The sequence below is a fragment of the Lygodium microphyllum genome, chromosome 21 (assembly GCF_053477565.2).
Source record: "Lygodium microphyllum isolate KBCC chromosome 21, Lygodium_microphyllum_v1.1.10, whole genome shotgun sequence".
In the NCBI taxonomy this organism is placed as follows: Eukaryota; Viridiplantae; Streptophyta; class Polypodiopsida; order Schizaeales; family Lygodiaceae; genus Lygodium; species Lygodium microphyllum.
The window spans coordinates 136874637-136946725 of record NC_141155.1 but is presented as its reverse complement, the minus strand read 5'-3'; the positions used below and the strand labels follow the sequence as shown (position 1 = coordinate 136946725).

At 38.6% G+C, this 72089-nt stretch overlaps 1 protein-coding gene across 1 annotated transcript; it reads left to right on the top strand.

The window, feature by feature from the left end:
• Positions 1-34234: 34234 nt before the first annotated feature.
• Positions 34235-60524, top strand: LOC148018620 (putative xyloglucan glycosyltransferase 9). Its single transcript, XM_087661686.1, has 5 exons — positions 34235-35246; positions 58263-58571; positions 58663-58953; positions 59169-59282; positions 59410-60524. The coding sequence occupies exons 1-5, from the start codon at positions 34530-34532 to the stop codon at positions 60046-60048; spliced, it is 2070 nt and encodes a 689-aa protein (XP_087517812.1). The 5' UTR covers positions 34235-34529; the 3' UTR covers positions 60049-60524.
• The last annotated feature ends 11565 nt before the right edge of the window (positions 60525-72089 follow it).

The following is a 72089-nucleotide window of genomic DNA, read 5'->3' as shown; positions in this document are numbered from 1 at the left end:
AGTAGGAATGAAGTGCTCATCAAAATCAATGCCCATTTGCTAAGCATAATCCTTTGCTACAAGTCTAGCTTTGTAGCATCGAGTACTACCATCTGGTTTGTGCTTTAACTTGTAAACCCACTTGGTGTCAATAGTCTTCTCATCAAGGAGCAAATCACTTAAGAATCAAGTATCATTTTTTAGAATAGCATCATATCCAGATTGCATATAGCAACCATTCAAATTTTTAAACTTTGTGTCTCTTCAAAAGACAAGATTATTCTTATCACACAGACTAGAACAACCAATGCATATAACAATCCGATGCACAAGAGGCACTATGAGAGCCCGAATGAGCATGACTAGTCAATGATACATCCAACTTACTATGACACAATGTTTGCACCAGCCAATTGGAAATAGTCCTAGACTGCTCTACTCTCTTTTCAAGAAGTGCATCATTTACATCTGCATTAGAAAATAGACTAATCTACGTTATCATGAAAAACTTACATAGGCTGAAAACTATCTCATTTGGTGCTAAATGTGATTGCACACAACTAAAAAGAGGCAACGAAGTCTCATAGATATCCTATGAGTGTACATACGTCCCTTTTGTACATGAAAATAAATGTTGAATAGCATCTTTCACAAAGACAACATCATGGCTGATGTTGATCAAGATACACTTACTTTGTGGATGGTATAACTTATAATATTTGCTTTCACTACTGTACCCAACAAAAATGCATTTCACAGCCTTGTCATCCAACTTCTTGCATTGTTGCGTTGGTACCAAAGCATAATCCAAGCAACCAAAAACACGTAAGTGAGTCACATGTAGCTTTTTGCCACACCAAGCCTCATACACAGTGATAGACTACAAAGCCTTAGTGGGACACCTATTAAGTATATGGGTTGTATATGAAATAGCCTCAATTCAGAAACTGTGGCAAAAGCTTGACTCTTAATCATACATTGTGCCATCTCCATGAGTAAATATGGTTTTTTTTCTCAACTATACTATATGGTTGTTTAAGCAAGATAGTAGTAAATTTTCAATATTTCTTGTGATGGAACTATGAAATTTCTCTCTCATCCCTTGGGTGCTATCTCTCAAGTTATCTTAGTAAAATTCAACCATTTGAGTCATCCGAGGTGGAGATATTGGAAAATCTCCACTATGAACCCTGATTTAGAGTAGATTTTAGGGTTTAATTGCCCATGCAATTTGTGGGAAAAACGTTATTGGGGGCTAGTGGAAGTCATTCCAGCCATTATGAGAGAGAAGAAGGCTATTAGAGAGTAAGGAGATGCTACTGATGTGATTTGCAACCACTTGGGACCATTCCTACAGCTAGGTTCAGGTGACAATAGTCCAAGGTCCTTCTAATGCAAGTGATAGCATATATGAAGGGATAGCAGTCTTTCTGGTAGTCCTAAGGTGCAGGTGACAGCTTTCATGGCTATTTAAGTAGGGTAGTAGTAGTTTTTCAGCATTTCTTGCAATGAAACTTTCAAATATATCTCTCTACAACATTCTCTCTCATCCCCTAGCCATCTCTCAAGTTATCTCGGTAAAAATTCATCCATTTGAGTCATTAGAGTTGGAGACATTAGAAAAACTTTGTTGTAAACCCTAATTTAGAGTAGAAATTAATGTTTGATAGCCACCTTGAGATGCATGCTCAGAATTGAGGGCCTAATGCTTAAATTCCAATATCTGAAATTGAGAAATTTCATGGAGATTTAAGAGGCTAGCCAACCAATGTCAGATTTGAGACTAGATTTGTCTTTCAAGGAGTAGGGTGAAGGCCAATCCCTAGGCAAAACTAAGGGGCAATTTGGTTTGGAGGCTTGTTGGTTAGTTTTGACAGTAAGAGGCACTTGGATTAGTGAAGGAGACCAGAGGATCTCAATTGTACTCTTTCCATCTGCAATATAAGATAAAGAAATACCATAAGGGGCACCAATTTTGGAGGCAACAGGGAGTCCAATGTCCAAGATTAAGTGGTAGCATTTGCATTTTTAGTCTATGTGAATTTTATGCTTGTTGTAATTAGTGTTAAATCCGATCATTACCACCCTATTCGAGGAGGAAGGGTGGTTTCACATTTACAATAGTCATCGTAATTTTTCCAACTCCTTTGATAGGGTAAAAGCACATGTCACAGTATTGAACAATGTGCTTAAGAGAAGTGAACGGACTACATAAAGAAGTAATATGCTTTGTGACACCACTGTCAAAGTACCATGCATAAGAATCCATAATAGAAATGTAGGAATCCTATAGAGAGAGTGGTAACTACATTATGTACTAAATGCCCTCTCTGTATCTTGCACAACATTTACAAATTTTAACTTAGAAGGATATGCATCTACAAGCATCCATACTAGCCTCTTCCTTCTTTGCCTCTTTTGCAACCAATTTAAGACAAACCTCAATGACATGATATTTTTCCTTACAGTACCTGCAAAGCATTAGACTCTCTTTTTTCTTCTCATTCTTATCAACCTTCTTTGTCTGCATAGCATTTGCATATTTTTGCTTACTAGTAGAAAGGAAAGCTTTTCTTTGTCTTTCTAACTAGCCACAAAAGCTTGATCTACAATACACATAATGGACCCGTTTTCCCTAGATTGTTCTTACTGCAACAAAACAAAAACCAACTCATAAAAAATGACAAAGCATTTGAATTGCCTTTCATCATAAAACGATACATTAGGGGAGTTTTGAGATCTTGAAAAAGCCCTATAAGAGATCCTAAAGAGAGAAAATATTTGGGGATTATCAAATCATTTTATGGATTTTTAAAAGTCTATTTTTTGATAAATAAGCATATCTAAAATCATAAAATAACACTATCATAACATTATTATGGCTTATATCAAATTTAGAAATCTAAGCCTTCATAATGGTGACAATGATTGGTGCAATAATGATCAACCTTTTATCATAAAAGTAATAATGAATACTCAATTTTTGAATGTTTTTGACTTTTTCTTGTCTCCCTCCATCCTCGTTTCCTTTTTCCTTTCTCCTCCTTACTAGTTTCTTCCTCGTTCTTCTTCTTTTCCAAGTTCACATATTTTTCTGATATTGATATTCAAATCACATCATAGCTACAAATCAAAAGCTCTTTATTATCTTTGCATTCAGCTAGAATATAAGTATGAACCTATCTTAAAAAGAACAAAACTCAACATTGTTTCAGAGTCCTTGAAGGAAATAAAAAACTTGATCTTTGTTTGGATGCAAGGTTTGTAGAAATTACACAGCACAGTAGACATAATCTAAGCAAGGAGTAGAGAACACACATCAAATGTAAAAAGAATAGAGACTTCTTTAATTTCAAATGAACTAATACAAAGATGGCTCATCACCCGTGCACTTCCACTATGAAGCTTAGATGGCAATCTAGACAGATGATATGTGAAGAGCTTAAGGGTAGTTGGAAGAACTCTAACTTGGTGAAAGATAGATTGACGATGGCTTTAGAAGGGTCTTCCTTTTTTAGCCCGAGAAGGTAGTCTAATCGGCATATCCGACCATATTATGAACCTTCCCTAGTCAGCTAGGGAATATTTCCTTTATCGTGGGCCGGGGGCCCTCGGACCCCAAAATAGGGGCCCTTGATAACTCCCAATCCCTGCAACTCGATGCATTGTGCCGTCTCAATTACTCCCAGCATAACTACTCTATCTAACCTAAGGGCTAGATTCACAAAGGTCACCTTTTTGCCATCCTGTCACATAGACCTCATTTGACATAGAAATCAAGACCCACCCAATGTTCATGCTCACATATGGCTTCTCCTCATGATGGGGGCCTTACAACTTAGAGCACCATGGATCATCGGTGGCACCTTATGAGGATGGGCCATTGAGCATATCTAACACCCCGCCCTCAATGTCCTGAACTACATTCTCAGCCCAACATCAAGTCTTTGAAGATGAATTCGAAGGAGATCCTTCATAAGAGCTTTGGTGAAGATATCTACCCTATTCTCATCAATTGGATAACTCCACTATCCCATCCTCGATCAAGCCATGCACATAGTGATAATGGATCTCAATGTGTTTAGTGCATGCATGAAAATTGGATTATTTGGCAATGGCCATGCAACTCTTATTGCCATATCTTAGCACTGTTGGATCTTTGTCCTATACTCCGATATGCCATAGGATCCTCCTTAACATACTATTTCACATGTGTTAACCTCAGCACAAGAAGAAAGTGAAAAGTCAAGACCTAAAAGAGGTGGCCCAAGAGGAAATCAGACACTATGAAAGCAAAGGGAAACGACCGAAAGTACAAGGGCGGCCTCAAAAGCTAAGTCAAAGGTAGAAGCGCACTCTTAAGTGCAAGGTGCCCCTAAAACTTTTTGTAAAAGAGCACCAGGCTCCCTCCTGTGTAAATTGTAAAGGTAGATGGGAAGTAGAAAGGAAGCTAGGAAGATAGGAGGACAATGGAAAAGAGGGCCTAGGCCACGACCGTGTAAAAAAGGGGATAAGGGGATGACAGCCCAAAAGGAATTTAGGGTTTTATATATAAAGTTGAAAAGTAAATGAAGAGCTCATTCTTTGGTGTATGGCAAAAGTGGACTCATCTTCTTCTCTCCTTCTCTTCTCTTTGCTTGTTTGTGAGTGCTTGAGGAAGGGAGTGTGAGTGAGTGAGGGAGTGAGTGTGTGAGGGTGAGGGATCTTGGAGGTGAAGCTCTCCATCATCTCCTCTCTTCTTCTTCACTTTTCTTCTCTTCTTTTATCTCACACATAGCTATGGAGAATGGAGCTTGGAGGAGGATGCTTGAGGATGCTTGAGCGGAGCTACCAGAGTGCTTGAGGGAGGAGGCAACTCGTTTGGGCATCAAGATAAGCTCACTACACCCCGATAGGATCGAAGGAATGTCTGATAGGTGAGAGATAGCCGTAGGTGCTCACTTGAAATACTTGAAAGAATAAGCTATCCGTGGGTCTTGGTGGTCGTGAGCTCGCCTCTACATTTTGGTTCCGTTGGACCAATGGATTCAAGCTTGAGTGCTTGTGTGCCTCAAATCGAGCATCGAAGTAAGGGTTTTGTCCCCAAATTAAAGCTTGAGTTAGATAAGTATTTTTGGTTTTTGATGATTAGTTGAGTTGTAGAAATCATTTCAATAGTTTGCTTTTGATTTTTTTGCATTTAGAGTAGGTTAGGATTGAGAAATCATAGTGGAAAGCTTAGAGTTTCCTGTTGTAAAACATGTCCAAATAGGACATAAACAGGGAAAAAATGGAAAAAAGGAGTGCTTAGATGTGTTGGAATCGCAAAAGGGGAGTGATCGGAAGATTAAGGTTATGCCTAGCAAGGGTTTAAGACCCTGGGAGAGGCAAGGGAAAACCTCATTTGCAATCTTAGCTCTGTGTGTGTGTGTGTGTGTGTGTGAGCTTGCAAGCCACGAACTTACATTGGATTGATTGGAGCATGCCGGAATTTTTGTGAGATTTAGGTATATGAGGCCCTTGCCCCACACTCGTATTTGATTTCTGGAAAGTCTTGCCAACACAATCATAGCTTGAACTTGTAGATTTTGACCAAATAGTAGTCGAAACACGGGTTTTGATTGATCTGACGGGTTTACCAGTGCCCAATTCCCAGAATCGGACACTCATACCAAAGGCCTTGTCCAATTTTAAAAATCAAACTACTAAAATCGGACCCGCCACATCACCACTCAAACCACCCTATCCTATCCGATTCTGAGAATCGAACAGGTGAGAATCGGACTCACTACCTAACTGACTCGACTCATCCGATCCCAAAAATCAGACACATCCAAATCAGACACATCACCCCGCCCTATTGGACACACCCTGTCCAATTTTGACAATCGGACATCACCTGTCCGATTTTGATAATCATGCATACCCTATCCAATTTTGATAATCGGACATACCTGAATCGGACTAGACCAAATGAACACTGGCAAATCAGACGTCTGATTTTCAGAATCGGACCACCTTGCACAATCGGACACACATTAACAGACAAATTTGAAAATCTAACAAATCCCGAATGACGTAGAGTGCAACCCATACCAAGAGAATTCATTGAATGACACTTAGAGCCGTAGGTTGACCAACGGACCCTAATTGACCGTGAACCAACTGAATGACACGACAGAGACCTAGCAAGCAGCAAGAAAGGCCAAGAACTAAGCTTAGAGCCCATTCAAGCCACGAACACAAGCGGGAGTGCAGAAGCTAAATGGTCATCTTGTCTTCACACTTGTACTATTTTCGAGCACTTGAAGTGCATTTAAGAAAAGCTGAAAGCCTGATTGCGCACAGTGCACGAAAAAGAGTACACACAACACACACACACACACACACACACACACACAGTGACTATAAATTAAAAATTGCTTCTAATTAACAAGGAACTCACTCAGACATACCAGTAGGAGAAGACCTTGAGGTGTAGTTGGGCGATTGAAACCCCAAGCGTAGGACCAAGCTAAAGATGCAATAGAGAAGTCAAGCGCACCAAGGACAATCTCCATTGGAGAATTGGATATACCTTTTTTTTTTCACCGATTCTACGAGCCCCAGACTGGACAATCACTTTTCATGTTCACATTGACACTTCTAAGTTCAATGTAGGAGTAGTGTTGTGCCAACTTGGTGAACACAACTTAAACTATCGTGTGATCTTTGTTAGCAAACAACTCACAAATACGGAAATGAATTATTCGACAGGAGAGAGAGGGTTTAGCCATGGTGTTTGCTGTGTAAATAAGTTTTGGCATTATCTTTTGGTTGCGCTCTTTACCTTTTTTATTGACCATCAAGCCCTGCTTTACCTTGTTAATAAACCGTGCGCTACAAGATGCATAGCTCGATGGTTACTTCTACTTTTAGAATTCGACTTCTCTGTGGTTGTGCGTAAAGGAAATCAGCATTATATGGCTGACCATATGTCTCGCATCCCCACGGGAGAAGCCACTAGATAAGGCATTGCAGATGAACTACTTGATGCCCATCTATTCAGCCTATCCAGCAAAAGAGATTTGTTTAGAACTGATTTGATGCCTTATTGGGTAGATGTCCATGGGTAGATATCCAAGTGCTTGAGCATGGACTCCCTAAACAACCAATAGAAAAATCCCGACTTAGATGACTCATTCTCAAAATCCAGCCTTATTAGTTGATATCAAGCCAACTCTATCGGCTAGGGCAAGACAGATTGCTGTGTAGGTGTGTGTGCTAGCATAAAATGTACGATGCACTTCCAAAGGCACACAATGAAGAAGTGATCAACATTGGAAGCAAGTTCAAGGACAAATGGCTGACTGAGAGAGAATAGAACCCCACCCTCTGGGACAGAGAGGATGTGAAATTTTGGTAAAACAAGGTTTTTGAGGTCCCGAGATTAGCGTTGGGCTATGAGTGCCAGCCTACATGAAGAAGGCGTCTCTATGATGTAAATATGGACACTTGGGTGGCTTTCTGCAACACCCTTCCATTCGAACGCAACAACCCGACATTCATGTCATACCCCCAAAGAATGGAAGTGGATTTTGATCCTAATGTCCATGGTCGGTATGACTTCTGCGTAATCTACAACGCAAATTATACTAAGCCTGGCGAGGCCCTTATCTTCACGCCAGAAAATCTGTATGACTCTATAGTCCATTTTGTAGATGAATTCTCCTCGTTCCTCCCCGACCCTGCATTCATTACTACTTGTAAATACCTTAGGCTACTTAGAATACTACTTAGGCAAAACCCCACTCCACAAGAACACAACCTTCCACCCCTCTACTTTGATCCCAACGCCATACACAACTGCGCCATGGCTCGACTGATAATGCGCACTACTCTTCTCCCTTCATTTTGTTTATCCCTTCTAGAAGATATGAATAATAGCTGCTTTACACGTTGCAATCATCCATTTCTCTCTACCACCACTTTGCAAATCCGCCTGAACCTCAAAGGGTACTTGCAAAGTTGGCAATTCCTGAATAAGTCTCTTAGGCCCCCTTCTCTATCCCACTCGGATGACGAAGCTTAGCTCTTGTCCTGCCTATGTAATCAAAAAGAAAAAGAAAAGAGGAAAGGAAAAAAAAAAGATGAAGAAAAAAAAATGAACGAGAAAGAGAAAGAAATAAAGAAAGAAAGAAGAAAGCAAAGATGAAAAGAGAAGAAATCACAACGAACAGCAATTTACCCCACATAGGCCATAGTCATTGCACCTAGGGGTTCTCAAGTTAGGTGCATCCAATGGCTCCAATCGGCCGGCTCTATCCCTAACCCCCTAGCCTCATTTTGATTCCCCACTTCACGCTTAGGACACATCAAGGGCATGATATACCTAGGAAGGTAACACTAGACCTGCCACCCTAAGCTACATGCACTGCACCTCCCTTATGCAGAAACTAGGTCGTCAAGTGGGGGACAACACCTTCTTTTCTTTTCACGTACAAACAAAGGCTCCAACCCCCCAACTTTGGAGGCTCCATCATCCATGCAATGCGCTCGTGGCCTCCACCACCTTAACCGATTAACCAGTTTCTTCCCAAGACCAATTCCCCCAAGACCTCATCATCATTGACTCACACGACCACCCTTTTAAATCATTGAACCTTCATCAACTCAAAACTGCAAGTGTCCTGGAACTAGCACCCGTCTAGGAGGGGGTCATCTTATACGACATGTCACCATGCAGATGAAACAAAGTAGAGGAAGACAGAGGCAACCCCAATAAAAAGTTAATGAAAAAGCTCATTTGGAGCAGTGCAGGAGAAGGCAAGCTCAGAAAAAGGGGAGCTCCAACTACTTTGGCGAGGTCCTCTCAAGGATGAGGGAGGCCCTGTCAAGGATGAAGGATGCTCTCTCAAGGATGACAGAAAGCACCAAAGATTCTAGCAAGGTGCTCAGAAAGGATGGAGGTAAGCATTGAATATTCTAGCAAGGCTTTCTCAAGGATGAGGGAGAACCTCCGAAGGCTCTCGCAAGGAAAGTGCGAGTCGCAATGTAATTCATTTTATCAATATACCACACCAACATGGGCAAAGGGATAAGGCACCTCGAAGAAAATAGGGAAAAGCCATGATAAGATTGCAATGTAGCAACCGCAGAAAGCAAAAGGAAGGACCTGCCCCAACTACATCTTCAATTTCAAGGGACAAATCCACTCAAGGTCAACGTCCGCCCCAACTACATCTTCAATTTCAAGGGACAAATCCACTCAAGGTCAACGTCCGCCCCAACTACATCTTCAATTTCAAGGGCGAGTCCATCCAACACCATCCCCCGCAAGGGCTTGTATACAAACTCAAAAAAGCCATCTGGCTACACCCATCCCGCCTTCCAACTACTACCCATCAGTTCCATGGGACTAGCACTAGGCTGGGGGGGGGGGGGGGGGGGGGGTGTAAATGTTAACCTTAGCGCAAGAAGGAAGCAAAAAAAGTGGAAAAGCGCAAGTCACGGGACCTAAAAGAGGTGGCCAAAGAAGAAATCGGACATAGCGGAAGAAGGAAGAAGGGAAAAGACTAAAAGTGCAAGGGCGGTCTCAAAAGCTAAGTCACAAGCATAAGTGCATTCTTAAGTGCAAGGCGTCTCTAAAACTTTTTGTAAGAGAGCGCTAGGCTCCCTCCTATGCAAATTGTAAAGGTAGATGGGTGGTAGAAAGGAAGCTAGGAAGATATGAGGACAATAGGAAAGAGGGTCTACATCGGCCATGTAAAACAGAGGATAAGGGGATGACTGCCCAGAAGGGATTTAGGGTTTTGTATATAAAGTTAAAAAGTAAATGAAGAGCTCATTCTTTGGTGCGTGGAAAAAGTGGACTCGTCTTCTTCTCTCCTTCTCTTCTCTTTGCTTGTTTGTGAGTGCTTGAGGGAGGGAGTGTGAGTGAGCAAGGAAGTGAGTGCGTGAGGGTGAGGGATCTTGGAGGTGAAGCTCTCCATCATCTCCTCTCTTCTTATTCTTTTTCTTCTCTTCTATTCTCTTCTCTCATCTCGTGCATGGCCATGGAGGATGGAGCTTGGAGGAGGAGGCTTGAGGATACTTGAGCTTGCAACATGAATCATGGAGCTATTGGAGTGCTTGAGGGAGGAGGCAACTCATTTGAGCATCAAGGTAAGCTCGCTACACCCTGATAGGATCGAAGGAGCGTCGACTAGGTGAGAGATAACATAGGTGCTCACTTGAAACGCTTGAAAGAATAAGCGGTCCGTGGATCTTGGCGATCAACACCTCTACAACATGTAGTAAAGCAAGCTGTATTGTACTCTGCTTCACTCTACTTCGGTAGAAGGCAATGTCGCAATTGGTTGCTTCTTACTAAGAGAAGATTTCTGAACCTAAAGAGAAACAATATCCAAAAATTCATTTTCTAGAATCATTGTCACTTGCCCAATCTGAGCCACTATTTCCCATAAGAGAACTTTCAGAATTGTATGTGATACTGTAGTCAAGAGTTCCCTTCAAGTATATGAGCACCCACATCCTAGCTTTCCAATGACTTTCTTGGGGTTTGTTTGAGAACCTACTCAAAACCCCAGAATCAAAACTAATATTTGTCCTAGTGTTACACAAGTAGATAAGGCTGCCAACCAACCTCCTGTACCTCCCAATGTTTGCTAGTGCTTATGTATCCTCAATGGATAAATTCACATTTATCTCCATGGGTGTAGCTATCTCCTTACACTTGGTCATGCCAAATGCTTTTAAGATCTCCCATGCATACTTCTTTTGAGAGATAAAGATTTTGCTAGGCAACTTCAATCCCCAAACAATAGTGCAACAAGCCTAAGTCTATCATTTCAAACTCAGAGCTCAAAGCCTTTTGAGTCTAATGGATCATATATTCATAGTCACCTATAAAGAAGGTCATCCACATATAGGACAATCACTATAGACTTTTCACTATCCTTGTAAACATACAAGTTAGCATCTAAGGCACATCTTTTGAAATTCAAACCTAAAAAGTATTTTTCTGTTCGTTTAGTACCATGCTATAAGGGCTTGTTTCAGCCCATACAAGGACTTCTTCAGCTTATAAACTTTGTTTTCACAATGGAGGGCCTCAAACCCTGGTGGCTAAGCAACACACACCTCCTCCTTGAGGTCACCATTCAAGAATGTTGATTTGACATCCATTTGGTAAACTAGCTACTTTTTATGAGCAACCACCACACTACAAGTACTGTGCAAATAGTAGTCATTCTAGCCATTGGAGAAAATGATTCTTGAAAATCAAATCCTTCAATGTGTAAAAATCCCTGTGCAACTAATTTGGCTTTGTACTTTTCAAAGTTGCCATCAGTCTTGTACTTTACCTTCCAGACCCACTTGGTGCTAATAATTTTCCTCTTTTCTTATCCACTAAGTGACGTTCTTCATGATGTTTGTCATACTCAACTTACATAGCTGCTCTCCATGCTGAATCAGCCAAGTGCTTCTTCTAAGTTTGCTAGCTTCTTTACTTCTCTCGTAATCTGGTCATCAATGACATATTAACTATGTGAGCAGAAGCCTTTCTTTTCAGCTTATAAACTTTGTTTTCACAATGGAGGGCCTCAAACCTTGGTGGCTAAGACACACACACCTCCTCCTTGAGGTCACCATTCAAGAATGGTGATTTGACATCCATTTGGTAAATTGGCCACTTTTTATGAGCAACCACCACACTGTAAGTACTGTGCAAATAGTAGTCATTCTAGCCATTAGAGCAAATGATTCTTGAAAATCAAATCCTTCAACGTGTAAAAATCCCTGTGCAACTACTTTAGCTTTGTACTTTTCAAAGTTTCCATCAGCCTTGTACTTTACCTTCCAGACCCACTTGGTGCTAATAATTTTCTTCTTTTCTGATCCACTAAGTGCCATTCTTCATTATGTTTGTCATACTCAGCTTACATAGCTACTCTCCATGCTAGATTGACAAGTGCTTCTTCCAAGTCTACTGGCTCCTTTACTTCTCTCGCAATCTCGACCATGACATATTAACTATGTGAGAAGAAGCCTTTCTTTTCTCCTCTATTCTCAAAGACCTCCTTGGTCCATCTACCTTTTCCTCAACTGTAGTAGGCATAGGATTACTGCAATCATAGAGCTACTTCACCCATCGCAACGATGGCTTTTCAATGGCATGATTCAAGGTTAGTGAACTTTGTGCTCATCGTCTAAAGATGATGCTTCCTCCTCCTTGAGAGAAGGGACAGCTCTTGGGATATGTTCATAGTGAACTACTTCTTCATTAGATGATAAAGTGGAAGAACTTATATTCTCCTCCTCCATTATATGTGGCTGCTCCTTAAAAACCACATCATGGCTCACTATGAACTTCTTTGCCTCTTGGTCATACAATTTGTAAGCCTTTTGCTCATCACTATAACCCAAGAATATACATTTTGTGCTTTTTGGATTTACCTTGTTTCTCTTAATATTTGGAACATATGCATAACATTCACATCCAAAAGTTCTAAAATGTGAGACAAATGGTTATTTACCAATATAGGTCTCATAAGGAGTTTTTCCCTTAAGAGCCTTTGTCTAACTCCAATTGAGAATGTAGACTGTAGTATTAACAGCTTCTACCCAAAACTGGTTAGGCAATCCCTTGCCCTTAAGCATACGCCTTGCCATTTCCACAATGGCGCAATTTTGACTTTCAACAATGCCATTCTATTGAGGTGTATGAGGCGTCGTAAATTGACGCTTGATCCCTTTGTTCTTACAAAAGTCTTCAAACTTCTTTGAGTTGAACTCACCACTACCATCTATTCTAAAATTCTTCACACTTTGACCTATTTTATTCTCAACAAGTTTTAGCCATTCTTTAAACTTACCAAAATCTTGAGCCTTATCATGAATGAAGTACACCCACATTTTTTTACTGTAGTCGTCGACGATCAACATAAAATAAGAAGATCCTCCCAAGGCTTTTGTAGGCATTTTACTACACAAGTTAGCATGCACTAACTTTAGAGGAGCCTTCACTCTATTCTTGCTTTCTTGTGGAAATGTGTTTCTCTATTGCTTGCCCATCATACAAGCTTCACATGGCTCCTTCATTTTAGTTACTACAGGTAGGTGAGCAATCATACCTTGCTTATATATCTCCTTCAACACTCCAAAACCAACGTGACCAAATCTTTCATGCTAAATTTTACTTGTGCCCACACCAACAGTGGCTGTAAGAGCACTTCAATCATACAAGTTATTCCTCTTTTCTCCTTTGCACGATAATTTTTGCACCTATCTTAGTGAATCTCACCTTATGGCCAAGATCAGTTATAGAAGCAACTGATAGTAGATTTCTCTTCATCTCTAGAACATACAACACATTTGAAAGATTCTTGAGTTCACCATTTGCAATAAGAAAGGAAATAGTACATGTGCCCTCAATAGGACATTTCGCATAATTCCCAATCATCACAGTGATGGATTCTTGCAGAGACTTCATAGAACTATATAGATCTTTCTTGTTGGTCATGTGACACCTATAACATTAATATAAAGACTGCTATAATTACAATACCTTGGATAAAAATAAAATATTCAAAGAAAAAATTCATAGTTACAAATATTTATATATTTTTAAAATATATTTTTTATTTTTCAAAAATAGAAGTTTCATTATGAAGGCTTTACTCCTATTGGTCTAGAGTGAACTATTTGACAATATCTCATTTATAGTAATCAACTACTCCTTAATGTCTTTTATACTTTGTCAAAAAATTATCCATGGAGTTATCTTTATCCATATGTTCACTCTCTAACTACTTATGGAGGTAAGCAATATGAGCCTCACTTCTTCCTTAACATAAATGTGTAAGTATATCCCAATCCTCTGCTATGTTACATGAGCGAATATGTGGAATCATAGTACGTTTAATAGACAATGCAATCAAAGCATGTGCCTCGACATCTTTGTCATCCCAATGAATCTATCCAAGAGTAGGTGGTGGTGGTACTCTACCATTAATTGGAGCAAAATGTGTAGCATCCTCAACATCTATTTCTGTTGTTTCTTCTACACTTGCAACTTCCAAAAAACAAACAATACATATTTGAATTCCATGTACGAGGTTCCAAAGCCCCTTTGCAATACATGATGCATCATATAAGCCCACAATGAATAGTTGATTCCATCCAACTTATCCTCAATACCCAACACACCGAACATATCATTATTACGCCAACCATGGCCATTGACTATACTTTATGCAAATGTTGTCTATATAGAGGAAAATATACACAAAAGCAATTTGTCCTATATAGCACAATATGAAGGAGACTATATAGAATTGTTAGATGTCAAAATTCTACACATAAGGACAAAATAGTCTATGCAGTATTGGCAACAAGACAAATGGAGGCCAGAATGAACCGAATCAAAAATCTGAGATGTCATGCTCTGAAGGGCTCACCCGTAATATATCTAAGAGGTCTGATACCAATTCTTGGATTTAGGGCTATAAGAATACAAATACACAACTAGGAGAAGAGGAAGCATGAGAGCACAACTCAAAGTGTATTGAGAGGCATGTAAGGAGAAGATTTACAAGCCTAAGTATTTTCTAAAGTGAATATATATATATGTATATATATATATATATATATATATGACCAAGGAAAAAAGACCTCCTAAAAGGAGGGGGAGTGCCCCGGTGGTCCTAAGTGTATCCACATACATCACAACTTAAATATGGTAACATACATAAAGGAAAATAAGTGCAATGGAATTGGGCCCACAAGTGTGCAACCAAAGCAACTACAATAGCCATCACCGTAGCAATGAGAACATAAGAATACACAGCTATCTCTTTCCATGTCCAAGACCAAGGATAATACTTGCAATGGGATGCAAAAAGTATAATTGACTCCACAAAAGAGTGACAACATATATATAGATCATAGCAAAATATGGAATGGGCATAAGGGGACCTTAGAATGCCAAAATATCATTCCCTAATAGTTAGAAATAGAATTCGTGCTCCATTGGAACGTTCCAAGCCTCCCATTCCATGTTGGGAATGATTGTTCCAACGTAGGGTAAGTGTCACTTTTTCTTTTCAACTTTGGCTTCTCTCGCCAACTAGTTGACTCAAACTATGCATTTGACCTACCTATCCCAATCCATGTTTGTGGCCTCTACACACCCTACATTTATGTTCAGTGTTGTCTCAGCCTTGCACAAGTAGGCTACATGACTCTCTCTCTCTCTCTCTCTCTCTCTCTCTCTCTCTCTCTCTCTCTCTCTCTCTCTCTCTCTCTCTCTCTCAGCCCAAAGCTAGCTCAGCCTCTCTCACAGTCGCCATAGCCTCTCTCACTCACAAGTTGAATGCCTCATTACTAGAAAATGGTTTCTTGGGGGTTGCTTAAGCTCACAGCCTACTTGTGCTAGGGACATGGTTGTGAAAGATAAGCACAGGGTTAACTTGTGAGAAGCATAGAGGATGCTTACAATTGTCTACAAATTGAGAAGAGAAAGAAGAGAATTTGTATCATTGGTTGTTGATTAGTATTTAAACTTTTAGCTCTAAAGCTTGGCATGGAGGATAAAAGGGCGTTCTTGAGTTATTGAAGTTGATAACGTCGTCCTCAAGGTCGGCGCAATATTGCAATGACCACAAATAGCCCCGTAGACTAAAACATGAGCTATCTAGTAAAGTACTTAAGGTTAATAATAACCTTATCCTATTAAAAAGGCTCCCCACCATTAAAATCCTTTTCACACTTATTACCCCTGAACTAGTTCAAACTTTGTATATTCACATTGGAGTAACCTTTTCACACTTATTACCCTTGAACTAGTTCAAACTTTGTATATTCACGTTGGAGTAACCTTTGAATTGGAGATCTCAAAAGTTGGTTTTGCACTCAGAAGATCTTAATTAAACTACTCAAAGATGGTTCACACATCTGTGTTCACATTGCAAATGTTCAAACTAGTTACTTTGAAAAAAAGGGGACATTTATATGCAAGTTCCGAGTGGATGTTTGGAGGCCAAAAAATTACCCAAAAATTTTAGAATTTTTTCTACAAGGTTGGACTTCATTGTTGGCACAAAAAAAATATAGAAAAGTAATTAAAAAATTTGTCATTTTTTGGCTCATATTTCCATCCACTTGAATATTAGTTAGCACACTGGATAATGCTAGTTTTCTAAAAATACAGTAGTCATAGTGTTAGAAACAACACAAATCACTCAAATTTTGGGTGACAAGTTGACAAAAGACAACTACAATGTGTGGTCATATTGTATGGAAATTTTTCTAATGCGAAGAGGTCTATGGGACCTTATAATAGGTGAGGATACATATCTTGAGCTCCCTAATGAGCCCACAAAGGGAAAAAAGAAGGCTTATAAATATTGGAGAGGTAAAACCATGAAGGTTTTACATTGGATATCCATATGCATTTTAGAGAGGTTGATTCCACACATCAAGAAAGGTGGTACATGTAAGGATGCATGGGAAATCATTGAGAAGATGTATGGCACTTGCATGGAGGCAAGGAAGATATAGTTAAAGCAAAGATTTCATGGTGCATGGCATGGGAATCAGAGTCTTAGTGACTATGTTGCTAAGATAAAGCATGTGAGACTACCCATGAGACTGAGACATTTGTGAATCTCTACCATGGTAGTCATTACCACTTGTACAACCATGTTTGTCCCTAATAGTCAATGCATGAGAAGTACAAGATGCATCTACATTCTTTCCATTTATCTCCTCTATGAGTAAAATCCCCTCAACACCTTGGAGTTTCAAGCCATCTTTAGGCATATTAGCACACATGGTTGTATGGAAAGTGTCCCATGACTCGAGAAATGTCACAAGCAAGAACAAGGAAGGTAGGTTATCCTTGACCTCAATGCCCTGTGAAGTCAACCAATTGAAAATCAAATGAAAATTATTCAAATGTGAGGACACACTAGTCCCTTCCTTATGCAAAGGTCAATTTCAACCAATACATTTGTAATGTAGGACTTTGCTTGTCATAAATATTGCATATATTTTTCCATAACTATCAGGCATTATCATCAGGTGGAGCAATGTTGAAGTAAACTTGTCTAGATAATGAAAGTATAAGAATGGATTTACAAAGCTCATCCAACTCATCCCAAACATTTTGATTTATGCCTTCAAGATTTACACTTGGTTTTCAATGCCCTAACTTGCTTCTTTTAAACTAGTACCTATCATATCTGCATATTTCAATAGGTGAAATTTGTGCCATCATACTTTTCAATATTGACAATACCACTAGCATTCAAAGAGCCAACCGTAATGACAATATACCAATGAAAAATCCAAGAGAATGGGCTGATGTAAATGACTATGAATCAACCCCCAAATCTCAACCAAAACAAGGGCAAAGCACGAGGGAATACCATAGTAAAGAGTTGTCCACCAACTACAAGAAATAGATTGCCAAAGTACAATGTTTGCTCTCCAAGACAATGCTAAAAATTGTAATTACAGTAATGTTGAAATAAAAGCAATAGTGTATATCAATCCAACTATGGAAAAATAGCCAAGAAAGAAAGCTTCCACTACTAGGGATATTCAAGTAGCAATTGGGATACAAAGAATGCAACAAGTAGTGACTAAGCATAGACCACCGATATCAAAGAATGTCATGAACTCAAAGTGTCAGTAAACCATACATCCAATAAGCATATACATCATTGAAAAAATACTAACAAAGGTAAGTGTTGGTGTCCAAAGCATATGGAATCAAATTAGCCCACAAGTGGGTGTAACTATATCCAATAGCATACAAAAGAGCATATACATGAACCAAGAGTCCCGCTGTCTCAAAGAACCAAGCTCTACTAAGTGAGTATAAGCATCTCCTACTGAAAGAAAATCTAGAATGAAAAGTGAGCAAACAAAGCTTAAGAGATATATATCAAAGCATTTGGGAAGCTCGAGCGCATCACAAATACATCCGAGAGTATAAGTGTCCAATAAAGCTTCAATACCCGTACGTGAGTAAGCACAGAAGCTCAAAAAAACTAAGACATCACCATAGATATGTAGCATACCCAAAATACCATGTAGACACAATATGCATTCAAATCATGAAGCTCACTATTGTATGTTTACTCTCCAAACTGTTATTACAACAGTAAACACTTTGATGATTGTGCTAATCAAGATCTAATCAGTACAAAAAACTTTTCGAAGCATCAATTCATCATTTGGGTATTAAAACATTCCCCATAGCATCATAGAGCATAAACCAATCAAATGCTTGATGTGCAAACTAAAACTATTATATTCTATAGAAAACAAAGAACTAAAAACTACATAGAATCAAATCTATAAGTACTCAAATATAGCTCTTGTTACACTCTTCATTTCTAGCTTTAAAATGCCTAAATTCAATATCATATGCAAAAGTTATGACCAAAATACAAAAGTGATGTCAAGCTGCCATACTTCTTCATAACTCCTACAGCATGCTCTATATCTACTCAAAATGGATAGAACGGTTGTTTCTTAGCTCAATTAGCACTAAGGAAGGCTTAACTAAGACCTAGGAAAGCTCCTCAACAAGCCAGGAGCAAGCTGGAGCAAGCCGAGAGAAGGAAAGACTTAATGCATACATTAGGAGGAAGAAACAATGGCTAGCATGAAACCTTGAGCTAAAGCTTTGAATCCAGGCTGAAGCAAAGGATGAAGAAGTTCCTTGAATGCCTGCTTTGATACCAAATTGAAAGGTAGAGCCTAAGTGGAAGCACACAAGTAGAAGCAACAGCTATGGTGGATGGAGAGAGAGAGAGAGAGAGAGAGAGAGAGAGAGAGAGAGAGAGAGAGAGAGAGAGAGAGAGAGAGAGAGAGAGTGTGTGTGTGTGTGTGTGTGTGAAGTCCAAGCACCGGCCACTTGTAGTATACATGTGTGTAGTCATGGTGTGTGTAGTAAATACATGGTGGCATAGGCACAGGCATTGTCGGGGGTAAAGGCACCTGTGCCTAGCAACCTGTGTATTAGTTACACTGACAGTACCTGCACTACGTATTAGTTACCTACACACATGTATATTACAAATGGGGAGCGCCCATCACTTTCACTTTATTCTTTATTCTTTTAGTGACATTTGAATAAAGAGAAGGCCAAACATTGTGACTGTTGGAGTTCCCACACCTTGTGTGTGTCTCTCTCTCTTGCTCTTGCTCCTTCCACCATAGCTCTTGCTTCTTCTTTGTGCTTCCACTTTAGGGCTCACTCTCTTCAACCGGTATTAGAGCTCTCTTCTCCATGAGCTCTCGGCATTACTCCAACTCCAATTTGAGCTACTCATAATAAGGATTTACCATTGGCAGCCACGGATTCTTAATCTTGAGGTATGCATTGAACCCTATCTTCTTCCCCCCTTTTGAGGCCTGATATAGGGCCTTGCTAGAGGCCATTGAGCATTTCCACAAGGCCTATTGAGGCTAGCACCTCAACCCTCTATAGTAGTAGCCCACGTGTTTTGCACCTATTTGGCAATCCTTCTCCCTGCAAGATTTGACACCTCTTCCACCTCCTGTGTGGCTTTGGCATTTGGGACAATCATCTCGAGCACTCTTTGACATTTACATTGGCCTTGGCATTGGCTTTAGCCCTTGACATTGAGATTGGGAAGCTTTTATTTAGCTCATTGATTGTGTATTCAAGATACAGTCTATAATAACAAGGCAGCCCCTTGTCTTTGATGTCTCATGATCATTGGCATGCTTGTTTGATGCCCAAATGGCTATGTATGATGCTACCATGTTTGGGGATGATATGCCTATTCTTTGAGCTCATTTTGGAACTGATTTGAGCATTATTCTAGCTCAGCTTGATAGAGATTTGGCTGTTGTAATAATCATGGCTAAAGCTCATTTGGTTAGTGGAATACATGCCTATTGCTTCTTGGGTACTTACTGACTACTTGGGTTGATATACCAATGCTTATGGTTCATGTTACATGCTTCGTCATGACTCTAGAATGCTTTTGAGCAGTGTGATTGAAGCTCATTTTGATTGGCATTGTCTATCATTTACCTATGACAAGCATTCTTTGAGACAGTTTATGCGTATTAGCAATCCTCTTGGATATTTATGACTGATATGGATGCTACATGTCTTGGCTCTACTTGACAGACACTCGGCTTTACCTTTGACTTGCATTTGAGTTATTCTAGAGCTTTGGACATTGACATTGGTTGTTACTCACCTACTTGGATGTTACAGTGGATGCTTTGCTAACTCCTTTGACTTGGATGCTCCGGATGTATACACTTGGATCTTGGATGTCTGATGCTATGTACATGACGTATTTGAGCTTTGCTCGCTCATTCTACCTCTAACTTTGTTCTAATGGGAGCCACTTCATAGACTTTGATATTACATAGAGCTCGTGGTTATGCAGTTGAGCTTGATTATTGACACAGCGGGAATTTCACTTTATGTACATGCTATATGTCTACAATTTATGCCTTAAGGGCTGATCTAAGTTGACACTTGTCTTGGACTAGCATCGACTTCTATCAAGGTCCTTGTCAATTTTACGGACACACAAGTGTCTTGGCTCTTTATTGAGATTTTGCTCAATTGGTCATGCCTTTGGTTGGTCTCTTACATTAACGTGAGACCTGCTACATGCATGACCATTATGCTACTTGATGTATACCACACTAACAGATTATAGTTGACAACTTTGGGTGCTTGTCTTATGTATGCTGGTTCCTAGAGTTTCTTACATACCCCGCATGATGCAGGATATCACTTGGCAATTCCAATTTCTCCTGTGTTAGTGATAGCTCAATTTGGGCTTGGTTTTCTTACTACTGTCTTTTATTTAGAACAAACTGTAATTGCATATTTTGGCACTTTCATGAGGGTATTCACTTCCATTTGACAATCATTTGTTCATACTTTGTGGATAGCTTCTTGGTTCAGGAGTTCCTCTTATTTTTAGCTTGATCTAGCAATGCTTTTGGGGCTGATTTGCATGTTATTATACCGACTTGATTTGCCCTTCTATGCACTTACTTGGTCTCAATATGGCTAGTGATTTCAATAGTAGTGCTATCGTTAATATTGACAAGTTGGATAGCACCAACTACAGCTATTGAAAGGCCCAAATTTGGCAAGTTTTAATGTAGAAAATGCAGATTAAGCCTTTGAAACATGAGGGTGTCAAGCCTGAACGTATTGATATAGAGGATTAGGCTAAATTAGATGAGCTATGTAAGTCCACTATTATATTGTCCCTCTCTAAGTAGGTGTTCTAAAATGTTGTCTCTGATGGGCAGTCCTCATGGGACTTATGGGGAAAGATTTGCAATGTCTATGACAAGTAGAGCCCCACTTCTCACATGTATTGGCTGAAGCAACTCATGGACCTTTGCATGAAGGTGGACACTCCCATGCTAGCCCACTTAAATGAGTTTCATTCTATTCTCAGTCATTTGTCTTCACAAGGGATTGAATTCAAGGGAAATCGCCCCCCTTTGTTTCTATTGGTTACACTGCCTGAATCATGGGATACATTTCGTACTACTATGTGTGTCAACATGCCTATTGATGGGCTAGACTTACAGCGTGTAGAAGGTGCACTCTTGAATGAAGAGGTTAATAGAAAGAATGCCAATGCTTCCTGCACCTCTCGTGCTTTGACAATTAGAGGCAATAATGGTAGGAGGGGTAATGACCATCGTTAGGAGAGACTCTCAGCAATCTCGTTTTCTCAGTCACATGGACAGTTGCACAGTAAATCTCGTGGCCTTAAGTCCTAATTGACTTGTCATTACTTTGGGAAAGCAAGGCAGATTCGACCATATGCCATAAAATGCGCAAGGACAAGCACAAAGAAAAGGTCAAGGGTAAAGTATAGTACAAAAATGATAATCATAGCATTGTCCCTAGCAAGTCATGCGTTAAGACATCATGGATGCAGATAACCTTTTGAGCCTGCAGATCCCATAGGTGATAGCCCATCTCAACTACATCTCCATAACCAAGAAAGATGCATTTCCTAGACTTAGGATCTAGCTTATTGCACTTGTCCTTGGGAACATGATAGAAAGCCTCACAACCAAAGAAACACAAATGAGCATATGAGGGAGGTTTTCCAGACCATACCTCCTCGACAACCTGATAGTCAAGGGTAGTACATCGGGATTGATTTATCAAGTGTACAACAATAGTAATTGTCTCATCCCAAAAATGCTGTGGTAAGCTTGCTTAGCTAAGCATACTGCAAACTTGCTTTTCAATTGTTCTATTCGTGTGCTCAGTCATACCATTTTGGGGTGGGGTGTATGGGGCAGTCAATTGATATTTAATATCCCTCTCGTCACAAAACTGCTCAAAGGCTTTAGAGACATATTCACCACCATTATCTGACCTTGGGCATTTCATCCTATACCTACAGTGGTTCTCAACCAAAGCAAGCCAACACTAAAATGTAGCCAAGACTTTCAATTTATGCTTAATAGGATATGCCCAGATCTTATGCGTATAGCAATAAATGAAGGTAACAAAATACTTCATGCCACCTAACGACTTACAGGGCATGGGACCACATACATCGGAATGACCAAGAGCCAATGGCTCATCTATGTGTGTCATACCATACTTTTTATGTGTATTATGTATATGCCTGCCATATAAACAATGATCACAAGACTCAAAGCACTTATAGTCAAGGGATGGAAGATATTGCAAATGAGTAAGCATTTTCATTCCTTTCAAGGACATATGCCCAAGGTGACGATCTTGGAGAGAGAGAGAGAGAGAGAGAGAGAGAGAGAGAGAGAGTATGTGTGTGTGTGTGTGTGTGTGTGTGTGTGTGTGTGTGTGTGAAGAAGAGGAGAAACAAGGTAGCAATCTCAAGAAACCTTGATGTAGGAATTCAAGGTCCTTTAAATAGATCAATCAAATTTGACTAGTTTGTGGATCTTAGCCTTAACATATGGATTTTGCAAGTAAAAGGAACATGGTAGAGTCTTCAATTCGCTCACGATGCAATATCACTTGCAATAGCTTTGTGAGTTTGAAGTCTATAAAGGGTAAACATTTTTTTTATATAAGTGTGTAAATTGCAACAATACCTAAACATGAGAAGATGTTGTGCCATTATGAGAGTGACCTCTCAATATGCAAAACTTACCAATGCTTTGTAGCAATTTGGGTTTATAAAGGGGGACCCACACACACACACACAGTGTATGTGTGTACAAGGTAAGAGAATATAAATCCCCAAATTGTCCCAAATACATGCTTTTCATAATCAAATGGTGAGAGGTCCTAAAACAATCTTTATATAAAAGAGAACCCACTTGTGGGAGCAATGAATTACAAATTTATATAGCACCAACATGTAAGAGAACTTGGTACATGATGAGATATGGAGATGTTGCACGTATTACCTACAAAACTAGCGAGGAAGATGATTGATGAGGACTAATACAAGCTTTGCTATGTTTTATGTGTCGATGTAGCTACCTAATTGCCATCCATTTTATCATATTCTGTCCTATACCAAATACCTTTTTTGTGTTGTTTGAAAGATAAACTGAGCCAACCTAATGATTGTTCCATTTTTATAACATTGGTGAGTCATGACTTAAGCTATGAGCAATGGGAATTAAAGGTATTTTCCCATATTTGGTTACTAGAGCACTACATGCTTGAGCTTTGAAAAAAGTGGGAAAGGAACCCTTGAGTCTTACTATTTTAGTAGGAGTATGCACCTCCTTTTACTATGTAGGCATTCACCTGTAACTCAATAAAGCACCATTAATACATAGTGACCCAAGGTTGGATGAAATGCCTACTGTGTTAATTCAATGCAATGTGTGTGTGCGTGCGTTGTCGTAGAGTTCACGCAAGGGCTGCAGAACACGGGGTTCAAGATATAGCAATGGAAGAGACTAACAAGAAGAAAATTGAATTGTTGTGCCAAAGTACACTATATTTCTTGTCAAGTGAGTTACATGAAGCTCATGTTTAGAAAAATCTGAACATATTCAGTTTTACATACAGATGCTTGAATTCAGTTTTTCCATTGGCACTTGATAAATTCTGCTGGGTAATAATGTCTGTGGACAAATTTTCAGAAATCCTTACAAAGTAGGAGTTTAGTTGGCCACAAAGCCTATCATTGTTGCTTCATGTTTGGAATACGAAACCCCTTCGCACAGATTTCAGATACATAAACTCTAGTGAGTTGGAACTAACATAGATATTCATTATTTAACTTGCTCCAGCTTACTCTAACTTCAATTGCATGACATGCACTGCAAAGATATGGAGTCCTCTTCTGCGTACAATATCAGACCTCCTACCTGTCCCTGCTGGCCTTAATTAACTTACGGTCACTTCTGGATATAAATTACATCTGCCTCAGCCTGGTCAAGTCCCGAACTACCACCTTGTATATAGCAAGAGCTTCCAATCCCTCTTGACATGAACATGTTCCCGAATACACAGCAACAAAAAAAAGAGAAGACACCCAGAAGGTGCTTCTGTAAAGGGCTTAAGACTCCAAACATCTTGATTCACAGGGTAGATTGGAAGCAGGCTCTGCACAAGCAGATAACTTAATAGTTTGAAAGACTCCTCAACCGTTGCTGTAATGTGTGTAGAACTCCCTTCATGCACTTCATGATTACAAGAGAGAATTTTATAGATTGATCCAGAGAATGCTGATGGTTTTCTTCAAAGGTTATCTTGACAATGCTGTCAGCTAGTTCTTTCAGAAGAGACTGACTCATAGGGAAAGACATGAGGCTACTCTAACTTCCTTCTTCATGCAATCCTTGGAGACTTCTTGGGATTTATAGTCTGATAAAAACATCTCTGACCAGTCAAAATCCTCCTCCACGACCTTGTACCAATCTTCTGGCTTGGCCCAATCTTCCAATTCCTCACAGAGAGAGAGAATGCCACTGTATTTTTTTTTGTAGAAGGTTTCAACAAGTGAGGTACACATCCAACAGTGAGAGCAAGAATAGCGGCACATCTCAGAAGCAAATGGTCCTGAATTTCAGGGGATGGCAAAGCCCATTTCAATAAATTTCTCCGCAACTCAAAATTCTCACAAGCAGCAACCTGTTCCAATGAAGTTGAGAAGAATGCAGCAACAAAAAAATTCCCTGATTTCAGAGGCAAAAGATAGTTCTGATTGCAGGTGCATCTCTCTGGCTCTGGTCTCCAACTCCCCGTTTGTTACATAGCAGCACATCTGGAAATCTCCATAGAAGTGCATCCATCTCTCGAATGTGTGACTGCATATACACATGAGATCCAAACCATGAAATCCGAAACAGAGACCAATAATTACAACACTTGGTTTTTTTTTGTGAAGACTAGAACATGGATGTATGGCCATTTAAGCTGTCCCACAGTAGCCATAACCAGTCCTATGCCTATGAAGCCGTTACTTGCTCCGATTGCTTCACCATAACCATCCCTTCTATCAACGTATACTAGACACCTATCATGACAAAAATCTCTGGAATTATCCACCTTCCCTCCGAAAAAGTCACAAAACTCTTCCTCAGCTTCCCTTTGCTTTTTGCTATCAAAAGATGCTTTGTCCCTCCAAAACGGTTTTTGAAACCAAATTAGTCTCTCCTTCTCCTCTTTTAGTTGAGCAGGGATAAAAAAAAACCTCCTCTTTGACAAGATAGTTTCTGTACACCCTTACAAGTTTTAAGCACCAGCATTGATTTAGACTTTGAGGTTTATCTTTGAAGTCATGCATTGCCCCTTTGTCAGTCAGCTTTACAATGAGTAATCTGCACATAAACTTCGACTTTGGCCTTGAAGATTGGATGGCAAAATACTCCCTCGGTGCTTCACTAGTGCTTTGCTCACTTAAGCAGCTTTTGAGAGACTTCCTTCAACTCTATGTCATGGGAACTTTTGAACTTAGATGATCGCTTCCACAAACCTTCCTTTAATTCCATAATTCCCTGCACTTTTCTTAGAGATCATCATTGAAATTATCAGCTTGATAATGTCCTTTGGCATCAGTTTTTCATATTTTTCTAACACACACACATCATGCATCCAAACAAAATCATACACACACACAAACAGAATATATACATTGGATGCGGATTATCATAATGCATCTTACACACAATGAATCACATGCAGAAAATAACACAAATGCACAACAAAAGAAATGGAGGTGTATACGACTCGAATGCGCAATAGGACGACTGCGTGCGTGCGTGCGTGCGTGGGTGTGTGTGTGTGTGTGTGTGTGTGTGTGTGTGTGTGTGTGTGTGTGTGTGTGTGTGTGTGTGTTTGCTAATTAGTCTTTGTTTGTTGGGGGTATAGATTGTTTTCTTGTTACTCTCTACTTTTGACTATTTCTTTCTTTTTGTTTTGAATCCTCATGCAAGGAACATCAACTTTACAAATGGTATTTTGTACCCTATAAATTTGTATCTAGGAGACATTTATGACTTGACTACAAAACTCACATGTTGCCACACTTTATCTTCAATTCTATTTTCATTTAATAAACACAAACATCATTTTCTCATCACCACACGTGGATTTCTAAGTCTTAGTCTTAGCCTATGGTAAGGTACATGCAAGTTTTATTCTATAGCTTATCGTAATTTAGTGGTCAAAATAATGTTATGACATTGTTTTGTTCACACAAGCTTTAATGCATGGTAAGGGTTCACACACACACACACACACACACACACACACACACACACACAGAGTGTGTGTGTGTGTGTTGTTGCCCAAATGTTGAGAGTAGCATTAATCTGGATTAAAACTTGCAATATGGTAGTTTTGCTTCATGGCATCTACTAGACATTGAATTTCTATCTCGTAGAAATATGAATGCCCAACACAAAATTACCATGTGAAGTCGCAAACATCTAAGTGGACTAGATGACCAAAAGTGTTTTAATAACTTTTTTCTTGTGTTTTTCTAATTGGCAAAGTGAGGAGTATGTTAATTATGACCTATCCATCAAGCTTGGTGATAATATAACTATGATGCTCGAGGCATTATTTTATGCTAAATATTTTTCCCACACTCCAATGTTTTGCCGATGGTAAGATATAATGGATTTGCTCATGTCTATTGAAACAAACATAAACAAGGCTTCCAAACAAAAATTTAAAGGACACAAATGTCCTTTTGGTACAAGGATAGTGTTTATTGAAGCAAGTTTGCACTTTAGAATGTAGCCATCAAGTTTGAAAAGTGATGTTTGTGGAAATGACAAATAAATCTTACAACTTTTGAATTGACTAAAACATTTGCAAAACATGTAGGAAAGGCATCTTCTGTACAAAAGTAAAAAGGGGAACAATCAAGATGTTGTTTTGCCTGGGTCCTTTTGTCATTTAGACCTTATTCTCCACGATTCTGTCATTGTTCTTTTCGCGCTTTACATTTTTCTGTGCATATGTTACTTTTCTAAAACCCAGAATTTTTCTAGAATTCTATCATTGTTCGCTCCTTTATATTCATTGGCACTCTTGATGAATGTCATTTTGGTCATATCGAGAATAGAACAAGAATCATCATCATGCGGAAACAATGAGGACTAGTAGAACCGATATCCACTTGTGTAATTGATGTCCTACTTCTTATTGCATTGGAAGGTCACTATCTCCCAATTTTTCATTATGAAGGTCCATGTTGGGAAGAAGGTATTAAAGAAGTGAAAAAAGGAGTTTGGAGTTCTATAGTCTCACTAGATTCTTATTTTCTTTCTTTTTTTCCTTTTTTATTGGGGGGGTTAATACAGTTAAGATATGAGATATGAGAGTGTAAAGGGGGAGGCGACAAATGGGCAAATGGGTTTGCAAAGACGTGATACTTGTCTTTGAGAGAGGTTGGGATGGGAGTAGAGGCAAAGGGAGGAGTGCAAGGCCTTTGTTCTCCATGCTTTGACTTATTGCACCCTTGCAACCCATCATTCCTAGATGAATATGTGGCCTAGTACCCACCTATAATTTTAGCTATTTAACACTTGTATTTTGTTTGTAAGAAAAAGCTCATCCCATTGGAGAGAGAGAGAGAGAGAGAGAGAGAGAGAGAGAGAGAGAGAGAGAGAGAGAGAGAGAGAGAGAGAGAGAGAGAGAGAGAGAGAGAGAGAGAGAGAGTGTGTGTGTGCGTGTGTGCGTGTGTGCGTGCGTGCGTGACCTCTTGATACAAGAGATAGAAGGTCTTCTTTTTACTTATTTATGTGTATGAGAAAGATAGAGTATTGGCCTTACTTTCTACTTATTTATGGATGAATTCTTTCAGATAATTTGCATACCCCTATTTTTAAGGCCTCAATATGCACATTTTTCTTTCTTAAAATTTTACAATCCCTTCATAGAAGAATCTACATAAGAGCATTCATTGTGTATTTGTAGGCTAGCTATGCTATTGATTGATTCGTATGCTAGAATAAATTCAAAAAGTGGTCACCTTGGAACCCAAGTTTGGAAAGAGGAGCATTTATTGGCCAATTAACTCATCCTTCTCATCAAATTTAAAACTGTCTTCCAAAGCTCTATGGGCTAGGGATATATGCTTCAACTTATCTCACAACTATATTTGCTTCTAGACCTACATGCAATGATTCCTCACACACACACACACACACACCCCATAAATTGAGAAGTAGGGATATTGGCATATGGGAATCAATCTCAATATTGACACACATGCATATATGAATGAGTGCGCATACAAGCATACATGCATGCACATGTGCACACAAATCCCACATAAAGTAAAAATTTGTGGAAGTTTCCACTCTTGTAATGAAGCATGACTTCATGGTACAACAAAATCCATAGTGGATGAGTTGGTCACTTATCAATTAACACACCAAACTTAGCTCCCAAAAGTTCGGTGAGCCTGTATGTTGCTTGGATCCATATCATCATGCCACTATATTCGCATATCAAGATTCTTATTGACATAATGAAAGCAATACAATACTTATATATATAGACATAGTCACATATTTAACCATTGTGAAATACAACCACTTTTGTTGTTGATGATGTTGATTTACTATACAATAAAAATGCATTATAGGAGTAGAAGATAGATCCATCCATCATCCATAACCCTTTCTAACTTTTAGCATCATATGTGCATATCATTGATATCTCAACTATTACCAAAGTGTTTCACTTAAGTGGTGGATACTTTACTATAGGACTAGAAGACAAATATATCCATCATCTATAGTTCTTTCTAAAAATTAGCATCATATGTGCATATCATAGATATCTCAACTATTATCAAAGTGTTTTACTTATGCAATGGGCACTTTGCTTGATTCTTAACATAGAATCTAACATAATACTCCTAAGTTGCCTTATTTGGTGTTAGACCTTAATCAAGTGGTAGTTGGTATGGAAGGGTTAAAGAGACACATCATAAATCTTAATCTTTCCCTACTTTTTGGCTAAGGGGGTGGGGACACCTTGGCTCTCTTAAAAAGTCCAAGAAAAAAGTCTATCCTGATTCTATTAGATCCAATCCTTATAACATTCTTATAACAATCACTTTTTAAAATTGTATTGTTAATTTGATACAATTTCCCACTTTAACCCTAATGTGTGTGTTAACAGGTTCTAGTAGGCAAAGGGGGCTTGTTAGTCCTATGATTGAATTCATGTGGTGATGTGAGCAACAAGCATTGGGGTGTTTGGGATGAATTCCATTGTGTTCTTCTTAAAAAATACATTTGAAAGGAGTAGAGGAAGTACAATTTCCTAGAGTCTTGTGGCACATAAAGGGTAGCATCATGAAAGAGGTAAATTCCTATTGTGAAAGTGAAAAATGAGCTTACACAAGAGCCATTAATGAATTTCATGAAAAGAAAGTGTTTTGGGCATTATTATTTTAGAGTTAGGACATGCATGGGTAGATTCGACATTTCATCGAGTCAATGAACATGTGAAGGGGTATTGTTTACATCTTTGACTAATGGATGGCTGGGGGAATTGCAAGAAAATGCCAATTTTGTTGGTTATTATATGAATGTTGATTAAGATGATATGGCCCCACAGATTAATTGACCAAGGTGGGGCTTCACTCTTAATGGTGAGCAAGGGGGGTGAGATGACCACAACCAACCTATTGTTCAATAAAGCCTTGATTTTTTTGGTAGATGTAAAGAGGAGTTTTGGTTAATATAAAGGAAAAACAAGCAATGTATAGCAATCCTTTAAAATCACAAATAACAGTTGCAACTATAATAAAAGGAAGGTCCAGCTAATAAATTTACAATAATAATTAATTGTTAACTCATAATAGCTACATCATTCACAATTATTAGGTTTAAAATAATTATTACTTTAATCAAATTTTATTTGATAGTAACATCAATAATAAAATAAAGAAGGCTAATGGATACATTCACAATAGCTAAATAAATTCTACATTAAGGAGCCTTTCCCTTTTTTAAAAATATGTTTTTGAGTTGAGAGTTGTATTTACTTAAAGAATCATGTATATCGATGAATGTTTTGTTGCATTCTACTATTGTGAATTCTTCATCACTTGATAAAGTTTGTAATCTTTCTCATTAAATTCACTAGTAGAGGTTTTGTTGGTATGGTTGGGGGTTTATACATGAGAATTATATTTCTCAATTCTACTTGGTTCGTTTGAAATTTTATTGTCAATCTTTTGATATATTTCTTATTGTGTAATTTGTATGTATTCAATTTTTTAATGTATTGTAAATTTTATCATTACATTTACTAGTAGAAGTTTTATTGGTATGCTAAGGGGTTTATACATGAGAGTTATATTTGTCAATTTTGCTTGCTTGGTTTGAAATTTTATTATCAATATTTTGATATATTTCTTACTATTTTATTTGTATGTATTGACTTTTGTAATGTATCCTAATACAAAGTATGCAAAGTCCATTTGTGAATTGCAACGTATTAAACTTAAGGATTGTGGTTGCTTTTTTAATATTTGTTTCTAAGAAACACAAAACGTGGCAAGCTTGTGGTTTTTGTATTACTATTAACATATTGATGCAATGATGCAGTGTCTATCACATAGATGACTATTTTATTTTGTTTATTTGTTTACTTTATACTGTTGTGTTTATATATTCAATCCAAATGGTGTTTGGCTTTTTATGATTATACTAGCATAGAAAACCATTAACACCATTTATTGATCCATCTCAAATGTGAATGTTGACATATTTAAATTACCGTAGAAATTTTTTATGATAGGTTGTTATGGTGCTTATCGAGGAATCTGAGCATTGAGCATGGACTCCTTGATGGGGACTTAAATATGTCAATTGATAAACTAGATGCTTCCTCTTTTGACTCTTGGGCTCAAGGAGATGAGAAAGATGCATAAATAAATGCTCACGATCTCCCTTATCTCATTGTGGTAATACTAGGCAATATTGGATAGATGTACAATACTCAAGAAGGTAATTGGCTAATGGTAGTAGATTAATGGAGGTGGATTTTAAATGTTCTCTTTCAGACTATGCTCCTATGCTTCTAACCCTTATATATTTTCAGGTGATCAAGCTAGAAGGCATTGCACAAATGGTTTGTTGCAAGTTGCATGCATTTTAAGTAATTTGCCTTCAATAACATGATTGAGAGGGGCACTAAAAAGCTAGACGAGGACATGAAAAAGGGGGTAGATGATCCATGGGAAAAATTTTATGCACCACACAACAATGCATTAGTTTATAAGGTATCTCCAAGGCATATGCTTTTGTGATGAGGAGAGGGAGGGAGGAGCTTTATTGGGATGAGAATGCGTTATACTTATTGCCATTAAGAGCAAAAGGCAAAAGTCTTGATCATTGAGAAATGGATATGCTACAGAAAGCATTGCCATCAAATAGGCCTCTGTAGTGAATGAAAAATTGAAAATTTGAGCCTCTTTTGCAATAGAAGACTGGTTATTAACCCACATTCCATATCTCCTAGCTTCATTAGGAGCTTGAAATCCAAAAGACTAAAAGAAAGTCTAGTGGTATTGAAAAACAGAGGATGGAAATTGGATCACAAATCGATGTTCCATCTTGCACTGTGTAGAGCTTTCTTTGAGGGGATCTATGGCAAGGAAGTAAATGATATGCTAGCAAATAAATTTCTAGCAAAGCAATCAAGCAGGGCCTCAAGAGCTTCAAGATGGATAAATCACCAAGATTTGATGGTGTTGTTGTGGAGATGATCATTTGCTTCTTACATAAATTTTGCAAAAGCATTTCATCAACAATATAAATATGTTTAAGATGAGTGGTAAGCTCCTAGATTCATGAATGAGGAGCATCTTGAGCTTAGCACCTAAACATAGTCAATGCACAAAGATGAACCATCATAGGCCTATTTCACTTATGGGGTCTATATACAAATTTCTCAACAAAGCACCAGCTTACAAGCTCGTGAAGGTCACACAAAGATGTATCAATAAATATCAATATGGTTTCATAAAAGTAGGTTGCTTCTAGACAATGTTTTGAATGTCACAATGGCCTCGAAGTAGGTGAGAAAACACAACTCTAAAATTTGTCCTCTTACAGTTCAATGTGGAGAAACCTATAGTAAACAATGGAGAAAATGGGATTTGATAAAGAGATTGCTTAGCTAGCAAGTTTGAAGCACATATATCCATGAATGGAACTAGCTATAGCCTTTTCAAGTTTGTAGGGGTCTTAGGTAGGGATGATCCCTTAACCCCTTTTGTTGTTTGCAGTTGCACTCATCCACTATTTTGTTTGGCAGAGAGAAGGATGAGTGATGGCATATTGGAGGGAGTTTAGCATAGAGGAACATAGATTACTAGTCCAACATTTGTTGACAACTTTTTAAGGTTGCTAAAGACAAAGATAGTCTAGACAATGCTTTCAAGCTCTTGCAAATGTGTAAGAAAGCTATAGGCTTCTTCATCACTTATTAGTGTAATAGAAGATGGCTTAGTAAACTTGGGATGGGAAGGCAATATCTATGGTGGGGTCAAATCTTTAAGTACCTTAATTGTCCCTTAGGAAGTAACTAATGTTAAGGAATTTGATAGAGTCTCTTGGGTGATGGAAAAGGTTAGGAAGACATTGAGCTACCATATAAGGTTTAAGATGGTCAAGATTTTAATTTATACCATGCTCATGTTTTATCTACCTTCAACTGGTTGAGATACCATGTAAGGTTATAGATAATTAAGATTTTAATTTATCCCATACTCATGTTTTATCTACCTTCAACTAGTTGGAATAAAGGGCTTCAAAAGAAATCATGCTTCTTAATAGGTAAGTTTCCTTTAAGTTAAGTAGAATAAACAATCCCATCTTGCCTTGACTGAGATGGAATGTCTTAAGAAGGATTGTCACTACATGGGTTGCAATTGTTAAATGTCAACACAAAAAAAGCATTCAAGGTGAAGATGTTGGAAGTAGAAAATGAGTTGGTCGTAGATGTTGGTTGACATCCTCTATTGCAAGAGTAGAAGGTTTTGTGAGAAGTGGGATTTAGTTGTGTTGTTGAGCTTGTGAATACCCAAGCACTATTCAACACAAAGTCTCAAGGCTTAAATGCTAATACGATTGCTTCATAGCAAAAAATTCTAAAATTTCCATCCACACGAAGGTGGTGGAGGCTTTAGCAATTTGGAGGAGATCTACCATGAGTTTTCACATTACAGGCAAAAGCACATGAAAAGAAAATTTTAATTATTTCAAAGTAATTGATCACAAAAGTTAATGCTAGCTCTTGATACCTCACACATATGATGTTCCTTTCATGCGCTCAAGTAAAAAAACATGTAAAAAAAGAAAGTGTTGATGTGTCGGATTAAGCACGCATGCGATTTACGAGCTCTCATGCAGCATCCAAGTTCCTTCTTGGTTTCAAAGACCACGATACGTCCCTCTTGTCTGGTTACTAGATTCCTGCTTCTTATTACCAATAACATTCATAGATCTCATCCTTCGCCATTTTGAGTCCCATTAGAACCCAATAACATGCATTTTCCCGCTAGTCACACTCAGGTTAAGAGGGCTCCTTCAATTCCTTGTGCTACATTGGTAAAGTGCTCATGCACATGAATACTCTTAACTCCTGTGCGTGAGCTATGAGTGTGAACCTAGCCTAAAATTTGAAAATCAAGTGCGGTCAGACGGTCTCCTCTTTGGGGAGGGTTTGGGGGGGAAGTCAGAGGCCAATTATACTTCGCAAGCTCACAGGAATACCAAATAATCATATAAATCGCAGCCAAGAACTGGAAAAAGGAAATGGGGGAAAAAAAGGAAAAAAAAAAGAAGAAAACCCAACAGAGCTGAACAATAGTGGGAATGTCCGCTCCAGCATCATCATCATCATCATCACCATCATAATCATCATCATCCTCCATCATCAGCAGCAGTAGCAGATATGCTGCCGCACAACAACAATGTCGCATAAACAACATAGCTCAGAGAGTCTCTCCTTGTTCTCCCTCTCCCCTGTTTGAGCCCTTCCTTTTAAGGGACTCTGACTCTCTCTCTCTCTCTCTCTCTCTCTCTCTGTGTATCTCATTTTACACACAATGCCTCCCTCTCACTCAGTCGATTGGTGGGCTAAAGAGTCCCATCAGGGCACCCCCGTGGTTGTGAAAATGGAAAACCCCAACTGGTCCATGCTGGAGCTTCAGAGCCCAGATGATGGTGATGATAATGGCGGCCCAGACAAGGGCAGAGGCAGGAATGCCAAACAGCTTACCTGGGTCCTGCTCCTCAAAGCCCATCGCGCTGCCGGCTGCGTTGCCTGGCTTGGCCAAGGTCTCTGGGATGTCCTCTCCGTGGCCAAGCGCCGCCTCGTTTCTGTCCGCGCAAGCCCTCCCTCTACCAAGGCCCACAAAGGCAAACTATACAAGGCCATCATCAGCTTCCTCGTCTTCGCCGTTGTAATGCTCAGTTTCGAGGTTGTTGCGCACTCAAATGGATGGCATTTCCACAGGCCGCATCTGCACATACCTGCTTCACCTGATGTGCAGTCTCTTCTCCAGTCTGTATACCTTGGCTGGGTCTATGTCCGTGCCAGTTACCTGGGGCCTCCATTGCAAGCCCTGGCAAATGCCTGCATTTTTATGTTCCTGCTGCAGTCTGCAGACAGAATCACCCAGTGTTTAGGGTGTCTGTGGATCAAGATGAAGAAGATCAAGCCGTTGCCTCAAATTGATACATTCGATCTTGGGGATGTGGAAGACCCAGACGGAGGGTATCCCATGGTTCTTGTTCAAATTCCAATGTGCAATGAGAGAGAGGTACTTTTTATCCACAACTGATTGCTCTAGATGTTGTTCAATGTTTCACAGGTTGTCTTGCATAAGTTGTCATGTGATTATGCCAGTGCCCTGTGTCGTTGCTTCATTAAAATTGTTGGGCCATCTATAAATCAGCTGGTGTCATGATACTTCTGCATTAGAGTTGGTTGCATTGTCGAGATTGCGGGCACTCTTTGCCCTCCTTGTATGTGAGCTTAATGCATTAACAGCTGCCCTACAGGGCAACCTGTACCTTGAGCTTTTCTCTCATAGCCATCTGTCCATCATCCTTCTGAATGCTGATGCAGATAGCTAGAGGAGTTGGCAATTCTACCTGCAGCTTTTGTCTGTCAGGGTTGTCCTTGTCCTTAAGAGATGATTAGTGTAATAGAGATGGTTTACAGTTATACAGACTTGGTGTTCTGCAGTACCTTGAGATTTTCTGGTGATGCAACATTTTCCATCATCTACACTCGCTCTTTGTGCATTAATAGGTCATCAGGAACATCAGTGATGTCTTGATACAGGGACAGTGAAGTCCGTTGCCATATTGCCTGCTCTGACAGGGGCACATAAGAAGTCGGTCTTATTGAGGAACAGCTGAAATATTGACCTGTTGATTATTCATTCAGGACAGTAATGAGCTCTGCAAGTGTACAAGGTAATGGTATTGTTTGATGTGCCATTAGTGGAAGACTCTAACTAGGTCTGAGAGCACTGTTTGAAGATTATTATTGACCAATAATACAACCTGAGGCAAGAGTCCTTTACTGGCTCCACGTTTGGGAAAACGAATATCAGAAATGGAAGCATGGGGGGTAAAAGCGAGGGGTTCAACATTAAGAACTAATGCTACAAGTACATTTCTTGTTGTCTAGGAACAAGTTAGTTGTTCAACAACTCATAGTTGAATTGTCTCCCAATGCATCATCAACATTGGTGATGCCCACACATGATAGTTGAGTCAGTTGTAAAATTGCCCGCTCTGATACGAGTGTTAAGAAGTCGGTCTTATTCTTTCAAGACAGTAATGAGCTGTGCAAGTGTTTAAGATAGTGGCATTACTTGATGAACCACTGATAGAAGGCTCTAAGTAGGTTTGAGGGCACTAGTTGAAGATTATTGTTGACTAGGAACATAAGGATTAGGCAACAAAGTCCCTACTGGTTTCATCTTCGAGCAATTGAGTAAAAGAAATGGAAGCATTGTGAGTAGCTAGGAGGGGTTCAAATTCAAGACCTAAAGCTGCAAGTGTATCTCTCTTGAAAATGGTGGTCTAAAAGCACGTGGAGAGTTCAAAAAAAATTCCATGAACATTGATCTTTACAATTTAGGTCTCTCAATGCAGAGAGAGAGAGAGAGAGGGGGGGGGCCAGGAAGGGTGGGGTGCATTTGATCCAATCATGGGTAAATCTTCTTCATGAGGGTTCACCCTAGAGTGAGTCATAGACCTATGCAAGGTGAGGAGTCTAGACGAAGTTTAAAATAAAATGGAATGAAAGCTCAATAAAATGTGCCACATTGTAGACTAGAAAGGAATGGACAATGTATTATCTCATATACAAGTTATGGAGATGACTAACAAGTTGTCTTGATTTCTACTCTATTATGTTCTGTTTGGAGCTAGACTACACCCTTGCAACCTACATTTGAGCTTGAGTCTTCTTTCTCTTTGGGCGGGTGCCTTCTTTTTTGTAGGGAGAACACCTTTCTTGGTCCTTTGTGTTTTGGAGGGAAATTCCTAGGACCTTGAGGAGCTGCATATAGGTCTTTCTTCCATGAGGTGGTCTCTTTTGTTCGTCGTCGAGCTATGATCCCTTGTTGCCTAGCCTTTAGTGCCTATTGTTTCTTTGTAGGTTATGGTGCCTTTGATAGCTCCTTGTTATCCTGCCCAGATGCTTGGCTCACCCATTCTTGATTGGAGTTTTCTCGAGTGATCGGTTCGAGGTCTCTTTGTTTCCATCGGCCTATGGTGGCCTCTTGTTGGATTGGACTTTCACTTGGAGAGGGGGTCTTGCTCCTTGGTTGGCATTCTTCATTGATATCTCAGTTTTTTGCAGGTTGCATACTCTAACATCAGACTCTTTTTCTTTGGTGCTGCCATCATCATTAGCTTGATCCGGTGCCCTCATTGATGCTTTGGGCTGCATGTAGGGACTGATGAGTCCATCATTGTATTCATCATTTGTCTCAGATTTAGTGCAAATCTCTCTTCTCTTCTTGTTTATCTTTTCTTTTCTCTCCATGTTTGTGGTTCTCTTGGTTGTGCAGTCACATGGTATCATTGCCTAAGTGAGGATATGAAGGTTCTAGGTAGAGGAGACTAAACTACTATTGAAAGCTCAAATTTTCAGCATGCTGTCTACTGCAAAAAACATAGATTTTTTTGCATTGCTTAAAAGCTTTGGACAAAGGCGGGACATCTACCACTATTCTTTTGCAGGTGTTGTTAATTATTCTCTCTATTTGGGCTCTTTTACAACAAAACACGGTAGATTTGGTGTGTTTGTAGGTCTATAGAGATGGAGTACCTTTGGTTCAATGTGTTTGATGACTCAGATGATGAGTCTATTCATACTCCCTTTGATAGGTATTGCGATCATCGCAAAGATTGGTGGTTAGAGCCTCGTTTTGAATGGGTGCCATCTTCTGACAAGTGTTGAAGTTCGGAGGCTTTGATTGTTCTAGAGCATTCAGTTAGTTTGCATTTCTTGTTGAGTGAGTGTCAGGTGTGTTCACACTATGCAATGGGCAATTTCCAATTGTTTTAGTGGTTAGACAGCCTAGCTATTTGTGATTGGAGTAAGTAGTCGGTTTGCCAACTGATGTTAGCATTTTCACACCTCATGTACGGTGGTTGGCTAGTTTATGATTGGCCAATTGCATTGTTTTATTCCGTAGTAGTCGATTGGCCAATTTTGGTCAATTTTGGTTATTTAAAGTAGGTGTCTCCCACTTTGGGACAAATCATCGTAGTTTTCTATAGGTTGCTCACTCTAGTGTCAGACTCTCATATGTTCCTCTTCTCTTTCTTTAGAGTTTTGCTTCTCTTTTCTCTCCATGTTTGTGTTTCTCTTCCATTGTGTGCTCTCACACTCACTTTGATAGGTCGAGAAGACTTGGAATACCCCTCTCCCCTACTTCTCTACATGTATCTCATAGGGCCAGTACTACGGGGATGGTTCACTGGACGGTATAGTGGTAATGGCACCATTTGGCATCTATTTAGGTGATTATGGTTCCTTCTTTCCACCAAAGAAGATTGACTTGATGCTGCGAACTACTTCTTTTGGTCTCGCAAATTCAAGTGTATCCTTGATACCTTCGACTTGTGGGAGTTTGTTACTATCCCGATCCTCGGTGTAGTGGAGGATCCCTACATTGATTCTACGATGGACCAAGTAGCCCTTTGAGATCGACTTAACTAGAGAGCATGATCTTTTCTCTTTATGAGTCTATAAGACTCTATCCTTGCGCATCTATGTAGACTTTGGACCGCAATGGACGTGTGGACGAGGCTCTTTCTCTATCATCAAAAGACCTTCGCCTACCATATCACCATAGAGAAGAACTTGCAAATGCTTTTTGTTGATGATTTTCCCTCTATGCAAGATTACATCAACAAGATGAAGGATGCACAGGATGAGCTTGCAACCCTTGGTTGGACGATCTCATCAGAGAATATGGCAATGATTCTCATTACTCAGTTGCCATCTCCCAAGTATGATATCTTCTACACCAGCTTGCTTACCTCAAGGGTTTAGCCTTGTTTAGGACACTCTTCTATGGGAAGAGCTCCCTTTTCTTGTTTTGGAGCATGAAGAGTGATGTAAAGAGATTGGTAATAGTGGATCTAACCTTACTAAGGCTTTTACTTTAAGTTTGAGAGGGGGCAAGAAAAACAACAAGAAGGCCAAGGACAAGAAGAAGTAGGCTAATAGTTCTTGAAACTTTGGAGTCTTCCTCCAGCTTTGATATAGATTCAGAGAAGCCTAAATTTTCACATTGTGGGAAGGGTACCCATCCTGAGAAGCGTTGGAAGTGTGAGAGTGTGCATTAGAAGAAGAAACACAAACATGGAGAGAGAAGGGAGCGGAAAAATTGCAATGAAAAAAGAAAATTTGTATTGAACTCCAAAACATGTTGAATACAAAGAGGATTGATTAGTCTTGGCTAATTTGCATCAGTGAATGCAATCCAAAGCCACTGAAAAAGAAATGCACTGAGTTGGAAAATAACCAACTAGTGTGAACACTTCTAAATTTGACTAAAAAAGAAGTGCATACTCTAAATAGAGCCGCCTTGTTTGTCAAAACACATGATAGTTTGAATATTAGAGCTTATAATGTCCCATCAGACTCAGACCAAGGCTCACAGGCTGGAGATGACTGTGCAAGACATGAGATTGCAAACACCTCCTTTGAGGTCCTGGATGTGGCTAAAGGCCAAAGAAGATGGAATGGATCCAAGGGTAGCAGAAGAAGTGTCAATGTTGAAGAAGTTTGTTAATAAAGAAGCTCCTCATGATCATGGGAATCTCCCTTTGAATGCAATTGACCAAGAAATCCATAGCCACATCATCAATATTGTTCCCCTTTGAAGGGATGGGGGGTATGAGGGAACGGCCAAGGGAGATGGCAAGTGATGGGATGGAACTTGTGGGATAGATTGTGCACAATTGGGAAAGAGTGTGGCTATGGAAGTTTGCCTCTGAGAACCCTATACAATGAAAGGGGAATGGAGCTTATAAAGCCCTCTTTCTTGTCAATTTGTTACTAAAATTGCTCCTGAAGAAGAATACTCAATAAAGATGGCTTGCTCAATGAAGACAAATTGGATACCAAGTCTAGTAAGGCCATGAATAGAGAGGAGTGGAGAGCCTAGATTTGAAATATAATGGATGTCTGAAATGGAGCTTGATGGGTGGTCATGCAATAGTGGCAAAGTGCCAATACCACTAATAGACACCGAATAATATCACCAACAGTGACTATACTCTTTGATGGACAAAGATCTTGCCACAAATCTCCTTGAGGAGCCGTATGAGTCAAAGCAAGACTGTCAATAAGCCAAGGCCTCTCTATAGTCAATGAAGAAGGCTCCTCCATCTCATGGATGTGAAGGAACATAGACTTATATATAACGGCTAGTGACGAAGTAGAGGAGGGCTTAGATATTTTAGCTCCATCCTTTTCTCTTGGACGAAGGTGAGGGTATTTCTTTTAACACTTCTTGAGATGAACGCCCTTACCATAGTGTGGGCATTTAGGATTCTTGGAATCTAGGCAGAGGGTGAGGAAGACTTGGATTGTTTAATGTGCTTCTTCTTCTTGTTCTTGGCATTTTTATCCTTCCTGCTGGCCCCTCCTAAACCTGTAGTAAAAGCCTTAGTAAGGTTGAATCTATTGATAATAATCTTTTTGAGTTGCTCTTTTTGCTCCAGAACAAGTGGAGCTATTGCTTCCCATAAAAGAGTTTCTCGAACCTTGGCGGTAAGCGAGTTAGTATAAAAGACATCATGCTTGGAGATGGCAACTGAGTTACGAGAATCATTGCCATGCCCTCTAATGAAATTTTCTTGCTAAGGGATGTGAGCTCATCCCGCATGTCCTCCATCTTGTTGACGCGATCTTGCATAGAAGTGGAATCGTCAACAGAGTATCAGGAGTTTCTTCTCTATGGTGATATGGTGCGTAAAGGTCTTCTAATGGCAGAGAGGAGAGCTTTGTCCATACCTTTGCTGCGGTCCGAAGTCTACGCACATACACAAGGATAGCATCGTGCAAACTCATAAAGGGGAAAGGTCGTACTCTAGAATTGAGCTGATCCCAAAGGCTTGCTTGGTCCATTGTAGAACCAATGCAGGGATCCTACATTGGATTGGGGATTGACATAGTAACTAAGTTCCATAAGTTGAAGATGTCAAGGATACACTCCACTTTGTAGGACAAAAGGGAGTAGTTTGCACCATCTAGTCAATTTTCTTTGGGAAGAGAATGAAGCATGGGCACTTGAATAGAAGGAGCCATCATGGCCATATGAGGACTTGTAGTATGGGCCTTGGAATGTAGAGAAGCTTGGGGGGCGAGAAGGGAGCTCCGATCTTCTTGATCTATTAGAGCGAGAATGAGGCTTTGAATGCCAATCTTTGCATTCCTCTTCACAATGATGGTATTGATGGGATTGCTTGTCGAAGAAAGATTGAATGGTCTCCACGTTTGAGTCATCAAACCTGTTAAATTGGTACTCCATAACTCTTCAAATAGACCTGCAAACACACAAAAAACTTGTGTGTTTTGGGGTCGTGTTGGTTGAATGGAGGGAAAATCAGCTACAACCTGCAAAAGGAAGTTGTAGATGCTCCACACACTTTGTAGAAGGCCCGATCAAGGCAGAAAATCTACGTGCTTTGCGATAGATCGTAGGAAGTTGAGTGTGGTCTTCTCTTCGTAGAACCTTAGAGTCCTCACTTTGGCTTTGATACCATGTGAGAGTGCGCAATGGAAGAGGAAACACGAACATGGAGACAGAAGAGTAGAGAAACATTGCAATGAAAGAAGAGAATGAAAGAAGAAAATATGCACCAAACTCTTAAAGAATGCTGAATACAAAGAGGATTGATCAGTCTAAAAATATGCTGACTGACTAATCATCACGAATAAAATAATTAAAAAAATGTAGATTGCCATCATAAATACTGGTTGACCAACTTGGCCAATGTGAATGCAGTCCAGACCCATTGAAAGAGGAATGCTTGAGTTGAAAAATAACCCACTGGTGTGAACACTCCTAAATCCAATTGAAAAGGAGTACATGCTCTAAAGAGAGCTGCCTCCTTTGTCAAAACACATGATAGGCTGAATATCAGAGCTCTTTATATCCCCATTGACTCAATATGATTGTGCAAGAAACACGAGACTACTAATACAAAGAAATACCCTCACATTTGTTCGGGAGTGAAGGATTAAGCTAAAACATTTGAGCTTTTTTATCTTTCTTCATAATGTGTTGAACATGAGTCTGCGTTCCTTCACATCCATGAGTTGGAGGAGCCTTTTTCATTAGCTCTATAGAGAGGCCTTGGCTTATTGACAATGATGTTTTGACCCATATGACTCCTCAAGGAGATTTGGTGTAGGATCTTTGTCCACAAAGGGTTTAGCCATTGTTGGTGACATTTCTTTAGTGCCTATTAGTGGTGTTGGCACTTTGCCGCTATTGCTTGACTATCCATTAAGTATTGTTTTGGAAGTCCTATATGTTCCAGACTTGGGCTTTCCACTCTTAGTTCATGGTCTTACTAGACTCAGTACTCAGGTTGTCTTCATTGAGCAAGCTGTTTTATTGAAGATTCTTCCTTTGGGAGTCCCTTTAGTGACAAGTTGGCAAGAGAGTTGACTATATAGGCCTCATGTTTGTTAGTGGTGTTGGCACTTTGTTGCTATTGCTTGATTGTCCATCAAGTATTGTTTTGAAAGTCTTATATGTTCCAGACTTGGGTTTCCCACTCTTACTTCATGGTCTTACTAGACTCGGTACTCAAGTTGTATGAATTAGACCATGTCCTCTATTCATAGACTTGCAAAGCAATTTGAAAAGTGGATGGAATTCCAAGAAAAGAAAAGAGGAATTCAAATTAAGGGGGGGGGGAATGAAAAAAACCTCAAATACATGTGGAAAGAGTGCAATTTCAGTTTTTAGTAAATGTTAATTTTCAAGGGTAAATTTTTATCCTCAAATACCACTCATTCCTATAGTAAGACCTCATCCCTGTTATGGCAGAAATTACTCAAGTAATATTGGCCTTACGGGTAATTGTAACAATGAGCTTTATAATGGAAAGTCTACATACAATGAATGAGAGTTACGAGATAAGATTGTGCAGCCCAAGTACAATGATCAATCTTCATCTCCATATGGACTTAAAGAATGGATTGCTAAATTGGAAACTTAATCGATATTGTTTCAAGGATGGATGATCAAAATATACAATTTGCCACTCTATATTTAGAAGGATTCACACATCTTGGTGGTGCTTTATGAAAAAAGAAAATCAACTTATAGACACTTGGAATGAGTTTCAAGTAAAGATTTTTCTTTAGAAGTCCCTCTAGTGACAGGCAGGAGAGGAGACTATACATGCTTCATTCCCCTCTCATTGTGTAGGGTTCCTGAAAACAATTGTCTAGTGCTATACTCATTCTCGATTGTGTACCACCTATCCCACAAGTTTCACCCCATCCTCTACCATCTCCTTTGGCAGCTCCCTTGTATTCTCCATCCCTTTTTTTGGAGTTGGGTGGATTTCTTGGCCCCTTATGTTTTAGAGAGGGTGTCCTAGGATTGTGAGGAGCTCCTTCATCGATAGACTACATTGATGGACTTCATTAGCAATTGGCATTTCTTTTGCTACCCTTGGATCCATTTTGTCTTCTTTGGCCTTGAGCCATACCAAGGATTGGAGAGGGGTTGTTGATAGTCATGTGTGCCTTGCACAGTCATCTCTTGTGTGTGAAATTTAGTTTGAGTCAAATGGGGATACTAGGAGCTTTGACACTCAATTTGTCATGTGTTTTGACAAAGGAGGCAGCTCTATTTAGAGCATGCATTGATTTTTTAGTTGGTCTTAGTTGTGTTCACACTGATTCACTATTTTCCAGTTTGTGTATCTCTTTTTCAATGGTTTGGATTGCGTTTACACCGGTGTGTATGACATGATCATCATTTTTAAATTTTTTCTAGCATTTCTTTCTTTACATAATGTTGGTTGGCTAGTTTTGGTAATCTTTGGCTATAAATGGACCTTTCGTCATTAGCTTCATCTAGTGTCCTCATTGGCGCATTGGGCTGCGTAAATGGAGTGATCTGTCCTCCCTTTGTATTTAATATTCTTTTGGAGTTTAGTTAAGATTTTCTTCTTTTACTCTCTTCTTCATTGTAGTCTTTCTTTTCTCTTCTTTCTCCCTATTTTTATTTTCTTCTTTCCTTCTCTTCCATTCTTTTGGAGTTTAGCGAAGATTTTCTTCTTCCATTCTCTTTATTCATTTCAGTCTTTCTTTTCTCTTTTCTCTCGGAGTTCTTGTTTTCTCTTCCCTTGCGTACTCTCATAGAATCTCACTCTTTTGGATATGTTGAAAGCTTATGTTAGTGAACATAAGTCACATTGGGAGAAATATCTTTTATTGCTGGAGTTTGTTTACGACAATACAATGCACTTACACACAAGGAAACCTTTGAATGAGATAATGCAGGGGTATTCTTTTGGAGTTTAGCGCAAACTTTCTTCTTCTATTCTCCTCTTTTATTACAGTCTTTCTCTTCTTCTCTCTCCGTATTCATGTTTCCTCTTCTGTCATTCACTCTTATTGAATCTTACTCTTTTGGATATATTGTAAGCTTATGTTAGTAAACATAAGTCACATTGGGAGAAATATCTACCATTGTTGGAGTTTGTTTACGACAATACAATGCACTCACACACAAGAAAATCTACGAATGAGATAACATAGCGTAAAGCGATTCCTCCTCCAATCATTCATACTAACGATAAGATTTTTTGCAGACAAGTTTGGTTTAGATTTTAAAACAATAATGGATCAAGTTTGAGCTACTACTAAAGTTGCCCAAGAGCGATAGAAGAATCAAGCTAACAACTTAAGAAGACATTTGGCTTTTGAAAATGATCAATATGTCTTGTTGAAATTTAATATAGCAAGCTAAAACAAGGTTCCTATCAAAATTTATCTTTTTCAAAGCTCTCTAGTAGATACTTTGATCCCTTCAAAGTACTTGATAATATAAATGAAGTTTCTTATTGACTTGAGCTTTTATGCTCATTGGAAAATGCACAATATTTTTTATGTAAGTTTTGCTTAAGCTTTATATAGAACTAGAACCAAAGGAACTTATTATTGAAGATTCTTCAACAGTTGAAGAAATAGAACAACTCTTGAAACTTGAACAACATAAGGATTGAGAAGTGATCTTGTGATATGCAAATCCTTGTTGAAATTTAAAGATTTATTCATAGTAGATTTACATTGGGCCGATGAAAAAATTATGTGGGATTATCTAAGCATTCTTATTTTTGCATAGTCAATTATCTATTAAATTTGTTTGCTTTGTAATTACTAGATATCTAAGAAGTGTATTAGGGTTCGCTATTGATGAGTGGTCACATGTTATGGTGGATCTATGTAGTGTGCTAGAAGAAGTATAATAGACACTTCTAGCTATATGTCTCAATTGGGTACTTGTAATGGAAACTCAAGCATATTAGGGTCAAAATCGCACAAAGAAAGGATAGGCAATTATAGTTAGTGAGACAACATGATCATAAAATATTTGTACAATATGCATGTGCAGGCTGAAATCTTGAAATGCACATATCTTTTTATAGAAACCTCATATAAAGATTCCAACATCGTTTTTGACATTTCTAATGTACTTGGAAAGAGCTTTCACATGATACCTATAGAGAAGGGGATCCCTAAACGTTAAGAGGTTCCTTAATTTTAGAAGGCTCACATTGGCTTAAAAATGTTAGTTTTAAAAAATAGGGATGACATTCTTAAAATTGTAAGTTTTATGTTTTGATAGTGCTTGTAAATTTGGTTGTTTCTATTCTTGACATTCTTAGTCTAAAAAGAAAGGCTATAGAGAAGAAAGAAGGTTTAGGACACTTGTCACATAAGCTTCCAAGCATTCCACCTCTTTTCATATCTCATGACATGTGATCAAGACACTTGTCTTGTGCTACTCCACTTTCCTATTTTGCACTAATTTTTCATTTTCTCCTATTAAAAGAACACACTTTTTCACATTCTACATCAACTTTCTTTGCTATAAACTGATACATAGCAGCTAAAGATAGTCCAAAGTTGGTCTAAGTCATCTTGATAATCATTCTCCACTCTATCATCATCAAATATTTCAATATTCCCTCCTTTTTTGTTGTTTTGTAGGATAGTAAAATTGTAAATTCATTATAGGCTAGGCAATCCCTCTTTCTCCCATTTTTCTTTTATTTCAAGAACAAGAAGGAAGCCATATCGATATACTATCGATTAACTATGGAGAAAGATTCTGTTTTTCTCCTTCTACTCTTATCTTGTAAAGAAACTAGTTGCTTTTATTGCATAGTTAGTCTATGCACGTGATCCATGTGCACATGTGCATTCTTAGCATGATCTTGTGAAAGTGAGAACTGCTTCTCCTCACTCTGAGGCTGATTGTAGCTGAGCTAATCTCTAAGAAACTTGAGATTGAGTAGAAATACATTGCTTTGGTGGGAGGGGGATTCACCCATCTTCAACCCTTAACTTGTTTCCATTGCCGTGTGTGTCTATGGCTGTGATTTTTTGAATAATTGTTATATTTAGCTTTAAGTATTTGTTATTACCCGTTTTCTTGAAATATTAAGTTTTGAAAATAAGTAATACAATTGTTGATTATTCTATGTTGTTTGGGGTGCTTACACTCATAGATTAAGAGAGCTAAAATGCTCTTGCATAGTAGATGACATACGATAGGTCCCAAAGATTAGCACCTCTTATGATATTTCTTTATCATTTTAAAGCTTGCACTAATCACATGTCATATGCTATCACAAACTAGCACTCTTTCAATATCAATGATTTTCTTATGCTTTGGTCTTAAATCAGCCTTCAAAGCGGTGTCCTCAATTGCTCTCACTAACCTTGCCCAAAAATGCAATATATTTGTCCATTCACAATCTAATAAGTGTAATGCATATGAATACATGCTCTCCTTAGTTGAATTCACTTGTGAAATTACATTCATGGTGTAAACTTGGTACCGCATTGTTGTGCAGTGCAAACAATGTGTAATACTTGCAGATCTTAGTTCTAAATTGATGTGATCAGCTATAGAGGGCCTCAATCTTGTTTATGCATCAATCCTAATTATTTGCCGTAACCTTTGTAGACCCAATTCAATTTCAAATTGAGTAAATTCAGGCATGCCTTGCAGCCACCACAAGTTAACATTCCATTCATGCCCACCAAAGGGCTATTACCTTGATCCTTGCCTTATGCAATTCATTAGGTTATGCCTTGAATCTCCCTAATTTTCCCATGCATTTTCCACGATAGAAGAGACACAGTCTCACTTTTCATATACTCCACGCTATGTTTTCAGCAATTTGTTACAACACAACTAATTCATAGATGCACAATGACCTTGTAACCTTCAATGTTAAGTCTCCAATCGACTTTAAAGTGTTTGTATATACACATGAATGCCTTCACCCTTCCAAACCCTAAAAATGACAGCCAACATTGGAGCCGAAGTTCATGGAGCATTTGCCTTAATGATTGTCTTGCATAGTCCTTATGTAATCTTAGATTGTCTCTCTCACAAATAGTGAAACACCGGTCTTCATGAAACCCAAAGAGTAGTAATCATAAACTTAATATGCAAAAGACTTAAGCTTGATCATGAAATCAGCAATTAAAAAATTGGTACACTTGAAACAAGGAAGCTAGAATGCTCCTACTTAGAGACAAAACACAAATTGACCCCTAAGTTTGGCGCCCTTTCTATAATTTCTTTAAGATTACTAGAGGTGTTCAATCTGAGTACAAAGTAGCCGATTCTATTTTGAAACCCTAAGATTCAGCCACCCGCATCCTCTAATCAGCAACTTGTTCTTGTATTTGCTCTTCATAGATTAGTCTAGCCATGCTTGCTCCCTAAGTCACAAGTTGCTCTCAACAAATGAGACTAATAGACACTAGAAATTGAGTAAATTTGTCTTGAAAACTTTAATTTTTGTACAATCTCTTCAAAAAGCACTTGTACGCAAACCAAGACTTCTGCTTGCAAACTAAGTGCCCTTTGGAGAGAGAAAGTGTTGGACAGAGCTTGCATGCAACCCTAGATAACAAGTCTATGCTTAATAGAGAAATTTAGGTTGTTGCTAGTGCTAGACACTTTAACTCAGTGGTGGCCAGCTCTACGCAATGCTGTCCAATCCTGTCTTTTGCATACAAAAAGAGAAAACAGCCAATCATTTGGAATAAAACTACAGGAAACTGGAACAAGCACCTAGACATAGTAGTTGCCAATAGCAACATTGGTGCCCATAGAGGAGAGAGAAAGTTGTATATAGCTTGCATGCAATCGTAGACAACGATTCTACATTGTCAAAGCAGCCCTCAATTGTCACTAGCACAATACAACCTCTTCCAATCTTGCACTGCTGTTTTGCCTTGAGTGTACTTGGAGAAGATGAGAAAACAGTCTGTCTTTGCATGCATACTCATGAGGAAGAGAGAAAAAACTACCACAATGTTGTAAAAATAGACCCCTCTCCCTTGCATATAATGATTGTCTTTGAAAATTGTCTCAATCTGCCCAAAATTGGTACACAAACTTAACTTACGTTTCTTTTGGGTTTTCCTTGACGTTTTTGCATTAAAATATATTTTAATCTAGAAATATTAACCAAAACATCCACACTAAGACTCAAAATGCCCCAATTATTCAAATGTGCACTTTGCACTTACAAGTTAAATAATTAATCTTAAGTATTGAACCCTCGTCTTGCTTGCCTAAAGAGCTAGGAGCTAATCATATATTAATTTTTGTTAGAATTTGCTAATTCTATGGGCAATGTCCAATGTTTTAGTCTTTAGTTCTTTTTCAGATCTTAGTGTGAATACAACTAAAGTTATAAGTCGTGTCACCACTCTTAGAGTTAGAGTTAGAGTCAATCAACTCTAGTTGAGTTAGAGCTAGGTCTATCTTAGATCTATCTTGTATCTTTTATTTGCATTCTTTTAGTTCAACAAGTACACTCTGCTCTTTTGCTTCAACACACTCTCATTGTCTCTCTTTTCTCTTCTCCATAGTTGGTTGTCATTTTTCAATATTTGGTATTAGAGCAAGGTTCTACGTGTGGATTTAATTCAGCCACTGTCATCCAGTGTTGCTTCTCCTAAGGTCCTGTTGCTGTCAACTAGCTCTTTGCTCGAGGAAGAGAAGGATGAGCTATTGCTGTTTTTAGTCTGCGTGCAGCCGTATGCGTAGTCTTACGCATAGTCCCATATGCAGCTTGAGGAGCTATTGTTTTGGAGGAGGAGTTATTGTTTTCAGCTTTGCTCCTTATTTTCTCATCTCTGCTTGCCATATTCTCAGCCTTGCTTGCGATTTTTTGCAAATCCTAAAAAGTGCAAAAACCCTAATTTTCGAATTTGGGTTTTTTTTTGGTGGAATTTTTTGCAAATTTTCATCAATTTTGACCATCTCTTTTTGAATCTCAACTCATGCCACTCAAAATTTGGCACTTTTGTTCGTATTCACTCCTAGAGTTTCAATTGACAACCAATTCGAAGAAATTTCACAATTTGTTTGATATTTTCGCTAAAAATTTTGGGGCTTTTGCTTGATTTGCAGTCCCAGGTGTGAATCTTAATCCAAAATGCCGACATTGTATAATTTCATCGATATTTATGTAAGAAATTTGGGGCTTTTTGTCCAAAAGACTGCAACACGCATCACAATGCATATTTCAGTTGCTATTCGTTATTGACACACACCTCCAGGTGACACTATTGTAGATTTCAAGTTGTAAGATATAAATTTCTTGAATTTCTTTGAAACTTTAGGAAGAAATTTGGGGCTTTTGCTTGACATGCATTCCAAGGCAGAAAACAAGTGGTACAATAGCATTTAATTTCTGCTACAATTAGATTGAGTAGAAAAAAGGCACAAATTTTTTCAATTTCTTTGAAACTTTAGGAAGAAATTGGGGCTTTGGCTTGACATGCATTCCAAGGCAACAAACAAGTGGTACAACAATATTTAATTTCTCTTACAATTAGATTGAGTAGAAAAATTTAGAAAAAATTCAGTAAATTTTGGTAAGAATCAGCATTAAGTTGTTGTAATTTGTACTTTTGAGAGTATGCATTACGAGGCAGGTGTGATATAGTAGTGCATTGTTGTTATTTATTGGTTGAGTGTTGATTTGGATCAAATTAGACACACTTTGGCATTTTTGTGCTAGTTTGGTACTTGTTGCATGATCTTGAGGGGATTTTTGGTACTTTGAAGAGTACAATCTATACTTTAGTAGAGAAGTATTTGGTTGCAGATTTTTGTCCATTACTGATAGCATGGTATGTCAAGGGACTAATGATCAGAGCAACATCCTTGGTGTCCTCACTCAGGAGGACAAACTTGATGGTTCAAACTACCAGTTGTGACGTTTTATGGTTTGTAACCTTCTTGTAGTGAAGGACTTATGAGACTATATTATAGGTGATTTGTAGCGACCGAGAGGTCTTGCATTTCAAACACATGAGCGCAATACTAGAGGACAGGTTGCTGGTGTTGTTGCCCCTTCTCCCTTTCTTATTGAGGATCAAAGAAGATGGGACTCAAAAGATGCACATGCATTTTCTTTGATTACCTTGTCAGTAAAAATATCAATCATTCCATACATTTGGTCTTATAAGACCTCAAAATCAGCATGGAATGTACTTGAGTATATGTTTGCAGCACGTAACATGGCCAGAACATCTTATCTCCATAGAGAGTTGGTCAATGTGAATATGGATGAGAGTGATAGCATGATAGATCACCTTACTCACATATAGAATTTGCGTCGAACGGCTGCTCAATGTGGATGAAAATATTTAGGATGCTGAATCGGTAAACATTACATTGAACTCTCTTCCAAAGTCGTATCTTGGTTTCCTCACCTCTTTGATGTTGTTTTTTTGGGGGAGGGGGGGTAGAAGCCCCTTACATTTATGGAGTTGGAAGGCCTCTTGTTGCAAGAGAAACAGACTCGAAAGAATGTTGCATTGTGTTCAGGAGATATGGCTATGCTTTTCAAGTTCAAAGGTAAAGGAAAAGTCAAGCAAGATTTTAAAATTAGCAAAAGGGTGATGCTAGACAGCCATCAAATAAGGTTGTCCTAGACATAGAAAAGTCTATAAAGAAGTGGAAATGCCATTATTGCAAGAAGCCAGGTCACCATATTAATGAATGCCATAATAAATTAGCCAAAGAGAAGAAAAAGGACTCCGGTTTGGCTATCCAAGAGAAATCGGCCGGCAAATCTATTGATGGTGATGCTTTAGCCAACTTTGTGGAGGAGGACTATGCATTTTTGACTTGCAGTTATGATTCTTTAATAGCTGATTCAGCATTTAACGCTGTTGTAACGCAACAGACATGGTATTTTGATAGTGGAGCTTCAAAGCACATCACTTCTAGGAAGTGTTTGTTTTTCTCTTTGCATTTAGTCCCTGCTGGGAAGTGTGTTACATGTGTGAACAATTATGATGTTTGTGGCATTGGGATAGTCACCATTACTGCTGCAGATGCTTCTGACTTCATGCTTCTAGATGTCTTGTTTGTGCTTGGTATTACAAAGAACTTGTTGTCTCTCTCTGCTTTTAACAAGCATGGCTTTTAGATAATCTTTGAGGATAACAAATAAATTGTTAGAGATTGGGAGATGGATTATGCACTTAGGTTGTGTGGAACCTTGCATAAGGGTTTGTTTTTGTTGGATACCTATGGTTCATAGTCTCATGATGCTTTGGCAGTCACTACTCTATTGTGCGCTATACAGAATGCCGAGCTATGGACATTTTAGTTTTGGGAGTTTGATTATCCTTCAAAGGTTTCATATGGTAGATGCATTGCCTTCAGTGGAGACTCCACCTTCTAACATATGCGAGGGATGTATTTTGGGCAAGATGTATAGATTTGCCTTCAAAAAGGATGGTGGAATGGGTGTTGTCTGAAAATTGCAGCTTATTCACTTTGATGTTTGTGGTTCCATGAGGACATGTGCACTTGGAGGTCATCTTTACTTTGTTATGTGTATTGATTACTACTCTTGGTATACATGGGTGTATGGGTTGAAAGTAAAAACTGATGTGTTTATGCATTTTAAACATCTTGTTAAAAAGAGGGGGGGGGGTACATGTCTAGTGCTTTTGAGACATATTTACTTGATCATGGTATTATGCATCAAGCCACTGTTAGAATGACTCTGCAGCAGAATGATGTTGCAAAAAGGATTCAGGAAGAATCGTACTCTTATGGAGATGACTCATTGTATGCTCAAAAGCAAGGGGCTGCCTCATAAATTGTGGTTAGAAGGGCTTCAGTGTGCAAATCTTGTGTTGAATCGTGCACCCACTAAGGCATTAAAGACGATTAATCCGTTTGAAGCTTGGCATGGCAAGAAACCTAAGATTGACTACTTTCGTGTGTTTGGTTGCATAGCCTATGCACATGTTCCGAAAGAGCTTTGTGGGAAGCTTGATGACAAGGTTGTATAATGCATATTTACTGGCTACAGTTGAGAAAGCAAGGGCTATTGCTTTTACGACCCACACACAAAGAAAGTTTTTGTTAGTACGGATGTTATATTTTGATGAAAATGCTGCATCCTCACATGATCAGTTCTAAATGCCAGCCACCCATTACATTGGTGATGTCTTTGAGGGTCTCTTGTCACTTTCTTTGGAGTCCATGTCTGTTGTAATGGCCAAACAGACATAATACAACAAGTTGTTGCTGCACCATATGCACCTGAACAGTAGTGTATTGATGATGGTTTGCTGCATGCAGTGGAAGATGTAGTATAGCATGAAAGGATTGCTGTAAATGCAACAAAAACAGTCTTGAGATGGTTGTACAAACTCTCCAAGAGAGTAAAATGGATGCTCCTTTAGCTCAACGCATTGAAGTGCTGCTAGACATGTAGCACATGATGTAGGGGGAGCCCATTTGGCTGATTTCATGGAAGTAGATGATTGTGATGAGCATGCATTTATGAGCTCATGGTTGGATGATGATGAGCCTACTTCCTTGGATGAAGCTCGGCAAATGTACATTGGGTGCATGCCATGCAAGATGAGTTAGATTTTGTTGCCACCAACTCTACATGGGATCTTGTGGATTTACCACTTGGCAACAAGGCCATTGACACAAAATGGATTTTTAAACTCAAATGCAAGGCTAATGGTACCATTGATAGATACAAAGCACGGTTGGTAGCAAATGGCTATGCACAAAAGAAGGGCATAGATTATGAAGAGACTTTTGCTCTGACATCGCGTATGAGTATGGTGAGATGTGTAATTGCTATGGCTGCAAATAATGGTTGGAAGGTACATCAGTTGGACATTAAGACAACATTTTTGAATGGGGATTTGCATGTGGATGTTTATGTGTCACAACCTCCAAGGTTTGTGTGTCGGGAATAAAGGGTCACTGTTCCTTTTACGGTGTTCAGGTGTGCACACATCCTTATACATGTACTATATATATTTATCAAAAACCTAAAGTGGTACTTGGAGATTGTACCCACATCGAGTCTTGTGCTCTCTCTCTCTCTCTCACTCTCTCTACTTTGCACTCTCTCTCTCATTGTGTGAACCACAACATTGCGTGTCTCAATCCTCATGCACTTTGCTAACAAATTGTTATTAGAGCTTCGGTTGTTGGAGTTGCGTCCTGATTGTGTCAGGACAGCCGTCAGAGCTGTGTTAGGATTGTGTTAGGACAGTCTGTCAAGCTGTGTTAGACAGTCTGTCAAATTGCGTCAGTCGGTCAGTTAGGTCAGATTGTAGGCGGCAGTCCAATCAAGGTAATGGGACAGATTTTTCATTATTTTTCAGAATTTCAAAGGTTTTTTGACTTAAACCTTTGGCCCACTAACATGCATTCGCATGCTAAGCACAATGTGAAATTTGTGCACACCGGACCCAAGAAAATTGAGGCTTTTGCAGAATTTCATCAAATTGTGCAAGAATTGCGTGTGGTATATGCTCTTGAGTACATGTATTGATGCAGTTCGGGTGGATTTGCCTTTGAAAATTTGGGGCTTTTGACCACAATTGTCAAATTTATGCTTGAGAATGCATTTGGGGCAGAAATTGCAGCAGAATTTTGGGGATTTCACATGCAATTGGTGCATTGGCCTATAAATCTGGCTGTAATTGATTGTGGAGTGCAGTACCTCAGAATGATCTAAAAAGAAATTGACTCCCCTAGACATTCTCTAATTCTGGAAACCAATTTGCAGATCTGCAATTTTTGCAATTTCTTGATTTTCATTGCTGGTTTGTACGTGCAACGTACTGTGGTCATTTGTGTGACATTTGGGCTTGCATTTGCTGACGTTTGAGTCAATTTAGTGTTGCAAATCATGGTTGGAAACAGTGACAGCAGCAACCTTTTGCACATCAAGAAGCTTGAGGGTGCACACAATTTTGCAATATGGTAGTAATAGTGCTACAATGTCTTTGTGCAGAAGAAATAGGTGAAGCCTATCAAAGCTAAGGGAATAAGACCAGCAGGTGTGGAACAAGAAGAGTAGGATGATTTGGATGAACTTGCACTCTCTACCATAGAGCTCTCGGTGTCTAACAACTTACTCTTTAACATTGAGAAATTGAATTGTGCATATGAAATGTGGCAAAGACTTGAGGAATTGTATGCTCGGAAAAGTGCAGTAGTAAGGTTTATTGACAGAAAAAGTTGATGGACCTTCGCATGAAGGAAGGTATAACCATGTTTGTACATTTGAATAAGTTCAACTCAATTTTCAATTAGCTGATTGCTTTGGATTTTCACATTGATGATGAGTTCAAGGCTATTTTTTTGTTATGCATTTTGCTTGAAAGTTGGGATACTTTCGTGAGGACAACTTTGAGTAACTCAAATGCTTATCTGTTATATTTTGATGTGGAGAGTTCTTTGCTGATGGAAGAACTCAACATGCAAAATAATTCAGCAAACAAGTTTTCTAATGCATTGCACACTAGGGGCAAATTTCAGCAGAAGCGCAGTTCTGAAAATAGAGCACGCGACAAGTCTTGTGGCAAAAATGTGGAGTGCCATCATTGTGGCAGGAAAGGGTACTACAAATGGGACCATTTTCAATTGAAGAAAGAAAAAGGCAAAAGCAAAAACAGTGAAGACAATAAGATTGAGAAAAAGGACAGCCAACCTACAAAGAAAAGCAGTCTTAAGATAGAGGAGGTAAATGCAATCACTCATGAGAATGACAGTGACGGTGATGTACTCCTTGTTTCTTCTTTGGGTGTACATGCATTGATTGCAGATTCTGATGATGACATGCATCACTTGGATACTTGACTCGGGTGCGTATTTTCATGTCACACCCTATTATGAGTGGTTTTTTGACTACAATGGTGGTGCACGTGGTGTTGTCCACTTGGAGGATAACTATGCATGTCAAATTGCAGGTATTGGCAGTGTGAAATTGGAATTTCAGCATGGCTCCGTGTTTGTTTTGCTTAATGTGAGGCATATACCTCTGCTCAAGAAAAGCTTGATAAGCACAAGGCAACTAGATGACGAAGGCTAGTATACTTCCTTTGGGAATAGCAAATGGAAAGTTTGTAAGGGCTCTAACATTATTGCTAAGGGCTCTAAAAGTGATACTTTGTATTTTTTGTATGTATCTAGCATACGTGATCATGTAGTTGTCATAATTGAGCAGCCAAGTGTTTCTTTGTGGCATAGCTGGTTGGGACACATGAGTCAAATTGGAATAAAAGTGCTTTCTTGTTTGGGTTATTTGTCGTATTTGAGGTATGTTGATTTTGAACCTTGTGATCATTGTATTTATAATAAGCATGTTGAAATGTCACATAAAAAATCTTTCTTTAAAGTCTTCACCCTTAGAGTTGGTATATTTAGATGTATGTGAGATGCTAGGGTTGTCTCTAGGGGGAAAGAAGTATTTCATTACTTTTGTTGATGATGTCATATGCAAAGTATGGGTTTATCCAATCCGTCGTAAACATGAGGCCTTGGATAAATTAAAAAAATTCTTGGCACTTGCTGAAAATCAGACTAGCTAGACACAAGCAGGAGATGACAAGGCATGACAAACATGACTGCTAACACTCGTACCCTCTGGTGATTGATCATTTTTATACTTTACCACATTGACATTGTAGGGGGTGTTAGAATTTGTCAATTCTATGGGCAGTGCCAATGTTTTAGTCTTTAGTTTTTTTTCAATTCTTAGTGTGAACACAACTAAAGTATAAGCTGTGTCACCACTCTTAGAGTTAGAGTTAGAGTCAGTTAACTCTAGTTGAGTTTGAGCTAGGTCTATCTTAGACCTATCTTGTACCTTTCATTCTCATTCTTTCAGTTCAGCAAGTACACTTTATTCTTTTGCTTCAGCACACTCTCATTGTCTCTCTTTTCTCTCCTCCACAGTTGATAGTCATTTTCCAACAATTTCATACTTGGAGAAATCCTTCTTGGTGTTAGACAGAGGGTTAGACAGAGGGATTTCTTGTGATGAGATTGTGATGAATTTACTATAGAAGAGAGAATCTCAGCTTGTTGTGTTGTAGTAACTTATTTTGAAGATATTTGCATTTAAAAAATGATAGCATTACCTGTTGTAAACAAAGTTATGGAGCTGCCCAATGGGTTTTCCATGCCAAAGGGAGAAGATTGATGCTTGTGCTCATTCCATGCACGCTATCAGCTCATTATCCATCATTGAAACTTGTAATTTTTTGCAGCAAAGAGACCCCAAAAAGCCAAATCAACTTGCTAAATGAGTCACCGGCTTCTCTTAATTGAAATTCAAATTTGATTAAGGGATTATTAATCAATGGACGATTAATCGTGAGTGAGTTGCTGACTTGACAAATCTCAAGCATCGGGCTTGCTTTTCAACTTAAGTGAGCCGTTTACTAGGCGAGACTTTCACATGTGACATGATCATTAAATCTTACAAAAACTGCACATTTATCAAGGCTCTGAATTGCTCATTTTTTCAAGTTCCTTTTGCCTTGTCCTTGTACCACATAGCTGCACACTTGTCTATTACATGCATGGTTTGGAATCCTTCATTGGCATTGTAATGATCACCATGCCAAGAGCTAGGGATTCTAGAATTAGAGTTCATTTTATTTCAATTATTAGTTTTATTTCTCATTCTGGTGACAAATGATCTGGATAGGAATAATTTACAGGTTGTTTTGGGTGCAGATGGTGTCCTTGCATCTTGGCTTTATTGTGGGATGATAGTCTCCTCTCTCTCTTTTTGAGTATACATTGAAGTTTAGAACATACAGTTTTCAACTTCCTGTACGTTTGCCTTAGAGTATGAGAAGCCATTGTGATAGATGTATTCACCATGAGTAGGAATATGAGTATCCATCACATTAGATACATTGGTTGTGACTTTGTGATCTCAGCAAAACAGGGATATTAATCTTGAAGATTGAATTTGTGCAGAATTATGAACCTTGTGTTTGATGATAATCAGGGCACATCATACTGGGAATTTGAAGCTTGAATCTGAATAGTTGTAGTTACTAGGAACAATAATACATGTAAATTACTTGGCTCTAGCATTTGCTGTTGTGAACATTGACATATCTAAAGCTTTCCAGGCTTCAACCCCAAAATTCCAAAGCTTTAGTGGGGGGATCTGATCTACTTGTGATGAATTAACTATAAGATATATTGTGTTTTTGCTAGCTGGACTCTGCTCGTTCCATGTACACTTACAAGCACTAGTGATCTACCTGTTAGTGCTACACTCCTGATGTCTGAATGGTTTATGTATAAACTTTAGTCACTGCTGTGAACTTTGACTCTTGGGCTTTCTAATCTTTGAAATTTCAACTCCAAAATCCCAAAGCTTTACTGGTGGCACTAGTTAGTTGTGATGAAATCGCTATCATATATAGCGTGTTTTCACTCAGCTGGATTCTACCATTCCAGACACACTCTTGAAGCACAGTGATTTTACCTCAGTGCTTTAATGATCTACCCTTCAGTGCTCCACTAAAGTTTTACTTGGTTAAATGTGCATTTACATTGCTCTTCAAACTCTTCAAGGAAGTTGTGCAATAATAAATGAGAGCTTTGTTTTATGTGCAAATCAACACTAAATACAGACGTGTTCATTTTTTTTCATAACTTTACTATGAATTGGAGCAAGCAATTTTGCATGTGCAGGTTTACCAGCAGTCAATATCTGCAATGGCTCAGTTGGACTGGCCCAAGAACAGGATGCTTGTACAAGTACTAGATGACTCAGATGATGTGGAGGTGCAAAGAATGATCAAAGATGAAGTGCAGAAATGGCAAGAGAATGGTATGAGAATTGTTTACAGACACCGGCTTGTTCGAACTGGCTACAAAGCAGGGAATCTTAAGTCTGCCATGAGCTGTGAGTATGTGAGAGATTATGAGTTCGTTGCCATTTTTGATGCTGATTTTCAGCCACAGCCAGATTTTTTGAAGCGGACAGTCTGCCATTTCAAGGTAAGTTTGACAGTGCTCTTTACTGACTAGGTGTGTTTCAGTAGATTATTAGGTGATATGGTGTTGTTTTCCCCCTGATGCAACATGGCAGGGTAATGAATACTTGGGTCTTGTACAAGCAAGATGGACTTTCGTAAATAAGGATGAGAATCTTTTGACACGGCTGCAGTACATCAACCTGTGCTATCATTTTGAAGTTGAGCAACAAGTGAATGGAGTTTTTTTAAATTTCTTTGGCTTCAATGGTACGGCTGGTGTTTGGAGAATCAAAGCTCTTGAAGAATCTGGAGGATGGTTAGAACGCACGACAGTAGAGGATATGGATATTGCAGTTCGAGCTCATTTGAGTGGTTGGAAGTTCATTTTTCTCAATGATGTCAAGGTTGGTTTCACGTTAAACAGTGCTCTCACATAAGCTGTAACATTGCTCTTTTTGAGGGTTTTCATCTTCCTTTCATAGGTTGTGCTCACAGAACAGTTAATTATACGAGCTATACAGTACTGTCTTAAAGGCCTTTATTCTCTTTCCTTGCATTACCCCTCTTGTATGCTTATATAGGTAGTTCAGAGTTTTATGATCTTGTGATGTATCTGCAGTGCCTTTGTGAGCTTCCTGAATCGTATGAAGCATATAGGAAACAACAACATCGCTGGCATTCTGGACCAATGCAGCTTTTTCGATTGTGCCTTCCAGATATAATTACATCAAAGGTGAGAAGTCCCATGTAGGCAGAGCACTAAGACTGGAAGCTGGTAAACCTCTATTTGACCACATTTTCCCAGGTAGATGATGTTTACTGCAGTGAACTCTAATGTGCGTTCTTTGACATGTCTGCAGATACCCACTTGGAAGAAGGCCAACTTGATATTTCTTTTCTTCCTTTTGAGGAAACTCATCCTGCCTTTTTATTCCTTTACTTTATTCTGCATAATACTCCCTATGACAATGTTCATTCCGGAGGCCCATTTACCAGCTTGGGTCGTCTGCTACGTTCCTGCCCTCATGTCTCTCCTCAATGTTTTACCAGCACCCAAGACATTCCCTTTCATTGTACCGTATCTATTGTTTGAGAACACCATGTCTGTGACTAAGTTCAATGCAATGATATCTGGTCTCTTCCAGCTGGGAAGCGCATATGAGTGGGTTGTTACCAAGAAAGTAGGCAGGGCCTCTGAATCAGACTTGGCAACCATGGCCCAGGAGATTCAACCTCGTGTAGTACCTGGTATACATGAACGGGGAATGTCTGATTCTAGCCTTGATGTGTCCTCCAAAGTTATTGAAGAGCCCCCTCAGCCTTGCAAGAAGAAAGGGAATCGAGTGTACAGAAAGGAATTGGCTCTAGCTTTTCTGCTGCTTACTGCATCTGCAAGAAGCTTGTTGTCAGTTCAAGGTGTGCACTTCTATTTCCTGTTATTTCAAGGGATCTCATTCCTTGTTGTTGGACTGGATCTGATTGGTGAGCAAATAAGCTAATGGAGGAAGCTGCTAAGGTATTGGTGAGAGTCAATATCGAGTGCCTTCATTGATACTTACTAAAGCCAGCTGCAGGATCAAGGTGCAAGGCACATGCAACAATTATCTGTTGCATCCATTAACAATGGATCTAGCCTTGGGCTGCAGACAAATGTTTCTGCTCAAGCCTGCCAAGAAGATGAAAGATCCATAAGAGTGGCAGTCGTTGAGCAATTGCTTTCCTAATGTGTATTGCCTTCTACTTGATGGTGCAGAATAGGCGAAGTGGTTGTATCTCCAGCTTGTATGTAAGTACCATAACCTTCACCCGTTTGGCAGTCATTTGATTCTGCTTCCTGTTGCATTCTTTTGGCCTGAAACAAATTCTTTAGGCCTTGCTGACCTCACATTTGAGCAGCAGCTTATGTTCTCCATGAAGTCATCTCTTTGTGGAGATTTTTTGTGATTTCTGATTAAATGGAATTTAAGGCTTTGTCTCGAGCAAACATTCATGTCTTTCTGCAGTTTGCATTCACTTGACATGGGATTTTCTGCTATTCTGAAAATCCATCCCCTTGCTCCCATTATTTTCTGTACTCTTTATCTACGTTCCTCTAGCTTTGCCAGTTGATGTATATTAACACAAGTATGAGACTGTTTATGGTCAGTTAATTTGTTGCAGAAGTTGGAAGGCTGCTTTAATACTTTGTTTTCCAATGCTTTTTAGATGCTGATAGTTATGCAGTTTGTCCATAGGAGATTCCTACAATACATGCAGAGAGCAAGACAGGGAAAAGTTGGATCTAAGACATAACACAGGTGATGAAAAGCATACAACAGTCTCTAGACAACCTTAGTGCATGCTTATTTGAAGCAGAGTCAAGAGTGTAATCATTAGGGGTAGTGTTCAGTGACCAGATGGTAGGGAGGTGGTCAAACTTATTTAAAAAAGTTTTTAGCAATGGAAGGCCTAATATTTACTTGCCACATGTTGAATTTTCTTACCATCTTTTTGGGTGATGCCCCCACCACTCCCCCACATTGGCCTATGTCCATCACCACTGTCTTGTATGCTGCTGTCGAGCTCGATATACCAGTGGCTATCTCCAATCACCACTCATCCTTGCTTGAAACTAGTAACTTGTTGCCTTTGGCCATGTATAATTAAGACCAACACATGGCAATGAATCCTTGGAAACATACTTCTTGTCCTTTCAAATTGCAGTAACGAAACGTATTACAAGGTATCTGATATACCAAGTTCCAGCTTTGAATGGTTCTTTAGATCCTCAAAGAGTGTTAGGCATTCTTTACTTAGTATATGCCACTTGACATCAAGGTTGACTTTCAGCTCTCTCAGTTGGCATGATTAGATGTTCTTTTAGTAACAAAGTCATTTCAAGGTCAAATTCATCAAAACACTTAATTGCAACAATGTGGATTCCTAATTCAAGTAGGATTAAGCTCGTTAATTAAGGCCATCTATGCAACAAAAGGTAATGGTCTCTCAACCTAAGAAGAGTGCAAGTAAACAAGCACAAGCAAAAACAATGAACACTTTTGATTAAAAAATTGACAAACACTCACAAGGATATTGAGTTTAGCTAAAATCCATTGAAGGGCAATGCTCTTGTGCATTGGTGCACTCTTGCTCATTTAAATAGTCATGTGAGTCTTAAAGGAGCAAAATTGTATCTCAAACCTCTAATTACCATCATTTAGGGATTATGACCAGTGCTATTGTGAGTCTTAGAGGAGCAAATTTGTATCTCAGACCCCTAGTTACCATCATTTAGTGATTATGATCAATGCTATCAGAAATCAAGAACTCATGTACGCTCATAGTTATGAAAGTCTTAAAGGAGCAAAATTGTATGTCAAAACTTCTAATTGCCATCATTTAATGATCAGTGCTACCAAAAAGCAAGATTTTTATCAATCTTTATAACATGGAATTACATGGTAATAACAGTTGCAATGAGTCTTCATAGCAAGTGACAATGCTTAATTGCCATTATGTCAACTTGAGGATAACTTAAGATCCCTTGGATATGAATGTAGAAACTTTCAAGTTGGAACTTGCTAGTTATGTATTGAGGTAAATACTCCAAAAGGGTACTTTGGCTACTTTGCATAGGCTTGCTTATATGGAACCATGGTATGGATTCTTCTTGTGGTCTTTTACGTTCTCTCTCTCTCTCTCTCTCTCTCTCTCTCTCTCTCTCTCTCTCTTTACACACACAGAGAGCAATGGAAAGCCTTGTGTAGAAGGATGAATCTTAAGTTCATTGAGGGCCAAAACTTTTTTGTTTTGGTTTATGGCAAGACATAAAGGGCCAACCCTTAAATGCGAGCATTGCAACAACTTTCAAAGGGATCATGACCTTTCTAGCAAGGGAAAAGCAAATATTACCATTTGAAAGGAGGATTGCTTTAATAAAATGTCATTGGATTCCTTTAAAAAAGCTATAGTTTGCAACTATTACAAATGCTATTTTGAAATTGCCCATCATAACTAAAATCTCAACTATTTGTCAAGTTTAAGGTTAGTAAAAGAAATGATGGTGATGATGATCCATCTTAATAAAGAAGGCTCTTTGTTACCTAATTGTACGGTACTTACCTCCACTCAAGACAAATGAATCTTAAGACCACCCACCCTTTGTTGAGGGCCAAAAAATTTTGATTTTATTTTATGCCCAAACATGAAGGGCCAACCCTTAAATGTGAAGGTTGCAACATTCTTCAAAGGGGTCTTTAACCCTTCCATGAGGGCAAAAGCAAACATTGACATTTGCAAGGAATGCTCTAAGAAAATTTTATTGGATTATTCTCAAAAAGTTATAGCTTGTAATTACCTTTCAAATTCAATGTCAATGAAAGAAATGAAGGTGAAGATGGTCCATCATCTTAATGAAGAAGACTTGTTGTTACCCAACTACATGGTACTTATGTCCACATACTTGATCCATAGAGTTTTTTGGGAATGCATGTTTGAAACCACGAACTATACAGTTGCATAGCCTTACATATCTATGAATGTGGAGTGAAAGTCTATATTTGTGCATATGAATTTGTGCTTTCATGAACCTTCTATCCAATTGTTAAATATTGTAGTGATGCCTTTGATATTTAAATGCTAGTGGCATAGCAATAGATCCTTTGTTTGTATCAATCCAAAGGAAAGTGTGAACATTTTAAGTTTTCATAATATATATAACTTAAATCCTCTCTACTATGGATAACATGTGCAAACCTAATATAACTTAAGGTTAATTTTTGTGAACCTATAAGAATATGGATTAAAATTAGCATAACTTTCAATTCCAAAGTCCAAATATAGTTGAATTGTAAGGAAAATGCCATTTAAGTATGTTTCTTTGGTCAATCTTGCACATACATGGCAAAGCATGCCAAATTTAGAATTAATACTTTAGTTTTATATCAACTAATTTTGGGAGCTTTCCTTGAATTATAACTTGTGGCGAATGTGCTAAGATTACATCCTTTGAATTGGTACTATAGTAATTAAGAATTTGTAATTTAGACTTGTACAAGTTACTTGTGGATAGTAGTTCTTGGAGATATACTACTATGTACTTGTGAATTATCTACAATTAATAGTTCTTGGAGAAATATACATGTGACTTTTATCATGTTGCTCTAACAACCAAAAAAGCAACTGCTACTTTCGAGGGGGAGCACATGCCCCCATGAGACCACTTGCTAATAAAGACAATTTAAGACAAAAAAAACAAAAGGATAGGGATTTCCTTGAAGATAACAAAAAAATAAAACCAACATATTTCCTTTAGCCACAAAACCAACCATAAACATCAACATGCACAATTTCTTAAATATATAAAAACACAGTAATTGTTTAAACTAACAATTAATGATCTTTTCATTTTCTATTAAAAGTCAAATAGGAAATATGAGAGAGAGAGAGAGAGAGAGAGAGAGAGAGAGAGAGAGAGAGAGAGAGAGAGAGAGAGAGAGAGAGAGAGAGAGAGAATGTATTGGAAGTCGCAAGCGTGGCCATTCCATGTCCGCCTCAAAGTGGCTCAGACAATTATGCTGCCAATGCTCACATATTTCTTGCCATTGTTGCCGTGGAGCCCTACTACTTTGAAGGCTCTCACTCGTCCCATTCGTTTCATGTTATGGAAGAAGGATTCATTGCAAGCAAGTATTTCGTGGATTTCATGGTCACATACATGTACCCCCAAACGCCTGGGTGGTGGAGCTATTTTGGATGTTGAAACTCATATGCTGGCTCTGCGTTGGTCTCTTTTTCGTGCCATGTGTGTGGATCATCACCCATGGACCTTTATAGCCTGTTATTTTCTTGAGGACAGCGGGCTTCGTCATGGTAATACACGACTTCGGTGCTCCTGGTGGCATGTCCTTAATGCAAACTCTCGATTTTCCAGTCCCTCTTCCTCTCTGTTACTGCATTTGGTCGGCTCCTGGAAAGTGGTGCTCCAAAAGGCGCGTTGGCATCCAGTGGGGGACTGCTTGCATACTAACTCCTTTCAATTGGAATTGTTGGCAGTCTCGAGATTACTTTCATGGGAAGACAAACATGAGCTTAGACCAAGATTTAAACGCATGGCCCGTTTGGGTGTCACTTCAGTTGCGGATGCCACCCTTGCCACTCATAATGTCTTTGCATCATTTTGTACTGCCAGGAGACTCTTCAGGATCCCGCGCGGATATCATCATTTATGGGAACAACTTTTGTCGGTGCTTCGAGGGCAGGCAACCCTTTCTTGCCCTAGCTGTGGACCGTCCTTGGCAGGACTGGGACCTTGCAGGCCGGTTGAGTCTAGAAAAGGCCTCTGCTAATCAGGTGTATCATCTTCTCATTAAAGATCATCAATGGCTGGCTGTGAAAGCTAATGTTGTATGGGGATTGCGGAAATCTCAGTCATGGTGGAAGACAACTGTGATGGAGGGCTGGTTGAATTAGACACCTTTCAAATGCAAGGTCTTTCTTTGGCGGGTGATGATTGGTGGTCTTCCTCTTGCCTCGGCCCTTTCCAAGCGTAGAATCTTGAACGGCAATTGTTTCTTCTGTACCACTAATGTGGAATCAGCCCGACATTGATTTATTTCTTGCCCGCTCGCCAAGAATATTTGGTCACTCTTGTCACAAGTTTGACACACAGTGGTGGGGTCCTCACTAACTCCTTTCAATTGGGTTTTTGTGCGCCCAAAATACCCCACACCGCCACATTTGCATATGAAGATCTTATTCCACTTTTTCAGATACTGGGGATGCTGGCACATTTGGATCACGCGGAATGTCTTTCTTTTTGATTCAGCCTCTAATGTACCGAGACACATTGCCCGGCTTAAAGGTCTCTTGCATTGGGGTAGATAGATCTCATTCGGCACTCGGACTTGCTCCCTCAGGAGGACTTGCTTCCCTGGCATATGGAAATTTCCTCTGGGTCTTTGCCATGACTTGTGTAACTTTTTCGTGGCCTAGTACTGGGATTTCACACACATTGGCCTAGGGCCCTCGTGTATCTTGTAATCACGTAAACTTGTACCCTTTTTTCGTAATTAATACAATTACCTTTTACGAAGAGAGAGAGAGAGAGAGAGAGAGAGAGAGAGAGAGAGAGAGAGAGAGAGAGAGAGAGAGAGAGAGAGAGAGAGAGAGAGAGAGAGAGAGAGAGAGAGAGAGAGAGAGAGCTCCTTGTTAGTGTTGCCACATGTAGTCTCTAGTTGGATTTCAAAGTGAGTGGAGATAAATTTAACATGTATAGTCTCTACTTGCATTGTAAAGTAAAAGAGGTGATACATTATGTAAATAAGAAAGAAAAAAGGCATGTCACACCACACATACTTTACTTTTTTAGATGTACCACACAGACTTTACTTATTTGACATCTAAAAGGTTTGGTAGGTCTACACGTGACCCCACTCTTACATCTCACTATTGTCATATAAATTCGTTTCAAAATTAACAATGAATGCTTGTTTCATTTTCTGTAATAAATTAGACAAGAAATCATTGATGAGAGATAGATTACAACAAGCATTAGAAATCACTCTACTCCTTTAACATTAAGAATTTATTTGAATATTTTTAAGGATATCTTTCCAAAATACGTAAATGGAAGGATTCTAGAGAAACGCCAAAGAAAACCATATCTTTATTCATGAACAAATCATGCAATCATTAAGTTCTCATATGATTCAAGTAAATAACACTAATCAAGCGTTGTTGTCACTATTAGCAAATCAACAAACTCAAACTTATCTAAAGCAAATCCACCACCGGACCACCATGTTCCCCCAAAAATTTTCTCTAAGATTTCCACAAAAGATATGGCTACATGGATCAATCATTTTGAGGATGTATTAGCATATAATATGATTGGTAAGACGATCACAAATTACATGAGATAAGAGTGGTCTAATAATAAAAGTCAATTAATTAAAAACTTTGCTTTAAAAAATTTAATCAAAACCACATTACAATAATGAAGCAAATGTATGCAATTAGATCATGGACCTATCACACAATTTACAATAGCATATAACCAATTATTTCTTAGGATTGACCCAAAACATATCGAAATGAAATTGCATTCATTCTGGCCTTGTTTGAGGCATGATATCACACATAAAGTTCAAGATCAAGGAGCTAGGTCATTCCATGAAGCTATTCAAATTGCATAATGCATTGAAAGTTGTTATCATATTTGAGTAGCAATGTGTGAACACACTTAGGATTATTGGGACACTTTTTTTTCTCTCTAGGAGATTTCTCTCCCTAGCCTCATATATATGCTTGTTCACTCTAGGACATACTTAGTATTGTAAGTCTTCTCAATTGATACCTCTTAATATACTATGTTGTATGTGTGCTCTCAAGCTTCTTCTTCTTCAAGCATTGTCTATTATTTGTGCTCTCAAGCTTCTTTTTCTACAAGCTTTGTGTATTCATTCCTATGCCCCTAAGTCAAATAACTTGTATGAAAGTTGGCTTTCTTGGGTACTATTATCAATGCCCTTCGCTTCATCTCCTCAAAATGTAAGAGAGCCCATGATAGGGCTTGCTATTGTTAGATTTTTATTTCAGCACATGTTGGTTTTGTACAATTTTTCCTCTATACAAAAGACTTTTGTATGAAGTGTAGTCAATGGCTATGGTAGGCAACAATGATATATTCCATATATTAAATGTTAAGGACAAAGATGGATAGAAGCAACTATCCACTCCCGACTTATATGATGCATTGTGTATTGGCTGTAAAAGGATTTTGGAACATCGTGCAAGGAATTAAAATATGTCATGGTGGGGCTTTAGAAGCTACAAGTATAGTAAGAAAGGTGTTGGTAAGATGTTGCAGGTTCCAATTTTGCTCCCAAGCATCACCATCTACTCTTGAGTAGATTCCTTGGGATGATAAATATGCAGAAGCTCACGCCTTGATTGCATTGTTTGTTAAACATACCATGATCCCATACATTTGTGCATATAGGAGAGCTAACAGTGCTTGAGACACTTACACTATTGTATCAAGGAAGAAATGAGCTCCATTTTTCTTACCTATGAAAGCAGTGAACATATGGATAAATATGACTTTATGGTGACAGATTTTTGACAAAGACCAAAGATCTTAAAGAGCTGTTAATTGCTGTCGATGAGATTTTTTGTGCAAATTATTCTCATTGGACTTTTAGATTCTTATCAGAGTTTTGTGTCTAATCTATGTTCGATAATGAAAGGCATCCCAACTCTTTGTGTGAGGACCCCAAAAACTGTGCACAAAGAGGGGCTTAAAGGGGGGATTAATAAGGTTATAAAACCTTAGTGAATAAAAAAGAAATGAAATTATCCTTGGCTAACGAACTGATCTTGGCCACCACCTTCTTAGACTCGCTGCCATTGAATTGAACATTGCCACCATCTTCTTGATCTCATTGCCACTACTTCACGATGATCATACTCTCCACAAATTGGTACGAGCACTCCCTATTTGCAATGGCATCGAAGAGACCATACTTTGGAATGGGGAGCATGGGAGTTACAAATGTGGTCACCAAATGTGGACAACACACTGTTGCACGCAATACAAAACCAGGTTCTTTCATAGAAATAATGTTCATTCAATACAAAGATTGAGAACGTAAGTAAAAGATTTTTCAATATTTGAAAAAGAATTTATAGCTCAATAATTAGGAAAAAATGAGAATTCAATGAGAAAGGAATAGAGTAGGAGACCATAAATTTAGATTTTAATTTTTGAAAGGTAGAATAAATTACACGACATCGCAAATGCATTGAATAATTGTATATAAAAAAAGTGCATCAAGGGATAATTTAGAAAAAAATTGATAAAAATTTAAGAATCAAGTAATTACATCAATAATATTTTCTTGAAATTTATAAATTATGTACACATAGAAAAATATTTTTTTGGAGGCATTTATGAGTCATGTAAAGTGAATTAAGATAATCAAAGTACATCATTAGATTCGTTGAATAGAATTACCCTCTTTAATGAGGAAAATCTCACTATTATTAATTATGTTGTAATTATTAAATTGCATTGCATATGTAGGTATTATAAGCCTAGGATATTTGAATCGACTTACTTTGCCAATATAACAAATTGAAGTACGAAACCCTAGCTCATGAAGTAATTAAAAAATTGATATGATCTACTTTTGAGAAAATAGAAGCCTAAGATTTCTAGGGAAAATACTTACCTTGTTAGTTTATGCAACTTTCAAGGTAGAAATTGAAGATTCCAAGATTTTTAACTTAGTTTTTGCAAGTTAAGACAAATATTGACCATATCCTAATTCATTGAAATTTAGTAAAATAATTGAAACTCATAATAAGGACAATTGACCAACCTTCGACAAAGGTTTAGGTCAGGAAAGGTTGTGAGCAAAGACTAAAACAAGTTAGGAAATTAATAATAATCAAGGAAAGATCGAATGAAGGAAGAATAATTAGAATTTAGATTTCAAAAGGGAGACTTAGAAAAATATGAAGGGAAAACTAGGAGAAATCCAAGAAGGGGATAGTACCAAGTTGAAAATAATTATCATTAGGTTAAAAACCATATTCTGATTGCCTCTGTATTTTGTGTAGAATTATTACTTGAAAAAGAAGTGCATGTGTGAAGGTGCATACGAGTATATTTGATGCACTTAAGATGTTTGATTGAATTGATCAAAATCCTAATGTACCAAATTTACAATAGGATAAAAGGAAAGTGAGCTAGACCTCCCCCAAGGCTAGCTATAGATCCCTCTACTAAGGGTGATTGGTTTTGCCACCTCGTAGGGTTTGGACTAACCTTGATGGCGAGAGGTCGCTTTGTAGGGGGATCCCTAGGCAGGAGGAGTTGAGGGTGCCAAGGGGGGTTTTGACCAGTTAACTCTAAGGCTCATAGGAGCCATCCAAACCCTTGCATGACTCATGATGGACTTCCTGAGGGCCTTGGTACTAGTTAGGGGTGGAAATCTTGGTAAAATAGAGACCTTTGGACCGTTCTTCCGTTTAGGCAGAAGGTGAACACTTGTATAAGATTCTCCATTAAATAAAGAAGTTGTTTTTCCCAAGGATTGTTTTCATTGTATAGAGCAAGTGAGAGAGTTTGCCGCATCACAAAACGATGTCAGTATACTAGAGCTAGGGTTTACAACGGAAAGCGAGCTCTCTATACTCAAGGTCGTGCAAAACCTAGGGTATATCTTGTCTCCAATGTGTGTGTAGCGTATGGAGCTAATCCATGCAGTGAAGGCAGAAGTGGTAGCCATGGCACACAAAGAGAGAAGGAAGGAGAGCACAAGTGTAGGGAAGTAGAGAATGAAAGTGAAAATGAGTTTGGAGTTATAGCTTTTATGTATCTAGGGTTTTAAATGAAGGTTTTTTTAAAACCCTAAAGTTTCAAATTAAAACTCTTACCTTAGTTTCTTTATTTCAATACTTTAAAGTAACCGTTAAAATTACTCATGCATGTTGTGATTTAAGTTACGTGAATAAACACTGTGATTAAAAGAGATTAATTGAGGAAGTTGATTTTATGTGCACAATATAAATGTGTTAGGTAAGATTCTCCATTAAATAAATAAGTTGTTTTTCCAAAGGTTGTTTTCATTGTTTGTGTGCTATGACTTAAGTTACATGAACGAATATTGTGATTAAAAGAGATTAATTGAGGAAGTTGATTCTATGTGTACAATATAAATGTGGTAGGTAAGTAGACAACTAAAACTACTCGACTAAGACAAGTGGGAGGGCGTGATCCTGACAAATCTGCCTAAGGCAGGATTGTCTTAGTAAGGTGAGAGCTTCTTACAATTCAATACATTATAGTATAGGAAACACTGACCACATAGAATCAATTAAAATATTGGCTCTGTATCGTTTAAGGGGAATAGAGTGAGGCTTTGCTTGACGGATAGAGGGGTTAACGTACCCATACTCCCCCCTTGTTTCTCACTCTCCTGAAACCAAGTGCAATATGAGTCAGCTTTGGTTTGGGCAATCTAGCACAAATAGATGTTCAAAGATTGATGCTAGTTAATCTGATAGGTGAGCTTAGTTTACTTAGAATGTGAAAATTTTGGTTGATTCTCATGGGAATGGCCAATACTTTCCATTGTGAAGTGGAGTCAAGAGAGTCTAGGTAGAAAAACCCATGTTATTCGAAAGAGCATAGAGGGTTGTCGCCTAGAGAATCCTCCCGATGAACCACTAAATTGTGCTAATAACCTTGTTTAAGGAAAATTTTTATGCAAATATGATTCACCCTCTAACTATTAGTGGAATCTCTTTTAGAATAATGAAGATTGACAAAAATTCTTGGTGCCTAGAGAATCCTCCCGATGGACCACTAAGTTGTGCTAATAACCTTGTTTAAGGAAATTTTTGATGCAAATATGATTCACCCTCTAACTATTAGTGGAATCTCTTTAAGAATAATGAAGATTGACAAAAATTCTTGGTGTTTCGAGCAATGTTTATCTTTGCGATGTATTCCCTTCATTTTTATTGGCAGGATCACTTCATGAGGATCTTGGAGCATATATTTAACCCTTCATCGTTGTATCAAGAGCGTCGATGGACATGAAGCAAAGTTTATTACTTCATCAATGCCGATAAACTTTTCTATCTTCAAAACAACCTCAAAAGAAGCAAGTGGATGGAAAACCTTAAACTAGTCAAGCTATTTATCTTTGAAGAATTGTGCCTAGATCACATTCTCAACATAGACATGGAACGGATTCACCAAAACCATTATCTTTATGACCAAGAGCTCCACATTATCCTAGCTAAGCATGTTGCCATTTTAGGATGCTCGCGTCACAATAATTATTGTAAATGTGGTTTTTCAAATCTCTCCCAAAATATAAAGTCTTAAATATATTTTATAAGAACTGCAGTTGCACATTGCCAATGCTTGCAATGTCACATGCGTAATTGCTCCCAAGATGGACAACACCATGTTGGCCTCCTATATAGTCTGTAAACCACTCATGGTGAGGGGTGACATGAAAAGAAGCACCTGAATCCAAAAATCAAGTGAGGATTTTGGATTCAGGTTTCTTGTCCTTCCCCTTCAACTTGTCTCAAAGACTCAAATTATTGCTCCTTATGAGCATGGTGAGAAAAGGAATAGAGATAGGTGATACCTTGGGAAAACGTCAAGTTGACCGAAAAATACAAAACCCAAGGTTGTGGCAATAAGAAGATGGAAGGGTATTGGCATAGCAAAGTCTTTGAAGTGCCCATGGAGGTATTCAAGGCACAACCTAATTGAAGGAAGCCCATCTTAGAAACCAAACATATAGCATGGGTGGCCTTCTGCAATGCCACATCTATAGAAAGAGGAGATCCCATCTAGCTACCTCGCCCACAAAGGAATGGATTAGACTATGACCTGGACATCCATGGTAGGTATGATTTCCCTCTCATCTAAAACACCAAAGCCAAGAGGCCAAGTTCCAATAAAGAGATTTCAAGCCATCCTTTAGGAAATTCTTGGATGACTTCTTGAATTTCTTAGATCCAGCTTTTGTCA

Coding starts and splice junctions, on each gene's coding strand:
- LOC148018620 (XM_087661686.1), top strand. CDS start 34,530: ATGCCTCCCTCTCACTCAGTCGATTGGTGGGCTAAAGAGTCCCATCAG. Junction 35,247..58,262: donor CAATGTGCAATGAGAGAGAG/GTACTTTTTATC, acceptor TTGCATGTGCAG/GTTTACCAGCAGTCAATATC. Junction 59,283..59,409: donor CAGATATAATTACATCAAAG/GTGAGAAGTCCC, acceptor ACATGTCTGCAG/ATACCCACTTGGAAGAAGGC.